The sequence below is a fragment of the Triticum urartu genome, chromosome 5A (assembly GCF_056163025.1).
Source record: "Triticum urartu cultivar PI428250 chromosome 5A, HENAU_Tu73, whole genome shotgun sequence".
NCBI classification, from domain to species: Eukaryota; Viridiplantae; Streptophyta; class Magnoliopsida; order Poales; family Poaceae; genus Triticum; species Triticum urartu.
The window spans coordinates 19932751-20004839 of NC_141877.1; the positions used below are offsets into that span (position 1 = coordinate 19932751).

General features: G+C 45.7%; 2 protein-coding genes and 1 pseudogene across 2 annotated transcripts; 2 read left to right on the forward strand and 1 right to left on the reverse strand.

Moving 5' to 3' along the window:
• Positions 1-594: 594 nt before the first annotated feature.
• LOC147967584 (lysine-specific demethylase JMJ26-like) lies at positions 595-5476 on the reverse strand. Its single transcript, XM_087523185.1, has 10 exons — positions 5386-5476; positions 5173-5236; positions 4345-5074; positions 3666-3995; positions 3214-3498; positions 3062-3134; positions 2872-2957; positions 2639-2758; positions 2387-2451; positions 595-715 (listed from the first exon to the last, which is right to left on the reverse strand). Exons 1-10 carry the CDS (start codon positions 5432-5434, stop codon positions 595-597), a joined length of 1923 nt encoding a protein of 640 aa, XP_087379311.1. The 5' UTR covers positions 5435-5476.
• Positions 5477-7432: 1956 nt separating this feature from the next.
• LOC147967585 (uncharacterized) lies at positions 7433-11647 on the forward strand. Its single transcript, XM_087523186.1, has 3 exons — positions 7433-8102; positions 9412-10230; positions 10479-11647. Exons 1-3 carry the CDS (start codon positions 7433-7435, stop codon positions 11645-11647), a joined length of 2658 nt encoding a protein of 885 aa, XP_087379312.1.
• On the forward strand, positions 7472-7610 carry LOC147967586 (small nucleolar RNA Z247; annotated as a pseudogene).
• Positions 11648-72089: the final 60442 nt, after the last annotated feature.

Here is a 72089-nt window from a genome sequence, read left to right on the forward strand (position 1 = left end):
TGTGGATATGAATTAATCAACGCCTCAATGGCTGCCCAACATGGGTATGGATAAATGATTGAGAAAACTACATGGCTACCCCTGATCTGATACGATGTTAAAATACATTCAATTAACTATCTATCCCAAAAGATTAATGTGATGGAAAGTGGAGAAATAATATACTTAGCACTAGCTACCGGTGGTGGTCCTTCTGAACTTTGTTTCGTGTTGCATAAGAGGAGGGGAGGCATCCATGAAAGTTCAGGGTGGTCGGCGTCCATACGAAGGAGCCGGCATTAGATATATTTGCTCCGGATAACATCTCTCTTGCCTCGTACCTAGAGAATTTATATGGATCGAGAAACGCTGCAACATGCACCCGAGGAAGGAGAGCTAGCATTTTGAAGGTTCGTAAACTTTGGGAGAGCATATTTTCATGCATATAATACATTGGGAGTTTTTACCAAAGAGTCATGGTAGTGGTCTGTCCGTAACCATTTTATTGTTTTTTTGCAAAAAATATCTAGATCTTTTATCAAATGTCACTGGAAATACAAAGCACCTCAAACAAAATACAAAATATATTGAGATTCTGAGACCACCGGTCGACCACTATCGCCCCTGGAACGAGCCGCCGCTGTGCCGCAGTAGCTGCGCTGCGACGGAAGCAGGCTTGGCCTTGTCAATGACATCTGGGAAGTCCTCATGCACGTTCCCATAAAGGACCAACGCACTAGAGCCGCAACCATCATCGTTGAACCCTTAAATAGAACTGAAGCACCTGACACCAATCTCGGGACATGACGAGAAATGCCAACTTCACTGTCCTAAGGAGATGACATGATTCTACGCCAGAGCTCCGTCAACTACGTCTAGATGGATGGATTCGAGGAGGATTGTATCTCAGAAGACAATCTAGAATAAGAAGCACCACCATCCACCCGAGCACTGCACCTGCGAGGACTAAATCACCATAACCTAAACTACTAACCGGAGCGCAGACACCAAGATTCTCCTCCACTCCACCAGCTATCGGAGCGGCCGACAGAGGGGAGGCGAATCCACGGGCTCCCTGCCCAAGCCTGGAGGGGAGATTTGCACATTAATTCCTTCATGAAACATCTAATCAAGATGTTTCTAGGTCTCCGTAATTATATAATCATTTATTCATGATTGTAAGTGTTAATATGTTGAAAAGATATAAAAATGGGGAAATGGAAGAGCATCAACACTGAAAATAACCAACATGGGTCCATAACTTTATGACGGATAAAAATGACTTCTCATGCAACGAGATAAGGCTAAGCTGTCAGGCCGTTTTATGCAGTACATTTTTTCATATAAAATTAAGAAAACACAATAGAGAAACCAACTTTCTTCCTTAAAAAAGCCACGAAATTATAGTTCATTTCTCCAATCCCACAACCTCCTACGATTATCTTACATAAATACATTTTAATTAACTAAGCTATTCAAGATAGCGTTGTTGAAATTATCAAGGAAACATGGCTTCTAGGAATCTTTCCCTACCACAAAGCAATTGCAAAAAATTGTTTACAAAATGAACCGTACACAATTGAAATGTTTATCTTAATATTACTGTGAAATAATTCTAGCTCCAAGCGCCTCAATACATGCTATATTAAATAATTTAACCGCTCTATTTTGCAGCACCTGGATGTGGTCTGTAGTGACTTTTCCTCCTAGTTCACATCATAGTTCTAAGAAAAGTAATTTTGTTGCGTCAAGGAGAAAGCATGTCACAAATTTGCAGCACCTGGAAGAGCACCAAGACTGAAAATAACCAACATGGGTCCATATACCTCTATGACGATTACAAATGACAACTCATGCAACAAGATTAGCCTAAGCTGACCGACCCTTTTACGTTGTACTTTTTTTTTCATATACAAACTTGTAAAAAAAATACACAATAGAGAACCCCTACTGTCTTCCTTAAAAAATAACCGATGAGACTATGTTTCTTCGTCCAGCAACCTCCCAGGATTATATTACATAATTTTTATTAATAACTAAGCTATTTAACACAGAGCTGTTGAAATTATTGGAAAAGATGGCTTCTAGGAATCTTCCCCGCCATGGTCCACGAAGCAATTGTAACACTTTGTTTGCAAAACGAAGAGTACATAATTCAAATCTCATCTTAATATTTCAATTTTTGGTCCAAGTGCCTTAAATAAATGCTATACTAAATAAGTTTAACCACTATTTTCTACTGCACCTGGATGTGATCTGTAAGCACTTTTCCTCCTAGTTTACATCTTCATTCTAAGAAAATTTATTTTCTTCCCTCAAGGAGAAAGCATGTCACAAATTGTCTAGCAAGAACTGCAAATCGGATAATAAAGGGCTTCGTGCGGAGTCACTCCTTTCCGGGAGAAACTGTTTCAGATTGTCTTTTAAGGTCTGAATGGCACGATTAACAGCATATACGATCATCTTCTTGACCTGCATTTTGTACATAATATGTTTATCACACTTCCTCAAGCAAAGGCACATGCAAGTAGAAATCTGGAATCAACAAGCATGTAGTCAGAGAGCCCAATATGATTGAGTTTGGGTTCTGGAACATAATTCAGTTAAACTATGTTTGCACTAAAACATAGGGTTAACATATTCATGTAAAAAGGTTTACCTCTAGTTTGTCTTCCTTTGATCTGTGGTCTTTGGGTAATAAGCGGAAATCTTCATTCAGCATCATACATTGTCTAACATTCTCAGGGGAAACAAAGTCTAGAGCAACCTTGGTACAAGACTACAAAAGTAATAGAAGAACACAATCAGTTACATGTTACAGAAATAATAAACCATTTTTTGCCGTCAAATATGATCATGTCTATATCTATAGTGTGTTCAGGAGATATATACCTGAAGATTTCGTACTTGATGTGGACAACCGGCTGGTATGAAAACAGCTTCTCCAAGCTTTTGTACTATAGTCCAAGGCTCTACTCCTGAAACGCATTAGCAATTTGGAAAGATATAAGTATAAGACTTTAGTTCACTTTTATTTGAATCTTCTCACGTATTGAGTGATTATGCAGGTATTACGGCTCACCAAATTCAAGTTTAAGCTTCCTCTTGTGGTGTTCCGTCAGATAAAACGTTTCGTCGTGCATTGCGTTATACACCTGCACCAATATATGAAATCGGAAGTCAATATGATAGATGACAGGGAGTACATGTACTTCTGTTACCAAAAGTACCAACCTTTCTGACTTGAGAACAATGTATATGACGAAACTCTTTTGAGTGGTTTGTCAAATATTCATTCAATTTTGGGACATCCTCTCTTCTGAATATATCCCAAAGATCACCCTCTTGACACTCCATATGTTCAGCTGATGTATTGTGTTTTGCATAGCCATCCCTGTCTATTTCATCACTGCATAATTCATTTTTGTCTTGGGCCATGTGCTTTAATTTCAGATCAGCGATGGCACTTTCTTGCCTCAAATAAGCGGGAACCTTGGCAGTATGCATCAGTACATTCACCTAATATTAGAACAAAACATTAAAACTGGATAAAACAACTAGCTAGTAAGTATATTAGGATGGCTATTTCACACAGAATAATAAATAATGCATACTAATTTCAAAAGAATTATAGAATGGAGGAATTCTTTCGGTTATAGTTGTAGACACTTATCTATCTCACTTACCGCATCAGTCATGTCACAGTGAAGCTTTGTAAAAGAATCTCCTCGTTCAAGTTCTTGTGAAATACCATATGCTATGTATGATTTTGGGCCCAAATCAACCTTGTGGACGTCGTTAGGAAGGAAAGTTGCAATATTAAGGGAGCCAAAATTCGGGTTGGTGTATGGTTGAAAAGGTAATGAAGTCGTATACATTTCTGCATGGTTTGGTAAGAGATCTTCAAATTGATTTGAAGTAGGCCAATCCTTCAGTTTGAGCATCTCTGGCCAACCATTACCATAACTTCGACCTTTGTAGTACCCTTTGAAGAAGTTGGTATTGGGTATTTCAACCTGAGAAAGAAGCTTAAACAAATTAACTTTTCCTCTTCATCTTTTCATAAGGATGGAAAAACATACTTGAAGGGCATGAACTCAATTGCATGTGATATAAATAGATACATAGAAGGCACTGAACCCTTTATATGTTCAATCTGTTGCTTTTCTCAACTAGCTAGGGACTCTCTATTGGAACTCTGGTATTGTATTAATTCCAAGAACTGAGAACTATTGTTTGAGATTTAATTATGTATGTTATTTCCATCTATTAGTGCAAATAGTATATTTTAAGACAGATTTAGACAATTGGACGGAGTACTATATCATGCAAATCTAGTGATAAAAGGAGAAAAATGCTGCTCACCTCACAGCCACTAAGGCAATCGATAGCCTTCACGTTCACAATATCTGAAGCCCTATCATCACTATGTATCTGAGACCACATGGTCCGTGGCTCCCAGCTCAAACCTGACATCTTACCCAGGATGCCTCGAACAACGACTGGCTCTCCCCTCACCCAATGTTTCTGGAAGTGCTTGAGGTCATCCGGCTTTGCAGCGTCTGACACCGGGTAATACAGCCAATTATCATTTGAGTTATCCCTGGACGCAGGTCTCCTTTTCTCCATAGACAAACTGCAAAGGCAGCTGCATGCATCATCGGCACTTGCCACATCAGAAGCGGGCAAGAAGTGTTTGTACGCTGTGGCTTCTGCCTCGAGATGTGTAAGCCAGTCCTCCGGGAAGAGCCGTCTCAGTTCAAGAGTCAGGCGGCCACAGCCCCCGAGCTCGGCGGGAGGGCAAGGGATGCTGCCACCATTGGCAGCTACGTTCGCTACCCACTTAGCTATTTTAAGTTTCTTTGACTCTCTTGCAATGTCTTGACCTTTGCCTGCCGACGAGGAGCACATCTGTGGATTGCCTCCATGCAAGTAGTCGGGTCCATTGTCCGGGTAGTCGTCCTCCATCTCCTCACAACAGCCTCGGAGGTTGTTCTCGCGGAGCTCCTTGCAGCAGAGGACGCATAGCTCGTAGCCGCACTCCGGGTCTGGGCACCTTCTGTGGAGATCGTAAATTGATGTGTCGCAATTATTGCTACAAAGAAAAGAAAAATGTAATGCACACATTACATTAAAGATTGGATCGACGGAATCTACTGGTAGAATCATGATTTATGTAGGATCAAGGCGTACCAGTAGACCCTGTCATCTTTGTCGAACACGGCTTGTTCTATGCGTAGATGGTATGATGACACCCCTGTGAATTTGTGGGAATAAGTAAAAAGAGATTAATTAGCACAAAAAAATAACAAGCGGCTTATAATATATAGATCTCAAGTCCCGGGCTGCTGGTGGTACAATAGTAGACTGTTCATGATGTCCGTCAAAATATATATACGTATTCACCTGTCATCTTGGCCTCGATCTGCCTCTCAGCTAGCTGCTCCTTATTCATATCTGACAAGCATGGAAGAAGGTAATGCAACAAGTAACGTGCATTCCTTTCCTTGCAGATTTGGCACTCTGAGAGCCCTTCGCACCTACGTATGAAGCTAGAATTAAGAATACATCGACCAATTACATATCAATAAATTATATAACAATGAGACCACAGGTGTATATGCACGACAAGCTAAGCTAGCTATATATTGTGATGGACCGATCGCTAGATAGCAAGGGCCAGACGACATGGTACGTACCTGTGCTTGTTGGCGCAGGCGGCACTAGAGCATGTCCTCTCACGGCACGTTGCCGCCCCCTCGTCGCGGTCACACGGTGGTGGCTGCTCCTGAATGCAAATATATATGGAAAGTTATATTAGCCGATTAAGCTTCCAAAAACACAAGAAATGCCGGCCACGCTGAGAATGGAAAGAAACACGGACGGACGGGCCGGGAACATGGATGTTTCAGTCTGTACTCACCTTGCCGGTTCCGTCGTCCGCCGCCACCACGGGGGTCTCACCCTCCGCCTCCACGCCCATGGCCGCCTTCATCATCTTGGAGCCGCTGCGTGTCACCCTGCGTGGTACAGCTTCTCCGTAGGCGGTTGGCGCCTTCTTCTTCTTCATCATGTCCGCGCGGGCGCTGCTGCGCGTGAATCTCCCTCCGTTGGAGATCTCAGCCTCCAGGATCTGGACGCTGATCTCCGGGATCTGCACCATAAAACAAATATAGTTCCTGAAATGACCACCACGGCTAGCTAGATGTATGCCATGGTAAGGTAGCACCCAAAACGAAGACCAAGTTTCACAGTCGATGACCTCACCTTCCCTTGCGAACACGAGGACGATCCCCCTCTCTCCAGCTCGCCGGAGCCCGACCCTTCAGCCTCGTGGATCTCGCCCGGCCGTCCTGGCCTTCCCTTCTTCTGCTGCGCCACCGGCAAACACATGTAATTAAGCTAGCAGCCTAGCACCCAACTTATCCCTTCATGCAGACGCAGATGGATGAAACAAGCAAAAATGAGAAAGAAACCTCACCTTCTTCACCATGTTTAGGCCGTCCGCCGGCGCATCTGACGCAACCTGGCTGAACCGCTTCCTCCCGAACCGCAGCGTCCTTGCCTCCTCCTCCATCGCCGGGGACGAGTCCTCCGCACATGTCCGTCCAGCGAGCTTGCGAGATGCCATCACTTCCCTCGCACAAACGTGAATCTGCTCTCTCACTCTATTCCTCCCGACTGATCGATGGAGTAGATGGGTGTGCCTGCTGTGTGTTAAACCATGCAATATTCAGGTCCAAGGGGCGCACCACGGACCGGTTTAGTTGAGATAGGCTTCGGTCTAGGTTGGTTAGAGTATATGGTTGTAATCTCCTCATGTATATCTTATCCCTACTTTCCTTGTACCTTAAGATGTAATCTCAACAACCTTGTATGCTTATCAGGGATATGCCCCTGCCTATATTAACACGAAACCGTCGCCTCGAGAGAGGTACGACGTTCTCCGCTCTTTTACATGGTATTAGAGCCACCTCTATCCATCGCATCTAGCAAAACCCATCCATCGCCAGCCATGTCGTCCTCCTCCAGCACCGTCCAGGCTTCCCTTGGGCAGGTTGCAGAAAAGCTCACCCGCACCAACTACGTCCTGTGGCGTGCGCAGGTGACACCGCAACTGAGAGGGGCTGGCCTCTTCGGCTACGCCGACGGCTCCATGCCGGAACCTGTCAAGATCCTCGTCACGAAGGACAAAGACGGGAAAGAAGAGCAGACACCGAACCCTCTCCATCCCATCTGGTTCAAAGAAGGGCAGCAGGTACTTGGATACTTGCTCAATACTCTCACCAAAGAAGTCCTCGTGCAGGTTACCTCCATCGCCACGCCGCACGAGCTTTGGGCATCTCTCGCCCACATGTTCTCATTGCAGTCCTGAGCCCGCGTCAACAACATCCGGGTTGCTCTCTCCACGGCGCAGAAGGGGACGCAATCTGTTGCGGCCTACTTCGCCCAGATGAGAGCGCTTGCCGATGAGCTCGCAGCTGCCGGAAAGCCCATCGATGACGATGAGCTTGTCTCCTACATCACCGCCGGCCTCGACATGGAGTACCAACCCCTCGTCTCCACCAACGACGCGCGCACCGACACCATCAGCATCGACGACCTCTACGCTCAAATGAGCAACTTTGATCAGCGCCTCGCCCTCTACAACAACAACTCGGGCGGGGGCTTCAAGTCATCTGCTAACATGGTCTCTCGTGGCAGCGGTCGCGGTGGTGGCGGTTCACGCTATCGTGGACCTCCGCGCGGCAAGGGCAAGCCGCCATCTGGTGGAAACAGTGGCGGCGGCAACTCCTCTCATGGTGGCGGCGGGCGGCCATCCAACAACAACAACAATAGGGGCCGCCGTGGTGGCAGGCCTCGCGCCAACCCTGATGCGCCGCGATGCCAAATATGCGGCAAGCTAGGCCACACCGCCTGCGACTGCTGGTATCGCTATGAAGATGATGGCGAATCCTCACAAGATGAGAAAGTTGCAGGTGCTGCTGATGGCTCCTACGGCATCGACATGAACTGGTATGTGGACAGTGGCGCAACTGACCACATCACGAGCGAGCTGGAAAAGGTGATAGTTCGTGAAAAGTACCGTGGGCAAGACCAAGTTCACACTGCCAACGGAGAAGGTATGAGCATTAGCCACGTTGGTCATTCAGTGCTTAAAACCCCCCATAGAAATATTCGTCTAAGAAAAATCTTGCATGTCCCTAGTGCTTCGAAAAATCTCCTTTCAGTTCATCGCATTGCCATTGACAATCATGTATTCCTTGAGTTTATCCGTCTTTCTTTTTGATCAAGGATCGGGTCACGACGAAAATTCTGTATCGAGGTAGATGTGTTCGAGGGCTGTACCCGTTGATTCCGGAGCTTAGGAGATTGAATAAACAATCCTATGGTGTCACCAAAGTCTCTTCAACACGGTGGCATGATAGATTAGGGCATGCATCCTTTTGTTTAGTTGAACACTTGCTTAAAAAGAATAAGCTCCCGTTTGTTGGTGAGCGAGATCGTGAAACAATTTGTGATTATGTCAGTGTGCTAAAAGTCATCAATTACCCTATCCTGTGTCTACAAGCATCTCCACCAAACCTCTTGAGCTCATTTTTTCCGATATTTGGGGTCCTGCCCCAAAATGAGTTGGCAGACACACTTATTACGTAAGTTTTATCGATGACTATAGCAAGTACACATGGATCTATCTCATCAAAAAGAAATATGATGTTTTTCAAGTTTTTCACAACTTTCAAGCACTAGTAGAAAGAAAGTTTGATTGCAAAATCCTAGCTCTCCAATCCGATTGGGGAGGGGAGTACCGCAACCTCAACTCCTTTTTTCAGCAAATTGGCATATCACACCACGTGTCATGCCCCCATGCTCACCAGCAAAACGGATCAGCTGAGCGCAAGCACAGGCATATAGTTGATGTCGGCCTGGCCTTACTTGCTGCTGCCTCTATGCCTTTGAAATTCTGGGATGAGGCCTTTCTCACCGCAGTCCACCTCATAAACATGTTGCCAAGTAGAGTCATCAACAATGAATCTCCAGTAGAACGTCTCCTTCATACAAAACCAGATTACACATCTCTAGGAGTATTTGGGTGTGCGTGTTGGCCAAATCTTCGGCCATACAACAACCGCAAACTCATGTTCAGATCAAAATAGTGTGTTTTTTTGGGCTATAGTCCACAACATAAGGGTGTCAAGTGTCTTGATGTATCCACTGGACGTGTCTATATTTCCCGTGACGTTGTGTTTGATGAAACTGTTTTCCCTTTTGCACAACTTCATCCAAACGCCAGAGCCCTTCTTCAAAAGGAGATTCTTCTTCTACCTTCACATCTCACCGGGCATGACAATGGGGATGTTTTAGACACTGATGATCAATTGTTGACTAATCCTCTTACTAATGATGGTCTTGTGTCTTGTGATGCAACAGAAAAAAATTGTGCAGAAAATGGTGAAGAAATCAGCCCAAATTATCATTTTATGCTTCCTGAACAAAACAGCAGCAGCATCGAAGCAGATCTCCCTCGGGATCCAGGCGCATCAGCCTCGGGATCACTCCTGCGCCAGTCTGCCGCCCTGGCCCCCGCGGGATCCGCGCCCTCCGCACCAGGCCGATCCGCCTCGAGCCCCGCGTCGCCACACGCCACCAGCGGCTCGGTGGACCGCCCGGTGGCCGCTCCGCGCCAACCCACCAGCGCCACGCGGCGCCAACTCCAGCCGCCCGTGCCTGGTTCCGCGCCCGGCCCCGCGTCTGGCCCCACACCTGGTCGGTTTGGCCCCGACACGCGATGCTACGTGCGGCGCCCATCACGGCTGGATACGGGCGCTGACTCCGGTGTGGATCACGCTGCAGTCCCCGTCCCACCGGTGCAATCATTGCACCATCATGCGCCCCCAGCTGGATCGGGATCCTCTGCAGCGACTTCTTCTTCAGCTCCACGTGCGCCGGCCACAGAAGATCCGGTCTGCATGTCCTCGCCCAGCGAGCCTGCAGCCGCTCCTGGCGCTGGATCTTCTGCGGATCCTTCTTCACCACCTCGCACTAGGCTTCAGAGGGGAGTAACTCAACCCAAAAATTACAAGTCTTTAGCCAAGTTTGGACTTGCTTGTGTTTCACCTGAACCAGATATCCCACACTCTGTTGCAAAAGCTCTAGGCGATCCAAAGTGGCAGAAGGCTATGGAGGATGAATACATGGCGCTCCACAAAAACAAAACTTGGCACTTAGTTCCAGCACGTCAAGGCAAAGGTAAAAATGTTATAGATTGTAAATGGGTCTTCAGAATTAAAAAGAAGTCTGATGGCACCATAGATCGTTATAAGGCTAGACTAGTTGCAAAAGGTTTTAAACAAAGATATGGTCTAGATTATGAGGATACTTTTAGTCCTGTAGTAAAGGCTGCTACTATTCGTCTCGTTTTGTCTATTGCCGTATCCAGAGGATGGAGTCTATGCCAGCTAGATGTTCAGAACGCGTTTCTTCATGGTGTTCTGCAGAGGAAGTGTTCATGAAACAACCTCCTGGGTTTGAAAACAGACAAAAACCCCTCCACATATGCAAGCTTGACAAGGCTCTATATGGATTAAAACAAACTCCTAGAGCATGGTATTCTCGGTTGAGTTTAAGGCTTCAAGGACTTGGGTTTGCTCCGTCCAAGTCTGACACCTCACTGTTTATTTTCAACAAGTCAAATACATCTATATTTGTACTCATATATGTTGATGACATTATTATCAGAAGCTCATCTGATGAAGCTATTTCAGCACTGCTCAAGGATTTGAACTCTGAGTTTGCTCTTAAGGATCTAGGAGGCTTGCACTACTTCCTTGGCATTGAAGTTAAAAGAAGTGGGGATGAGCTTCACTTGTCTCAAGAAAAATATGCCATTGATCTTGTAGCAAGAGCAGGGTTGCAAGGCTGCAAGGCAGCTCCAACACCTCTATCCAGCTCTGAGAAACTATCCTTAACAGAAGGGAAACTCTTGAATCAAGAGGACAGCACCAGGTACAGAAGTATGGTTGGTGCACTGCAATATTTAACTCTGACTAGGCCTGATATTTCCTTTGCTGTGAACAAAGTATGTCAGTTCCTTCATGCACCCACTACAGTACATCTGACAGCTGCAAAACGCATACTTAGATATGTCAAGAACACTTCCAGTGTTGGACTCACCTTCACCAAGTCACCATCAACACTTGTAAGTGCCTTTTCTGACTCTGATTGGGCAGGTTGCCTTGATGAAAGACGCTCAACAGGTGGTTTTGCAGTGTTCTTTGGTCCAAATTTAATCTCATGGTGTGCTAAGAAACAAGCTACTGTGTCTAGATCCAGCACAGAAGCAGAATACAAAGCACTAGCAAAAGCTACTGCAGAAATTATTTGGGTTCAGTCATTATTGAAGGAGCTTGGAATACATAGTAAACAGGCTCCATGCTTATGGTGTGACAATTTGGGTGCCACCTATCTTTCTACAAACCCAATATTTCATGCAAGAACAAAACATATTGAAATAGATTTTCACTCTGTCAGAGAAAGAGTTGCAGACAAAAAGCTGGATATTCGGTTCATTCGGTCTCAAGATCAAGTTGCAGATGACTTCACTAAAGCTTTGCCTACCAAAGGTTTTGAAGAATTTAAGCGTAATCTCAACTTGTCCAAGTTGTGATTATGGGAGGGTGTTAAACCATGCAATATTCAGGTCCAAGGGGCGCACCAGGCACCGGTTTAGTTGAGATAGGCTTCGGTCTAGGTTGGTTAGAGTATATGGTTGTAATCTCCTCATGTATATCTTATCTCTACTTTCCTTGTACCTTAAGATGTAATCTCAACAACCTTGTATGCTTATCAGGGATATGCCCCTGCCTATATTAACACGAAACCGTCGCCTCGAAAGAGGTACGACGTTCTCCGCTCTTTTACACTATGCTTTCCCCATTCTCTGTGCGAGGGTATTTATAGATAAACGTGGACGGCCAGGGCATGAGCGTATGCCTCGCTGCGTGAGGGGCCACGCGGCTAACGGGCCCCGTACCATTACTTGCTTCTTCTTTCCGCATCGGATGTGGCTGTCTCCCGTCGAATGACCGTTGGGGACAACTGTGCGTGACACAACCGGGTGCACTAAAAGTTCATATTATGATCTCTTTTTTTGGAAATGCAAATTACTCCCTCCGTTTCTAAATATATGTGTTTTTAGGCATTTAAGTACGAACTACACACCGATGAATGTAGACTTATTTTAAGTGCAGATTCACTCCTTATACTTAATAAAAATTACTTAAGGTTCTCTCGTTCAGCTCGTCCTTTGTAGACATTTTCCTTTTCCTCTAATATTTTATTTAATTACCAAATAAAATTATTTTTACTTTGGCAAGACATTAACTTCTTACTATGTCGCGAACCAACCTGTGGTTGGATGGTTATGAGGATAGTGATCTTCTCTGCCCACCAGTGTTCAAGTTCATACTTAACATTGGTGCTATCATTTACCTGGATTTATTACAGGCCATCCGGCGATGTGTGTTCAGCGGGAGGAGATATTCCCGTCGACTATGCGTCTGACTTCATCAATCTCAAGATGATGATGTGCGAGCTCAATTTGTCGGAGGTACTCATAGGATAGGGTCTGTGTGCTTTAATACAGAAGAGTGTATGTACGTATGTATGAGCATCTGCTCTATGTTCAAGAAAAAAGTTCTTACGGATTCATCACCAAATAAAATCTTCAAATTTATTTAGGTAGGTATATCACGGATATAATTTGATAAATAACTAATTAGACAATCACAATTATATGAAAGGTAATCGTGGGCTAACATGCTGTAGATATTTGCACATGTTGCAATGCACAAATAATTATCTAGTATATATTAAAATTTGGGCCGTTCAAGAGATTATTAGGAACAAATCTAAGGTGTTAGCGAGGACTAGGGCCCCGTTTGCCCCCTGGCCCCACCACTCGCTATGAGGCTGGCGGCGGCGATGGCAAAGACAATGTGTGTGGCTTGTGTGGGATCAACGTGCGTCCGACTGCAACCTCCATGCATCAGTGGCTGTTGTCGGGGGTGGTGATGCATCGAACACACAGATTAATTGTGCATGTTCATGTGATCAAATAACTCGTCATCATCGAGGAATAGGGTTTAGCTTATGATGCCATGAGCAAAACTTCTTTTTTAGAAGCAAAACTTCGTTTTTACAAGCAAAACATCCGAGTGTTACTCCTCTATGATAGGATTACATCTAATACTACATGTCAAATGCAATCTCACACCTTGCGCAACAAATGGGGCCAAAGATGCAAATCTACAACCAATTCTAGCATTTTTTAGCTAGACAATGAGGAACCACATATTGATCGTGCTCAACCTTCAGGGGGGCATACTCACTGACCAAAGCGAAAATTTAAAAGCAATGACCGACGCTACTCAAAGTCAAGATATGATGGTTCAATGTCACGGTATGAAGGCAAAAGGACAAGTCTTAGAGAAATAAAGTGTCACAATTGTGGACAATCTGATGACTTTTTTGCATTTTGTCCCCCAAGCCTCTCAGGGAGAGAAATGGATCCCCAAGAATAGAAAGCAAGAAAGAGACAAAGAGAAATGCACGCAAAGAGAAGAAAAATCTTCCAAGACATACTCAAGCTGCTAAACAAGAGAAAATATTAGCTAATGGGTATCTAACTCCGAGTTTGATACCAATCGTAAAGTGTACAATACATTTTTTTTCTTATCTTAAACAGAGCAACAATGATATAAATGTAATAGTGGTAACATACGATGATAGTAGTCAAATCATCAACTCATGCAGGCATGTATTCTGTACGTAGTCGTACGTGCTTGCAATAAGATCTTGCACAACATGTTCGGTCCTACCCTCGCATTTCCGCAAGATTGTAATGAACATTAAGGGTAACTAAGGCACTCCTTTTACAAATCCAAGCAAAGCATTAATAATCAATGAGATTGTAATAACCAAATTACAATCATTCACTTTGATACCCCAATTATTGTCACTTCGAGTTCTCTGGTTCAGAATAGTAATAGATGCATACAACTTGCAGATATGATCCCAACACATAAACATTTATGAAAACACATTTGGTTTAGATATGAAATCATGACACTCAGACGCTAATGTCATGCATGAAGCATAGCAACATCAACTTCACTAGATACGTGATACTAGTCATCAAACTTTAACAGCTACGACAATTATTACATAAGGATCCCTCGATGGAGAGATAGGGGTGAGATCCCTCACCTTGAGTGTGTGAGGAATGCCATCTGTATGGGATGATGTCCGGTAAAAATTCTCCTTGGGCATTGAACCCAAGGCAAAGGCCGTTTCATGTTCCTGAGATGTCCGCCCTTCATTGAGCACCCCTGAATGAGACCGACGTAGTAGCAGAGATGACTCATGTCGTGGAAATGGAGTTGTCGTACTCGAAACCTATGAGAGTGTCCTAGACTAAGGGGTCCTCGGGCTGCCAGCCTATCTCTCATGGACCGTAATGGTGGGCCCCTCTTGATTCATCAAAGGAGGGCTAGACTTCATGAGACCCCGCACCATGGAAGGAGATCCCCAAAGACTTGGTGTATCCCCCAAGTCTTGTTAGAGAAACCGGCAAGTTTATCCTCTAACGATGACCAGCCATATGTAACTCTAGGTACCTCTGGTGTCTATATAAACCAGAGGGTTTAGCCCATGGGGGGGACTGAGGGAGTCCTGGATTAGGGGGTCTCCGGACAGTCGGACTATATCCTTTGGCCAGACTGTTAGACTATGAAGATACAAGATTGAAGACTTCGTCTCGTGTCCGGATGGGACTCTACTTGGCGTGGAAGGCAATCTAGGCAATACGGATATGGATATCTCCTCCTTTTGTAACCGACCTTGTGTAACCCTAGCCCTCTCCGGTGTCTATATAAACCGGAGGGTTTTAGTCCGTAGGACAACAATCACAACATACAATCATACCATAGGCTAGCTTCTAGGGTTTAGCCTCTCTGATCTCGTGGTAGATCTACTCTTGTACTACCCATATCATCAATATTAATCAAGCAGGACGTAGGGTTTTACCTCCATCAAGAGGGCCCGAACCTGGGTAAAACTTCGTGTCCCTTGCCTCCTGTTACCATCCGACCAAGACGCACAGTTTGGGACCCCCTACCCGAGATCCGCCGGTTTTGACACCGACATTGGTGCTTTCATCGAGAGTTCCTCTGTGTCGTCGCCGTTAGGCTTGATGGCTCGTACTATCATCGATAGTGATGTGGTCCAGGGTGAGACTTTTCTCCTAGGACAGATCTTCGTCTTCGGCGGCTTTGCACCGTGGGCTAATTCGTTTGGCCATGTGGAGCAGATTGAAAGCTACGCCCCTGGCCATCAGGTCAGATTTGGAAATCTGAACTACACGGCCGACATCCGCGGAGATTTGATCTTCAACGGATTCGAGCCACAGCCGGGCGCGACGCACTGTCGCGATGGGTATGACCTAGCTCTGCCGCCGAACAGCAGCCCGGAGGCCGCGCCCGCACCAGCTCCGATCCTTAGCTCGGAGCCAATTGCGCCAATCGAGGACGGATGGCTAGACACCGTCTCGGGGGCGGTAGTCTCAACGGTGATCGAGCCGAACACCAACCTCATCCTCTGCGAAGCCCGTGACTCCAAGGTGCCGGACTCTTTTCCGGACTCCGAACCATCCGCGCCCCTGCCAATTGAATCCGATTGGGCGCTGATCATGGAATTCACGGCCGTGGATATCTTTCAGCACTTGCCCTTCGGCAACATTCTGAATTCACTAAGGACTCTCTCTTTATCAGGAGAGCCCTGGCCGGATTATGGCCTGCATGATTGGGATGCGGAAGATGAAGAAATTCGACGCCCACCCACCACCCACTTCGTAGCCACTATCGATGATTTAACCGACATGCTCGACTTCGACTCCGAAGACATCAACGGTATGGACGACAATGTAGGAGACGAACACGAACTAGCGCCTCTAGGGCACTGGAAAGCCACCTCGTCATACGACATATACATGGTGGATGCACCCAATGAAGGCAACGCCGACGAGACAGCGGAGGATGACCCCTCCAAGAAGCAACCCAAGTGCCGACATCAACGACGCCGCTCTAAGTCCCGCCAAAGCAAAAGTGGTGATACCGGCACAGGAGATAATAACACTGCGGATAGCGCCGGAGACAACGACCAACCCCTCCAGCAAGATTTAGAGCAGGAGGATGAAGGAGCCAGCTCTCCAGAGAGAGCGGCTGGTGGAGAGGCGGAGGATGACAATTACATGCCTCCCTCCGAAGACGAGGCAAGCCTCGGCGATGATGAATTCCCCGTCCCAGAGGATCCCGTCGAACAAGAGCGCTTCAAGCGCCGGCTAATAGGCACGGCAAATAGCCTGAAGAAAAAGCAGCAGCAGCTTCAAGCTGATTAAGATCTGCTAGCGGACAAATGGAGGGAAGTCCTTGCGGCCGAGGAATATAAACTCGAGCGTCCTTCCAAGAGTTACCCAAGGTGCAGGTTACTACCCCGACTAGAGGAAGAAGCATATGATATGGTTGATCGGCCACTGCGTGTCCGCGACAGAGAGGCATTCCAGCCAAAAGCTCAGCCTCCACCCCAACGCCACTCAAATAAAAAGGCATGGGGAGATACGCCAGACCTGCGAGACATATTGGAAGACAAAGCAAAGCATTCAAGATCGATCTACCGATCACGAAGGCGCACCACTCTGCGAGACGATAAACGTCATGCCGGATACAGTAAAAGCAAATCCGGCCGGGCCGAACACAGCGGCCACGACCCATTCGAGCTGCGTCGAGATATAGCCCAATACAGAGGCGCCGCACACCCCTTATGCTTCACAGACGAAGTAATGGAACATCAATTCCCAGAAGGTTTCAAACCTGTCAACATTGAATCATACGACGGCACAACAGATCCCGCAGTATGGATTGAGGACTTCCTCCTCCACATCCACATGGCCCGCGGTGATGGCTTACATGCCATCAAATACATCCCACTAAAGCTCAAAGGACCAGCACGACATTAGCTTAATAGCTTGCCAGCAGACTCCATCAGCTGTTGGGAAGATCTAGAGGCCGCGTTCCTCGACAACTTTCAGGGCACTTATGTGCGACCACCAGATGCCGATGACTTGAGCCACATAATTCAGCAACCAGAAGAATCGGCCAGGCAATTCTGGACTCGGTTCCTTACAAAGAAAAATCAAATCTTCGACTGTCCGGACGCGGAAGCCTTAGCGGCTTTCAAGCACAACATCCGAGACGAGTGGCTAGCCCGGCACCTTGGTCAGGAAAAGCCGAAATCTATGGCAGCCCTCACGACGCTCATGACCCGCTTTTGTGCGGGAGAAGACAGCTGCCTAGCTTGCAGTAATAACATATCAAAGAACCATGGTACCTCGGATACCAAGGACGGTAATAACAGGTCATGTCGCAACAAGCATAAGCGCCGCATTAACAGCGAAAATACAGAGGATACGGCAGTCAATGCTGGATTCAAAGGCTCTAAACCCGGTCAGCGGAAAAGGCCATTCAAACAAAGTACGCCGGGCCCGTCCAGCTTGGACCGTATACTCGATCGCTCGTGTCAAATACACGGCACCCCAGACAAGCCAGGCAATCACACCAACAGGGATTGTTGGGTGTTCAAGCAGGCCGGCAAGTTAATTGCCGAAAATAAGGATAAGGGGCCGCATAGCGATGACGAGGAGGAGCCTCGACAGCCGCACACTGGAGGACAGAAGAGGTTTCTAAAGGAAATATGCCCTAGAGGCAATAATAATGTTATTATTTTATTTCCTTATATCATGATAAATGTTTATTATTCATGCTAGAATTGTATTATCCGGAAACATAATACTTGTATGAATACATAGACAAACTGAACGTCACTAGTATGCCTCTACTTGACTAGCTCATTACTCAAAGATGGTTATGTTTCCTAACCATAGACATGTGTTGTCATTTGATTAACGGGATCACATTATTAGGAGAATGATGTGATTGACATGACCCATTCCATTAGCTTAGCACCCGATCGTTTAGTATGTTGCTATTGCTTTCTTCATGACTTATACATGTTCCTATGACTATGAGATTATGCAACTCCCGTTTGCCGGAGGAACACTTTGTGTGCTACCAAACATCACAACGTAACTGGGTGATTATAAAGGAGCTCTACAGGTGTCTCCAAAGGTAAATGTTGGGTTGGCTTATTTCGAGATTAGGATTTGTCACTCCGATTGTTGGAGAGGTATCTCTGGGCCCTCTCGGTAATGCACATCACATAAGCCTTGCAAGCATTGCAACTAATGAGTTGGTTGCGAGATGATGTATTACAAAACGAGTAAAGAGACTTGTCGGTAACGAGATTGAACTAGGTATTGAGATACCGACGATCGAGTCTCGGGCAAGTAACATACCAATGACAAAGGGAACAACATATGTTGTTATGCGGTCTGACCGATAAAGATCTTCGTAGAATATGTGGGAGCCAATATGAGCATCCAGGTTCCGCTATTGGTTATTGAATGGAGACATGTCTCGGTCATGTCTACATTGTTCTCGAACCCGTATGGTCCGCACGCTTAAGGTTTCGATGACAGTTATATTATGAGTTTATGAGTTTTGATGTACCGAAGTTAGTTCGGAGTCCCGGATGTGACCACGGACATAACGAGGAGTCTCGAAATGGTCGAGACATAAAGATTGATATATTGGACGGCTATATTCGGACACCGGAAGTGTTCCGGGGAAGTTTCGGATAAAACCGGAGTACCGGGGGGTTACCGGAACCCCCCGGGAGGTTAATGGGCCTCATGGGCCTAAAGTGGAGAAGAGGAGAGGCAGCCAGGGGTAGGCCGCGCGCCCCCTCTCCCCCTAGTCCGAATTGGACAAGGAGGGAGGGCGGCGCCCCCCCTTTCCTTCCTCTCCTCTCTCCCTTGCTTCCCCCTCTCCTACTTGGACAAGGAAAGGGAGGGGAGTCCTACTCCCGGTAGGAGTAGGACTCCTCCTGCGCGCCTCCTACTAGGGCCGGTCGCACCCCCCTTGGCTCCTTTATATATGGAGGCAGGGGGCACCCCTAGACACACAAGTTGATCCATGTGATCGTTTTCTTAGCCGTGTGCGGTGCCCCCTTCCACCATAATCCTCGATAATATTGTAGCGGTGCTTAGGCAAAGCCCTACGACAGTAGAACATCAAGATCGTCACCACGCCGTCGTGCTGACGGAACTCTTCCCCGACACTTTGCTGGATCGGAGTCCGGGGATCGTCATCGAGCTGAACATGTGCTAAAACTCGGAGGTGCCGTAGTTTCCGTGCTTGGTCGGTCGGGCCGTGAAGACATATGACTACATCAACCGCGTTGTCATAACGCTTCCGCTGTCGGTCTACAAGGGTACGTAGATCACACTCTCCCCTCTCGTTGCTATGCATCACCATGATCTTGCGTGTGCGTAGGAATATTTTTGAAATTACTACGTTCCCCAACAGTGGTATCAGAGCCTAGGTTTTATGTGTTGATATTATATGCATGAGTAGAACACAAGTGAGTTGTGGGCGATATAAGTCATACTGCTTACCAGCATGTCATACTTTGGTTCGGCGGTATTGTTGGACGAAGCGGCCCAGACCGACATTACGCGTACGCTTACGCGAGACCGGTTCTCCCGACGTGCTTTGCACATAGGGGGCTAGCGTGTGTCACTTTCTCCAACTTTAGTTGAACCGAGTGTGGCTACGCCCGGTCCTTGCGAAGGTTAAAACAGCACCAACTTGACAAACTATCGTTGTGGTTTTGATGCATAGGTAAGATTGGTTCTTGCTTAAGCCCGTAGCAGCCACGTAAAACTTGCAACAACAAAGTAGAGGACGTCTAACTTGTTTTTGCAGGGTATGTTGTGATGTGATATGGTCAAGACATGATGCTAAATTTTATTGTATGAGATGATCATGTTTTGTAACCAAGTTATCGGCAACTGGTAGGAGCCATATGGTTGTCGTTTTATTGTATGCAATGCAAGTGCGCTGTAATGCTTTACATTATCACTAAGCGGTAGCGATAGTCGTGGAAGCATAAGATTGGCGAGACGACAATGATGCTATGATGGTGATCAAGGTGTCGCGCCGGTGAAGATGGTGACCACGACGGTGCTTCGAAGATGGAGATCACAAGCACAAGATGATGATGGCCATATCATATCACTTATATTGATTGCATGTGATGTCTATCTTTTATGCATCTTGTCTTGCTTTGATTGACGGTAGCATTTTAAGATGATCTCTCACTAATTATCAAGAAGTGTTCTCCCTGAGTATGCATCGTTGCTACAGTTCGTCGTGCCGAGACACCATGTGATGATCGGGTGTGATAAGCTCTACGTTTTCATACAACGGGTGCAAGCCAGTTTTGCACACGCAGAATACTCGGGTTAAACTTGATGAGCCTAGCATATGCAGATATGGCCTCGGAACACTGGAGACCGAAAGTTCGAGCGTGAATCATATAGTAGATATGATCAACATAGTGATGTTCACCCATGAAACTACTCCATCTCACGTGATGATCGGACATGGTTTAGTTGATTTGGATCACGTAATCACTTAGAGGATTAGAGGGATGTCTATCTAAGTGGGATTTCTTTAGTAATATGATTAATTGAACCTAAATTTATCATGAACTTAGTACCTGATAGTATCTTGCTTGTTTATGTTTGACTGTAGATAGATGGCCCGTGCTGTTGTTCCGTTGAATTTTAATGCGTTCCTTGAGAAAGCAAAGTTGAAAGATGATGGTAGCAATTACACGGACTGGGTCCGTAACTTGAGGATTATCCTCATTGCTGCACAGAAGAATTACGTCCTGGAAGCACCGCTGGGTGCCAGGCCTGCTGCTGGAGCAACACCAGATGTTATGAACGTCTGGCAGAGCAAAGCTGATGACTACTCGATAGTTCAGTGTGCCATGCTTTACGGCTTAGAGTCGGGACTTCAACGACGTTTTGAACGTCATGGAGCATACGAGATGTTCCAGGAGTTGAAATTAATATTTCAAGCAAAAGCCCGGATTGAGCAATACGAAGTCTCCAATAAGTTCTATAGTTGCAAGATGGAGGAGAACTGTTCTGTCAGTGAGCATATACTCAAAATGTCTGGGTATAATAATCACTTGATTCAATTGGGAGTTAATCTTCCAGATGATTGCGTCATTGACAGAATTCTCCAATCACTGCCACCAAGCTACAAGAGCTTCGTGATGAACTATAGTATGCAAGGGATGAATAAGACTATTCCCGAGCTCTTCGCAATGCTGAAAGCTGCGGAGGTAGAAATCAAGAAGGAGCATCAAGTGTTGATGGTCAACAAGACCACTAGTTTCAAGAAAAAGGGCAAAGGAAAGAAGAAGGGGAACTTAAAAAAGAACAGCAAGAAAGTTGCTACTCAAGAGAAGAAACCCAAACCTGGACCTAAGCCTGAAACTGAGTGCTTCTACTGCAAGCAGACTGGTCACTGGAAGCGGAACTGCCCCAAGTATTTGGCGGATAAGAATGATGGGAAGGTGAACAAAGGTATATGTGATATACATGTTATTGATGTGTACCTTACTAATGCTCGCAGTAGCACCTGGGTATTTGATACTGGTTCTGTTGCTAACATTTGCAACTCGAAACAGGGACTACGGATTAAGCGAAGATTGGCTAAGGACGAGGTGACGATGCGCGTGGGAAATGGTTCCAAAGTCGATGTGATCGCGGTCGGCACGCTACCTCTACATCTCCCTTCAGGATTAGTATTAGACCTAAATAATTGTTATTTGGTGCCAGCGTTAAGCATGAACATTATATCTGGATCTTGTTTGATGCGAGACGGTTATTCATTTAAATCAGAGAATAATGGTTGTTCTATTTTTATGAGTAATATCTTTTATGGTCATGCACCCTTAAAGAGTGGTCTATTCTTATTAAATATCGATAGTAGTGACACACATATTCATAATGTTGAAGCCAAAAGATGCAGAGTTGATAATGATAGTGCAACTTATTTGTGGCACGACCGTTTGGGTCATATCGGTGTAAAGCGCATGAAGAAACTCCATACTGATGGAATTTTGGAACCACTTGATTACGAATCACTTGGTACTTGCGAACCGTGCCTTATGGGTAAGATGGCAAAAACACCGTTCTCCGGTACTATGGAGAGAGCAACAGATTTGTTGGAAATCATACATACAGATGTATGTGGTCCGATGAATGTTGAGGCTCGTGGCGGATATTGTTATTTTCTCACCTTCACAGATGACTTAAGCAGATATGGGTATATCTACTTAATGAAACATAAGTCTGAAACGTTTGAAAAGTTCAAAGAATTTCAGAGTGAAGTTGAAAATCATCGTAACAAGAAAATAAAATTCCTACGATCTGATCATGGAGGAGAATATTTGAGTTATGAGTTTGGTGTACATTTGAAACAATACGGAATTGTTTCGCAACTCACGCCACCCGGAACACCACAGCGTAATGGTGTGTTCGAACGTCGTAATCGTACTTTACTAGATATGGTGCGATCTATGATGTCTCTTACTAATTTACCGCTATCGTTTTGGGGATATGCTCTAGAGACGGCCGCATTCACGTTAAATAGGGCATCATCAAAATCCGTTGAGACGACGCCTTATGAACTATGGTTTGGCAAGAAACCAAAGTTGTCGTTTTTGAAAGTTTGGGGCTGCGATGCTTATGTGAAAAAGCTTCAACCTGATAAGCTCGAACCCAAATCGGAGAAATGTGTCTTCATAGGATATCGAAAGGAAACTATTGGATACACCTTCTATCACAGATCCGAAGGCAAGACTTTTGTTGCTAAATTTGGGAACTTTCTAGAGAAGGAGTTTCTCTCGAAAGAAGTGAGTGGGAGGAAAGTAGAACTTGACGAGGTAACTGTACCTGCTCCCTTATTGGAAAGTAGTACATCACAGAAACTAGTTTCTGTGACACCTACACCAATTAGTGAGGAAGCTAATGATGATGATCATGAAACTTCAGAACAAGATACTACTAAACCTCGTAGATCAACCAGAGTAAGATCCGCACCAGAGTGGTACGGTAATCCTATTCTGGAGGTCATGCTACTAGATCATGTTGAACCTACGAACTATGAAGAAGCGATGGTGAGCCCAGATTCTGCAAAATGGCTTGAAGCCATGAAATCTGAGATGGGATCCATGTATGAGAACAAAGTATGGACTTTTGTTGACTTGCCCAATGATCGGCAAGCAATTGAGAATAAATGGATCTTGAAGAAGAAGACCGACACTGACGGTAATATTACTGTCTACAAAGCTCGACTTGTCGCAAAAGGTTTTCGACAAGTTCAAGGGATTGACTACGATGAGACCTTCTCACCCGTAGCAATGTTTAAGTCTGTCTGAATCATGTTAGCAATTGCCGCATTTTATAATTATGAAATTTGGCAGATGGATGTCAAAACTGCATTCCTGAATGGATTTCTGGAATAAGAGTTGTATATGATGCAACCGGAAGGTTTTGTCGATCCAAAGGGAGCTAACAAAGTATGCAAGCTCCAGCGATCCATTTATGGACAGGTGCAAGCTTCTCGGAGTTGGAATAAACGCTTTGATAGTGTGATCAAAGCATTTGGTTTTGTATAGACTTTTGGAGAAGCCTGTATTTACAAGAAAGTGAGTGGGAGCTCTGTAGCATTTCTGATATTATATGTAGATGACATATTACTAATCGGAAATGATATAGATTTTCTAAATACCATAAAGGGATACTTGAATAAGAGTTTTTCAATGAAAGACCTCGGTGAAGCTGCTTACATATTGGGCATTAAGATCTATAGAGATAGATCAAGACGCTTAATTGGACTTTCACAAAGCACATACCTTGACAAAATTTTGAAGAAGTTCAAAATGGATCAAGCAAAGAAAAGATTCTTGCCTGTGTTACAAGGTGTGAAATTGAGTAAGACTCAATGCCCGACCAATGCAGAAGATAGAGAGAAAATGAAAGATGTTCCCTATGCTTCAGCCATAGGCTCTATCATGTATGCAATGCTGTGTACTAGACCTGATGTATGTCTTGCTATAAGCCTAGCAGGGAGGTACCAAAGTAATCCATGAATGGATCACTGGACAGCGGTCAAGAACATCCTCAAATACCTAAAAAGGACTAAGGACTAAGGATATGTTTCTCATATATGGAGGTGACAAAGAGCTTATCGTAAATGGTTACGTTGATGCAAGCTTTGACACTGATCCAAACGATTCTAAATCGCAAACCTTATATGTGTTTACATTAAACGGTGGAGCTGTCAGCTGGTGCAGTTCTAAACAAAGCGTTGTGGCGGGATCTACATGTGAAGCGGAGTACATAGCTGCTTCGGAAGCAGCAAACGAAGGATTCTGGATGAAGGAGTTCATATCCGATCTAGGTGTCATACCTAGTGCATCGGGTCCAATGAAAATCTTTTGTGACAATACTGGTGCAATTGCCTTGGCAAAGGAATCCAGATTTCACAAGAGGACCAAGCACATCAAAAGACTCTTCAATTCCATCCGGGATCTAGTCCAGGTGGGAGACATAGAGATTTGCAAGATACATACGGATCTGAATGTTACAGACCCGTTGACTAAGCCTCTTCCACGAGCAAAACATGATCAGCACCAAAGCTCCATGGGTGTTAGAATCATTACTGTGTAATCTAGATTATTGACTCTAGTGCAAGTGGGAGACTGAAGGAAATATGCCCTAGAGGCAATAATAATGTTATTATTTTATTTCCTTATATCCTGATAAATGTTTATTATTCATGCTAGAATTGTATTATCCGGAAACATAATACTTGTGTGAATACATAGACAAACTAAACGTCACTAGTATGCCTCTACTTGACTAGCTCATTAATAAAAGATGGTTATGTTTCCTAACCATAGACATGTGTTGTCATTTGATTAATGGGATCACATTATTAGGAGAATGATGTGATTGACATGACCCATTCCATTAGCTTAGCACCCGATCTTTTAGTATGTTGCTATTGCTTTCTTCATGACTTATACATGTTCCTATGACTATGAGATTATGCAACTCCCGTTTGCCGGAGGAACACTTTGTGTGCTACCAAACGTCACAACGTAACTGGGTGATTATAAAGGAGCTCTACAGGTGTCTCCAAAGGTAGATGTTGGGTTGGCGTATTTCGAGATTAGGATTTGTCACTCCGATTGTCGGAGAGGTATCTCTGGGCCCTCTCGGTAATGCACATCACATAAGCCTTGCAAGCATTGCAACTAATGAGTTGGTCGCGAGATGATGTATTACGAAACGAGTAAAGAGACTTGTCGGTAACGAGATTGAACTAGGTATTGAGATACCGACGATCGAATCTCGGGCAAGTAACATACCGATGACAAAGGGAACAACGTATGTTGTTATGCGGTCTGACCGATAAAGATCTTCGTAGAATATGTGGGAGCCAATATGAGCATCCAGGTTCCGCTATTGGTTATTGACCAGAGACATGTCTCGGTCATGTCTACATTGTTCTCGAACCCGTAGGGTCCGCACACTTAAGGTTTCGATGAAAGTTATATTATGAGTTTATGAGTTTTGATGTACCGAAGTTAGTTCGGAGTCCCGGATGTGATCACGGACATAACGAGGAGTCTCGAAATGGTCGAGACATAAAGATTGATATATTGGACGGCTATATTCGGACACCGGAAGTGTTCCGGCGAAGTTTCGGATAAAACCGGAGTACCGGGGGGTTACCGGAACACCCCGGGGGGTTAATGGTTCTCATGGGCCTAAAGTGGAGAAGAGGAGAGGCAGCCAGGGCAGGCAGCGCACCCCCTCTCCCCCTAGTCCGAATTGGACAAGGAGGGTGGGGCGGCGTCCCCCATTTCCTTCCTCTCCTCTCTCCCTTCCTTCCCCCTCTCCTACTTGGACAAGGAAAGGGAGGGGAGTCCTACTCCCGGTAGGAGTAGGACTCCTCCTGCGCGCCTCCTACTAGGGTCGGCCGCACCCCCCCTTGGCTCCTTTATATACGGAGGCAGGGGGCACCCCTGGACACACAAGTTGATCCACGTGATCGTTTTCTTAGCCGTGTGCGGTGCCCCCTTCCACCATAATCCTCGATAATATTGTAGCGGTGCTTAGGCGAAGCCCTACGACAGTAGAACATCAAGATCGTCACCACGCTATCGTGCTGACGGAACTCTTCCCCGACACTTTGCTGGATCGGAGTCCGGGGATCGTCATCGAGTTGAACGTGTGCTAAAACTCGGAGGTGCCGTAGTTTCGGTGCTTGATCGGTCGGGCCGTGAAGACATACGACTACATCAACCGCATTTTCATAACGCTTCCGCTGTCGGTCTACAAGGGTACATAGATCACACTCTCCCATCTCGTTGCGATGCATCACCATGATCTTGCGTGTGCGTAGGAATTTTTTTGAAATTACTACGTTCCCCAACAGTTTCCCCCGCAAATGCGGACGGTGAACATGAAATACGCAACCCACATCCCCAAGAGGGAGCGGAAGCGTGCGCTCAGGGACATATATGCGTTGGAGCCAGTCGCCCCAAAGTTCAACCCTTGGTCCTCTTGTCCGATCACCTTCGATCGCAGGGACCACCCCTCTAGTACCCGACACGGCGGATTCGCCGCACTGGTCCTCAACCCAATCATTGACGGATTTCACCTCACTCGAGTCCTCATGGACGGCGGCAGCAGCCTGAACCTACTTTACAAGGACACGGTGCACAAAATGGGTATAGACCCCTCAAGGATCAAACCCACAAAAATGACCTTTAAAGGCGTCATTCCAGGCATAGAGGCCCATTGCATTGGCTCAATTACATTGGAAGTGGTCTTCAGATCCCCGGATAACTTCCGAAGCGAAGAGTTAATCTTCGACATAGTTCCGTTCCGCAGTGGTTATCATGCACTGCTCGGGCGTACCGCATTATGCATACCTCAAGCTCAAGATGCTAGGACCTCGTGGAGTTATTACTGTCAATGGAAATACAGAATGATCTCTCCGAACAAAGGAGCACACTGCGGCCCTCACGGCAGAAGCGCAAAGCAGCCTCTCAAGGCAATCTACCAGTTCAGTGTTTCAAAACCCGGAAACCTCCAGGCGCGCTCGGAGTAATCGGCAATTAGACCGCCTGGCGCGATCTGAGCTCGCGTAGCAATGCGCCCCCACCCCAATCCCAACCCAATGGTGACATTCGTGTCACGCATACATAACTACGCATTAGAAATAGCATGGGCATAGGTGGGGAGGGGGGGCAACTGCGGCACGCTCCAAAATGCCTAAACCGCACTAGGGGCTTCCCGTCTAGTTATTTTTCTTTCTCTTTCAGGACTTTAATCTCTGGAAGCACTGTCCGGAAGCTCTATTGCCGAAAACAGGATACAACGACCAAGGAGGCAGACAACTACGTTATACAGTGGAATTCTCAGGTTGATTACAGACCCCATATCATTCCTCAGCTCGCCCTTAGAAGGGACATAGTCCTGCTATTTTTTTATCGCACTATCTGTATCACTCTGCTTTAATGCAATTTTTCAATAAACAATACATTACGAATATTATTGTATTCTTGTTATATATATATATGTGTGTGTGTGTGTGTGTGTCCATTAATGACGCCTTGCAACCGTACACTATGGCGCGGCCAATACACCAGGGGCTTGCGTACCCACAATGTGGTGTGAAAAGTCCGAACACATTCACAAGTGCGGCACCCGAACTTATAGCATTATATGCATCGGCTCCGAATCATCTCTTTGGTCAAATGTTGGGTTTGCCCGGCTCCTATGTTTTGGTACCTTACGTTCCGCTCTATCGGCTAAGGTAGCGCTAGGAGAACTACTGCGATTGTGCCCCGGTTCTGCCGGGCCGAGCACCTCAGTAGAGAAAGCTAAAACTGACTGTCATGATAAGGCGATAGACTGGTCGCTGTTCGGCGAGGTTTTTCGACTCCCTAACGACTCATGCCGCTTAGGGCGAAGGCCTGGCTCTGTCCGGCTTATAGGCGTGTATCGCGCCCCGTGTTCGGCCTTCCGAATACCAGGGGCTTCGCCGATGTTTAAAATTATAGAATTCTATGACTAACTGAGAGCGATAAAGCATTATTAGTCCGGTTGCCTTGTTCGTTGTGCTGAGCACCTCCCTCGAAGGACCCAAACAAGGGAACAAGAGTGCTCAGGTATATCCCGAACACCCCAGCACTCGTGCACGGGGGCAGAAGACGAGGACTAGCCATCTCTCAGATTGGATAAACAGTCAAACATAAGGTAATATTTTAAACTCCAACAAGCGTTTCATAGCGCATATGAAACAAGTTTTTCATACATACAGGATAAAACAAGCAAATCTCATTCAAATATTACATCTTTCGAGCACCCATCCGCGATGAGACGGGCACCTGGCAGAACACCCTCGTAATACTTCTCAGGGTGGCGGTGCTCCTTGCCCTCCGGCGGCCCCTCCTTGATAAGCTTCACGACGTCTAGCTTGACCCACTGCGTTTTTACACGTGCGAAAGCTCGGCGTGCACCCTCAATGCAGACGGATCGCTTGACGACCTCTAGCCGTGGGCAGGCATCCACAAGCCGCCTCACCAGGTCAAAGAAGCTATTCGAAAGGGCGACACCAGGACACAACCGGACTATGAAACCCCTCATGGCCTGATCGGCCGCCTTATGTAGCTCGACCATCTGCTTCAGCTGGTCGCTCGTTGGCACCGGATGTTCGGCCTCAGCATACTGAGACCAGAACAACATTTCCGTGGAGCTTCCGTCCTCGGCCCGGTAGAACTGTGCGGCATCGGACACACTGCGGGGCAAATCTGCGAATGCTCTTGAGGAGCTCCGGATCCGGGTAAGTAATCGATAATTTAATTTTACATGCTTGCTTTGCATATAAAAAGCCTTACCCGCTGCTATCTTCTTAATCACGTCGATCTCTTGGAGGGCCTTTTGGGCTTCGGCCTTGGCGGATTTTACACTTTTAAGGGTCGTGGCAAGCTCAGACTCTCATGTCTTGAAGTCAAGCTCCAAGGCCTCGTGCTTCGTCACGAGAGCCTGGAGCTCTTGTTGCACCTCGCCCACCCAAGCCTCGTGCCTCTCCCGCTCTATGCGCTCCTTGGCCGCTTGCTCCTCGGCCTCGGCTAGTGCTTGCTTCAGGATCGCCACCTCCGTTGTGGCCCCTGATAAACATATAACGATCCTGTCATTTTGCAATCGCGTACTTTTTTATATATATCTACAGACGGGGTATTTCTTACCTCTATTCTCATCGAGCTGCCTTTTGACAAGGACGAGCTCTTTCTGGGACCCCTCAAGTCCCTACTTCAGTACGGCAACCTCCGCCGTTAGTGTGGCGGACGCCAGCAGCGAAGCCTGCATACGCATATCGACATACTTATATTAGACTCCTGCGATATTATTTGATCCTTTGTTTGGCTTTTCTTTGTTAACACCGAACAAAGCATCAGGGGCTACTGTCTATGCGGTAATATTTCTACTACATTTTAAAACCACTTACCTCAAAGCCTGTTAGATGGCCAGCATAGGCTTCAGTCAATCCGCTCTTGGTGGACTGAACCTTCTGGACCACCGCACTCATGATAGTACGGTGCTCCTCGTTGATGGAAGCGCTGGGAAGCACTTCCAACAGGTTGTCCGACGCCTCTTGATGGACAGAGGTCGCCGGTACAGGCATTTTTCCCCTCTTAGAAGGGGACCGCCTGCCCGAGCCCGGAACCACTGGAGGTTCCGGCACGGTGTCCGGCTAAGGGCCGAACTCAAAGCCCTCCGAGGCTTTGTCCCCTCTGTTCCTAGAGTCCAGGAGGCCTCCTTGGGGCGCCTCCAGGACTGTCTCCCCTCGACCGGGTGCCTCTTGGGACAACACCTCGGTGTCGTCAGTAAGTCGAGGGGAGGTGGCGGTCAGGACTGGATCGCTATCCATGTCCAATGACCCTAGGGAGCCATCCGATGACACATCAAGATTGGCTCGTGGCGGCCTACATAATCAGGTTCGACGTTAGGAAAAGCAGTGCAGAGAAGGAATACTATGACTTACTCTGGTATCCGAACACATACGACTTTCCCAGGGGATTGGCCCTGGGCAACCACTCATCCTCACTATCGACGATGGTGGTAGAAGGGAGGACCCTCCCTTTCTTGGGCCTTCCGGCCTCCTCGGTCGAGGCGGCCTTCCTCTTCTTGTCTCCCCCGACTGGAGGGGGACCATTCTTTTCGGCCTCCCCATCTTCAGGGAAGGATTGCGCCGTGGAGTCTTCGGATGGTAAGTCCAGCGACGCCTGCCGACGAGAACTCTTTCGGGTTCCCTTGGCCTTCTTGGTCTTATCCGGCACCATGTAAGGAGTCGGAGTCAGCATCTTCGCCAGAAGGGTGCTTGCTGGGCCCTCGGGCAAAGGGGCCGGACAGTCAATCTGTCCGGCTATTTTCTGCCAGTGATGGCAAAGGCACGGGAGTTTAGATCCCGCATAGAGTCTATCTATATAAAAACAGGTATCTTGTGAAGGGTAAAATAGCTTACCGCACTGGCTTGGCGCTTCACGTTGAATCCGCGATCCTCTGCAATGGGGGGAGGGACCTCGGCGCTCTAGAACAGCACCCTCCAGGCATCTTCGTGGGTCATATCGAAGAGCCCATTCAGAGTTCGGTGCTGTGCCGGGTTGAACTCCCACAAGGTGAACTCCCGTTGTTGGCACGGGAGTATCCGGTGGATGAGCATGACCTGGACTATGTTAACGAGCTTGAGCTTCTTGTCCATCATGTTTTGAATACATGTCTGGAGTCCGGTCAGCTCTTTTGAATCGCCCCAGGACAGGCCCTTCTCTTGCCAGCAGGTGAGCCGTGTGGGGAAGCCAGATCGGAACTCAGGGGCCGCCGCCCAAGTAGGGTCGCGCGGCTCGGTGATGTAGAACCACCCCGACTGCCACCCCTTTATTGACTCCACAAAGGAGCCCTCGAGCCATATAGCATTGGGCATCTTGCCCACCATGGTGCCTCCGCACTCCGCCTGGCGGCTATCCACTATCTTCGGCTTGACGTTGAAAGTCTTCAGCCATAAGCCAAAGTGAGGCTTGATGCGGAGGAAGGCCTCGCACATGACGATAAACGCCGAGATGTTGAGGATGAAGTTTGGGGCCAGATCGTGGAAGTCCAGGCCATAGTAGAACATGAGCCCCCGGACGAATGGGTGGAGAGGAAATCCCAGTCCGCGGAGGAAATGGGGGAGGAATACCACCCTCTCATGGGGCCTGGGGGTGGGGACGAGTTATTCTTCGTCGGGGAGCCGGTGCGCGATGTCATCGGGCAGATATCCGACTCTCCTCAAATTCTTGACGTCTCCCTCCGTGACGAAGGAGACCATCCACTTGCCTCCCGCTGTGGACATGATTGGAGAAGGTTGAGGTGAAAGTGAGGACTTGGGCGCTGGAGCTCGAGTATTCGGAAGCGGATGAGCAAAGGAGGAAGAAGGCGTGGGTAGAAAATGGATCTTATCTCTTTATATGGGCGGATGAAAATAAGCGTCCCCACTTGCCTGATAAAACTTGCTTGTCCCCCAAGCGTCGCAATTGATGGCGCAGTTGGGTTACCCACACCCGTATTGATGAGAATCCCGCAATAAGGGGACACAATCTCTGCTTTGACAAGACGTGTCGAAAAACTGCCTCGCGTTATGTGCGGGGCTGATTAAAGAAAATGGTTCGAATAATCACCGGGCCATGACATAACGTCGTGCTACCAAAACAAGTCAGGAAATTAGATCTACGAAAATATTATTCTCTCTACGGTGGAATGTGGAACTTATTTTGCAGGGTCGGACACTATCCTCGTATTCAAATTCTTCTGAATTCGGAGAAGGAACCCGCCTTGTAATGCCGAAGACAATACTGCGTGCCGGAGTCATCGTCATTGAAGCCTGGTTCAGGGGCTACTGAGGCAGTCCTGGATTAGGGGGTCTCCGGAGAGCCGGACTATATCCTTTGGCCGAACTGTTAGACTATGAAGATACAAGATTGAAGACTTTGTCTCGTGTCCGGATGGGACTCTACTTGGTGTGGAAGGCAAGCTAGGCAATACGGATATGGATATCTCCTCCTTTTGTAACCGACCTTGTGTAACCCTAGCCCTCTCCGTGTCTATATAAACCGGAGGGTTTTAGTCCGTAGGACAACAATCACAACATACAATCATACCATAGGCTAGCAACTAGGGTTTAGCCTCTCTGATCTCGTGGTAGATCTACTTTTGTACTACCCATATCATCAATATTAATCAAGCAGGACGTAGGGTTTTACCTCCATCAAGAGGGCCCGAACCTGGGTAAAACTTCGTGTCCCTTGCCTCCTATTACCATCCAGCCTAGACGCACAGTTCGGGACCCCCTACCCGAGATCCTCCGGTTTTGACACCGACAGGGACCATTACTACCATAGCCACATAGGGTTTAGTTCATCTGATCTCATGGTAGATCAACTCTCTAATTGTCATACACATACATCAATACAATCAAGCGGGATGTAGGGTTTTACCTCCTTGACAGGGCCTGAACCTGGGTAAACTTTGTCTCTGCATTCCCTGTTACCCATCGATCCAAGATCCACAGTTCGGGACCCCCTATCCGAGATCTGTCAGTATTGACACCAGCATTGGTGCTTTCATTGAGAGTTCCGCTGCAGGATCGTCGAAGGAATGATGGCTCACATAGTCATCAGCGATGCCATCTGCAACAGGAACATCTTCATTCCCGGCCAACTTTTCGTGTTTGGCATCATTGTGCTACACGCTGACCTGACCTGCCATCTCGGTCGTGTCGGTAGCTTCACCCCCGATCAGGAGATCAGGGTTGCAAACCTAGCATTCGTCATTGACTCCTGAGGAGACCTTATTCTCGTAGGTTTCTCGGCCTCACCTGAAGAACTCGCAAACCCTGTAGCTTTAACTTCACGTATGTCTCACTCCGCTATTGGGTTCGTCGCCTCTCCGGATCTGGCCTTGAGCTTAGTTCCAATCTCTACGCTCGAAGGACCAAGGTAAGCCTCAGCCAAGCACAACTTCGGGGTGATTTCGAACTCTCCCGGCGCACCTACATTGCAAATCGGCCCCGAGCACCTGACGGATCTCCCATTGTTAAACGTGATACTTTCCAGGCCATGGCCATTACCGATGGCCAGTCCTCGGTTTATGATCAGATCGGACATAAAGCTGACGGCAGGGAAATTTACACCCCCCTTCTTCCGCACCTAGTCGACACTGTCGAAGACTTGGCCGATGGTGAAGGAAATACGCCCTAGAGGCAATAATAAAGTTATTATTTATTTCCTTATTTCATGATAAATGTTTATTATTCATGCTAGAATTGTATTAACCGGAAACATGGTACATGTGTGAATACATAGACAAACAGAATGTCACTAGTATGCCTCTACCTGACTAGCTCCTTGATCAAAGATGGTTATGTTTCCTAACCATAGACATGAGTTGTCATTTGATTAATGGGATCACATCATTAGGAGAATGATGTGATTGACTTGAACCATTCCGTTAGCGTAGCACATGATCGTTTAGTATGTTGCAATTGCTTTCTTCATGACTTATACATGTTCCTATGACTATGAGATTATGCAACTCTCATTTATCGGAGGAAAACTTTGTGTGCTACCAAACGTCACAACGTAACTGGGTGATTATAAAGGAGCTCTACAGGTGTCTCCGAAGGTACTTGTTGGGTTGGCGTATTTCGAGATTAGGATTTGTCACTCCGATTGTCAGAGAGGTATCTCTAGGCCCACTCGGTAATACACATCAGTTAAGCCTTGCAATCATTGCAACTAATGAGTTAGTTGCGGGATGATGTATGACGGAATGATTAAAGAGACTTGCCAGTAACGAGATTGAACTAGGTATTGAGATACCGAGGATCGAATCTCGGGCAAGTAACATACCGATGACAAAGGGAACAACGTATGTTGTTATGCGGTTTTATCAATAAAGATCTTCGTAGAATATGTAGGAGCCAATATGAGCATCTAGGTTCCACTATTGGTTATTTACCAGAGACATGTCTCGGTCATGTCCACATAGTTCTCGAACTCGTAGGGTCCGCACGCTTAAAGTTCGATGACGGTTATATTATGAGTTTATGTGTTTTGATGTACCGAAGGTAGTTCGTAGTCCTAGATGAGATCGGGGACATGACGAGGAGTCTCAAAATGATCGAGACGTAAATATCGATATATTGGACGACTATATTCGGACATCGGAAAGGTTCCGAGCGGTTCGGGTATTTTTTGGAGTACCGTGGAGTTATGGGAATACGGGGGAAGAAGTATATGGGCATTATTAGGCTTTAAAGGAGAGAGGGAGACAGGCTGCGTGCCCCCCAATGACTAGTCCGAATTGGACTAGGGGGAGGGGCGGCGCCCCCTCCTTCATTCTCTTCCCTCCTCCCCTTCCTTGTCTCCTACTCCTACTACTTGGAAGGGGAGGAATCCTACTCCCGGTGGGAGTAGGACTCCTCCAGGGCGCGCCATAGGGGCCGGCCCTCTCCCACTCCTCCACTCCTTTATATATGTGGCCAGGGGGAACCCCATTGAGACAACAATTGCTCTCTTGGATCTTTTAGTTGTGTGCGGTGCCTCCGGACAGCCGGACTGTTGAACTATGAAGATGCAGGATCGAAGACTTCATGCCGTGTCTGGACGGGACTCTCCTTGGCGTGGAAGGCAAGCTAGGCAATACGGATATGTAGATCTCCTCCCTTGTAACCGATTCTATGTAACCCTAGCCCCCTCGGTGTCTATATAAACCAGAGGGTTTAGTCCGTAGGACAACAGACAATCATACCATAGGCTACCTTCTAGGGTTTAGCCTCTACGATCTCGTGGTAGATCAACTCTTGTAATACTCATATCATCAAGAACAATAAAGAAGGACGTAGGGTATTATCTCCATCAAGAGGGCCCGAACCTGGGTAAACATTGTGTCCCCTGCCTCCTGTTACCATCTGCCTTAGACGCACAGTTCGGGACCACCTACCCGAGATCCGCCGGTTTTGACACCGACAACTACGTTCCCCAATAGTGGTATCAGAGCCTGGTTTTATGCGTTGATGTTATATGCACGAGTAGAACACAAGTGAGTTGTGGGTGATACAAGTCATACTGCTTACTAGCATGTCATACTTTGGTTGAACGGTATTGTTGGATGAAGCTGCACAGACCGACATTACGCGTACGCTTACGCGAGACTGGTTCTACCGACGTGCTTTGCGCACAGGTGGCTGGCGGGTGTCAGTTTCTCCAACTTTAGTTGAACCGAGTGTGGCTACGCCCGTTCCTTCAGAATGTTAAAACAACACTAACTTAATGAACTATCGTTGTGGTTTTGATGCGTAGGTAAGAACGGTTCTTGCTCAGCCCGTAGCAGCCACGTAAAACTTGTAACAACAGAGTTGAGGACATCTAACTTGTTTTTGCAGGGCATGTTGTAATGTGATATGGTCAAGACATGATGCTATATTTTATTGTATGAGATGATCATGTTTTGTAACTGAGTTATCAGCAACTGGCTGGAGCCATATTGTCAGGACCGGTTTTTCGGGATATTAATTTCCCAAAGCGGCCCTTGTGCTCACCAGCCCCAGGATTACTAGCTGATGAGACACCAACTTGTTACAGAAACTCCAAGCAAACTACAAAATATGTAGTACAAGACCATTCTGGCCTATGGGTACAACAATTGGTTTCTAGTGGTTGATGGCGGAAGCGGTTTGCGGATCATCAGCGTCTATGGGACTCCATTTCCCACAGGAACAGCTGACCAGGATAACTCCTATCTTCGCGAGGCTGCTATCTCCATTGCGTAGGTTCCGGGGCTGTCATCGCAACGTTCCTTTCCACGCAAGAAATCTTTCCACGCATAAAGGGGCTTATATAAGAATAGTCACAGTGAACATCCAGGAGGTAGAACCGTCCCAGGGATACTCATAAATTTCAAATAATAAAACTGATTAGTCCACAATAATAATAATCATAATCATCATATGTCACAGATCATCACTAATGTTCTGGTTCAGTGGTTTCTCCTCCAAAGACCGACACTAAGACCGACACTTGACCCATCCCAGACTGTAGTCCTTAACCATGGACACGGCTATTCGAATAGGTATAATATCTCTGCAGAGGGTGTACTCTTTACCCACTAGCAACGGATTCCTTTAGTCCATCGGGACTAATTCCGTCCACGGTCGTTTGATTGAAAACACACCTAACCGCACACACCAGCCTAACTCACCAGTGTCTGGAATCACCCTTGACACCTGTTAAGCAAAACTCTAAGTGGGGAGGCTACAACCTCGACTAGCATGGGATCACAAAATTTATACCGCGCGCAAACTGGGGGGAGCTACCCCCTTCGGCTACAACCGAAAACACCCATGCCCCCGGACCGGATGACTGGCCTTAATCCAGGGCCATGGAACCCTCATCGCGGTCTCTCTGTACGGTGTGTGCTAGACAGGGGTTGACAACTTACTGAACCATACCCTACCTGCGGCAAGGACAAGTGGCAGCACGAAACAAGTATGGGGGTTACTGGAACAAGACTCGATCTACGGCCGACTCAGGAGGCTTAAGTATTCCCTGCATGATTAGCTCAAGGATAATATTTCACACCCATCAGACACAACCACCACTCATCATACCTCCCCCTGCCCCATCAGTCATAACCGCCTCGACGAGGGACAAGCTCGTGTCTACCCAAGACAGAGTCTTTCCCGGATCCTTCCCGGTAGGCATGAGAGGCATATGAGGGTGATTGCTATCACAAGTATGTCCATTTCCAACAGCAAAAATTTCCATCTTTGCACTCAAAGCGTATGATCATATCGTCACAAACACATAACGGATACTACGTGTCACAGTGATGTTGTAACTGTATCAAACATCACACGATAATATTATGCCTGAGTTCAGAATTGCTTGCCTTCAAGTTGTGGTGAGGCAGGGTGCATTCCAAAACTTTGAAAGTTTTCTTCTCTCTCCAACAAATCCTATTGTTGAAAATATTCAAATTAACACATAGTCCAAAAACAGTACAAAAAAGTTGTTTGGATTTTTTTTAATAAATATGAAAATAAACTAGACAATATTTGAGAAACAACAGAAAAAGAATCAAGTCATTTGGATTTATATTTAAAAAGTTATAGCCAGTTAAAGTTTTAGTCAAACTCTGTTTCAAAATAAAACAGAAAAGAAAACGTTTCAGATAAGAATACGCTTTCGAAGCAGGGGATACGCACTTGGGCGTTTTACGCCTTCACTTATCCAGCGTGGACGGACGCGTGGGTCACTGACAGTGGGTCCACAGGGCCCACTGGTCAGGTTTGACCAGTCGCCGCGCCTTCGTCCTCCTCTGGACGAACAAAGGTGAAGGCTCCGGCGATCAATGCCAACGAACGGCGGCTCCCCGCGGGCTCCAGAGGGTTGGGATGGATCCGCTAGATCGGGGCGGTCCTCCCGGTGGTCGTTGGGTCGGCGGGGGTGGAGGGAATCGCCGGCGACGAGCTCCGCAGTGGAGGAAGCTTCGGCAGCAATGGGGGTTTGGTCTACGGTGGCTCTGGGTTGCGTTTGAGAGGTTGGGCAGCTCCGCACGGTCGAGGGGAATCGCATGGTGGCACTGGTTGGACGGGAGGGGCTCGGGTTGCTACTGAATGGGTCGGAGGGCGGCGGCGGCTGTACTGGCCGGAGATGGGGAAGAAGACCTTCCCTGGTCGATTGACTGCTATGGGTGTGCTAGGTGGGGTGGCTTGAGGTTGCCTGAGGTTTTGGAGAGGCTCGGGGCTCCTTAAATAGGCGGTCGGGGTCGGTTCCGACGATGGTCGTGGATAAGAATGCCGACGACCGTCATTCTGTTGCAGCAGGGGGACGTGGCGGCAACGAGCGCTTGCGGACAAGCTTGTGGATGAGCTCGGACTACTCTAGAGGGCAGCTGGCATGCGGGGGTGGCTTGGGCGGCGCCGTCCATGGCAGGGCGCACTGTGGCTGCCCGCTAGCCGCCGCTGCCGACCTGACGGCGACGCTGTGGAGCTCCAGGGGCGGCTCTGGGCGAGGGGAGGGGTCGGGGCGTCGACCGGGAGAGGGGAAGGGCCAGAGCAAGCGCGGGGCGTCGGCAGCGGGACGCGGCTGCTCGAGCACACGCACGTGCAAAACGCGCGCTCTGGGCGCGCCCAGAGCACGCACGCTACGTGCTCAACAAAATGCTACGGCATGCCAGAGGGCTCCAAATCACCTAGGATTTAGCAGGTCTAGGCTAGGGCCATCTAGGAGTTTAGTGGACAAGCTGGTTAGGTCAGGGGATCAAGGTCACAAAGCCAACTAATAATCATGCCAAAACTGCTTATACACTCAAGGTGTTCGACAGAATGCTAAGTGCATCTAGGCAACTCTTCGGGTGGCCAAACTTTCCAGATCAGTGTCTCTTTAGATGAGGGAGAGGATGGCAAGGTCATTGGGACAAAATCAGAAACTTATTAGTGCAAGCTTTGCAAAACGTCAGTTTTGGACAGAAAGAACAATGCCTCATTGCATGCACTTAAAATCCTCCAATGGGTCCACTCTCCTGGACTTAAGGGTTTTGTAGGATGGGCTATGAGTAGGAAAAAGCTCATGGTTACTAGAGCAAGATACATTAGGGTTGCAGTAGAAAACACCCAACTGGGCCAGAATGAAAATGAGGTTGATTCACTCAAATCTTTCAAAGATCATCAAAGGGTTTTTGCATAAAGTTGAATAATATACTCCTATGAACATCCCATAATTTTGGTGGAAGCTAGAAAGAAATATTTAAATGGGTGGTAGTGCAAAATTGCCTACTGGACCAGATTTGAAAACTTGGTGTAGAGCTCAAAATATCCAAAGAATGAAATATATTTTTGCATAAAAGTGATTTAAAAACATCACATGACATCTCCAAATTTTGGTTGGAATTTTAGATAAATATATCAAAAGGTTGCAGTGCAAATTGGGTCCTGAAACTTAAGAAAAATTATTTTAAGGAATAAGGCTTAGAAAGGAATAATTATGCAAATAAATCCACTGATAATAGAAATGTTTTTCTTGAGGGGAGAAACAAGTCCAATAATACATTTGGAAAGTTTTTTCACTTGAGGTAAAAACCCCATAATAATAAGGTAAAGAAAGGCCCTGAAACAAAGGAAAAATCCAGAAAATAAAATTTTAAATTTCCTGGCAAAATTTTAATTAATTAAACAAGGGTAAAATTTTGGGGTGTCACAACACTACCCCCCTTAAGAAAAAAAATCTCGTCCTCGAGATTTGCTAAAAGCTATTTTTGAAAATATTACTCTTACCATTACAAAAAATGACCTCTTTACTTATGCAATAAAAGTGCGGTTACCGAGAGAGGGCGATAAGTGGTGTAAAACTACAGTGTGGAACACTGGCGCTGCGTGGAAAAATCCATGGTTAGGTAAAAACGAGGGATTTCTACGCTGGATACAGTAAATTTAGAATAAATTCTAAATTTAAAAAAATACGCTGGTCGTACCCGAGGGTACAGTGCTCTCTTTGGCTGACAGGTGGACCCGGGGTCCACTGTCAGTCTCTTCTTCTTCCTCCGGTTCTCTCTCCTTCCTCTCTCCTGCGCGCTTTACCGTGCATTCTCCACCGGCGATGTTTAGCGCGTAGGGCATCTAGGCCGTACCGCGGTAGTGTGTGGCGTGCTAGCTGCCGGTGCAGCATGCACTCACCTCGCGGGCCAGCGTGCTATCGGCACTGCTCGCGGATTCTCCTCCGAACACCGGCGATCGGGCGACGAGCGGCGCTGGTGGACTTCGCCCACTGTACACCGAGATCGAGCTATGAAACGGCCGAGGTGTTCCTCTCTTCTTCCTCACACCTGGCCTCGCTTCTCCTTCTCCTTCTTCCTCCTCCATTTCCGTTTACAGAAGCTCGGTTGAGGCTCTAATGGCGGAGGTGATGCCGGACTGGTATGTGATCCTGGTGTGCGGAGGGCTGGCGGCATTGCTGGGGCTCTCCGTGCTCCTGTGTGCGATGATCCCCGATGATCGTCGTGATGCTGCCGCTCGAGTGTTGGCTCTCCGTGGTGGCGGTGATCACGAGGAGTAGGTGTGGTGTCGGGTGCTAATGGTCGTCGGTATACTGGGTAACTTGTACTCGGATGATTACCCACTAATCTCCCCTTCAGAGACTGTGGTGGGTTAGGGGGATGATTAGCCAGATGCAACACGGTTACGTGGTGTTGCAAGAAGTGTATGTGTTCGAGTGGTTGTGGTTGTGAGTCTGCTGCCGTGGTGCTGCGCGAATAAAAAAAATCCATGTCATGAGGAGATATATGCTGCAACAATTCAGGGAAAAGAAATCTCACTCCAGGATTTTTCGCGAGAGAAAATTTGTCAATCAAAATTTACAATAGCAAAAACTACCCACCACAATTGAAACCAAATATTTATCTTAACGCATAAGAATTAAAATAACACGCATGAGTTACAACACTTAGCTAAATGCTGGAATAAAAGAACAAGGCAGTGACGTCTAGAACGAAAATGGCAACAGGACGGGGTCCCGAGAAAATGTCTCTAGTATTGGGGCACGCTCTTCTTCTATCGGGCGAAGCGGGTTGATCAGTCGATGAACGCGTCTCTCCTGGTCGGGTCTCAGTGGTCTGCCGATGGCGATCTGAGGATTTAAATCAGTGAGGCTCTAGAGGTAACCCATCACCCGTTGGGTCAAACGCTCTTGAGCGATGACATACTGGACAAGGTTCGCTAGTACGGGGTCTCTCTCAATTCTTCCATCGGGGAAGGATACTACTTCTCCGGGTGCTGCACGGCTCGGAAAGTAATAATACCCTCGTTCGCTGGCATAGGGTACCGCGAATCGAAGGCGAACAATCGCTTCGTGTGCAGCCGCTTCTATGGCCATCTGCGGAGTTGGCATAGATTTCCCCAGGAAGGAGACTTCCGTTGGGTCTTGATTTGAGTCTATGGGAGGGATGTGCACTACTGCCCAATATTTCGAGGCGGATGAGGTGATCCTTGACTTGAGCAGCTCGTACTGGGGTGGCTGGGTAGAACCCATGGTACTGCAGGTAAAATCCCACAATATTTTAACAAAGCTACCTGGGGTTGCATCTGGGGTCCTCAGATAAATACTAGGGCTCGACATGGGGAGAAATGGTTGTGAGGGTTACGCACAAGATGAGGGGTACTCGGCAAGGTCACAAGGTGTCCCTTTTATAAAGCAACTGGGCTGGGTTATTTACCGCGGTGAAGGGCAACTAGTTTGATGGTTCTACTCTCATGGGGGTCGGGGTCAAAGCCATAGATAAACACATCTCACAAAAGTGACGTGTTACTGTGGGTGCCGTCGGGGTTGGTTTTGGTAGCTATGCCCGGAATTAAAAATGTAACCGTATATCAATACATCAACTATTTAAATTAGGGGCGCACAGGCAGGCAACGTTGTGGCGATACAAGGTCACACAGTTTATAGGGCGTGGGGTATACTAAGACTTGGTACTACTCGAGTGGCTTAGTCCACCTTGTTTATATCTAAGCGGGCGTGCCTTGCGGATGTCGAGGCTTCTCCATTGGCCTCACCGTCGGGATTGGCTGGAGGGGGTTGAGGAACTGCTGGGTCGGGGTAGCGATGATGACCATCGCGGGGATTGTTGGCCACAATCCCGTTGGAGTGTGTTCCCAAAAGGCGATGAAGCACTTCTTGGATCATCAAGGCACCTTGGTTGATGGCTGGGGCTGACCTCAGGGTCTCGATCGGTTGTCCGAACAGAACGACTGGATTGTCGGCGTCGGGCTCATCTTCTCTTCTTGCTGGGGGTCGGCGGATCAGTTCTCCACGAGCTGCGATCAGATCAAGGGTGATCTGATCGAACAGTCCCTCTAGTGTACTTACATAGCGCACCAGATGCAATAATGCAGGGTCCGTCTCGTGATCTCCGTTGGCAACTTGGGGTGGTCTACCATACCCGTCACGGCTGGGGTAGTAGTAGAAGGAGCGACAGTTAACTCTGGGCGACAAGTGCCGGAGTTGAACTATAGCTTCTCGAGCAGCTAGTTGGATGGCTTGTGGCTCAAAGGAAGTTGTCCTTCCGGTGAACCTGTAGGGGCATTCTGGTGATAGTCCCCTACCATAGACATGCACAGTGGCCCGAAATTGACGGCTCTCACCGCTCATGGACCCTTGGTACACAACATATTCTGGGGGCTCTTCTAACGCGAAGGCACGGCGGGTGAGGTTTGCTAGCACGGTCACGAAACCTCCAAGGTTTGTTGCTGTGGTCTCATTGTGAACAATGGGGCCAGGCATTCTAGCTTGGTTTGGGGTAGAGGTTGTGCTGTGCTATGCGGAGGTTAGCGTGCCCTTTTATAGAAAAAGGGGACGGAGTCTTCCTTCGCACGCTTGCGAGAAAGACTATTTAGGGGCCGGTTACTGGCGTGTGACTGATAGGTTAGGCTAATAGGTTGGGCACCGACTGCCAAAAGGTGTCGGGTCACTGTGAGGCTATCTTACACGAGAAGCTTGGCCGGGGTTTGGTTAAGGTCTGGTGGGTTGGTTTACCTAGGTTTTTCTATCTGGCTAAGATAGGATTAGCCAATGGTCAGCCTGGCTCTGATACCAAGTTTGTCAGGACCGGTTTTTCGGGATATTAATTTCCCAAAGCGGCCCTTGTGCTCACCAGCCCCAGGATTACTGTTAGCTGATGAGACACCAACTTGTTACAGAAACTCCAAGAAAACTACAAAATAAGTAGTACAAGACCATTCTGGCCTATGGGTACAAAAATTGGTTTCTAGTGGTTGATGGCGGAAGCGGTTTGCGGATCATCAGCATCTATGGGACTCCATTTCCCACAGGAACAGCTGACCAGGATAACTCCTATCTTCGCGAGGCTGCTATGTCCATTGCGTAGGTTCCGGGGCTGTCATCACAACGTTCCTTTCCACGCAAAAAATCTGGCCAAGACAATAGCCAGGGGCAAGCCAATGAGTACTTTGAATGTACTCGCAAACATTAAGAACAAAGGTATAATATAGCCACTGATAATCATGCTTTGAAATATTCCATGATTACTTCATCAGTCATAAATGAAGCTCATGATGCATGCAAGTAGGTTAATCATGTCATATATGAATATGCAATCAACGAGTAGAAATAGAATGCACCGATCGGGTGTCTGAAGCGATGCCTCGAAAGGATAACAATATAAAGTATGCCTCAGTCGTGCGTCTAAGCGACACCACATAAAGGGCTTATAAGTAGATGAAATGACGAACATGCCACAGTCGGGCGTCTAAGCGACACCACATAAAGGGCTTATAAGTAAATGAAATGACAAACATGCCACAGTCGGGCGTCTGAGCGACACCGCATAAAGGGGCTTATATAAGAATAGTCACAATGAACATCCAGGAGGTAGAACTGTCCCAGGGATACTCATAAATTTCAAATAATAAAACCGATTAGTCCACAATAATAATAATCATAATCATCATATGTCACAGATCATCACTAATGTTGTGGTTCAGTAGTTTTTCCTCCGAAGACCGACACTAAGACCGACACTTGACCCATCCCAGACTGTAGTCCTTAACCATGGACACGGCTATTCGAATAGGTATAATATCTCTGCAGAGGGTGTACTCTTTACCCACTAGCAACGGATTCCTTTAGTCCATCGGGACTAATTCCGTCCACGATCTTTTGATTGAAAACACACCTGACCGCACACACCAGCCTAACTCACCAGTGTCTGGAATCACCCATGACACCTGTTAAGCCAAACTCTAAGTGGGGACGCTACAACCTCGACTAGCATGGGATCACAAAATTTATACCGCGCGCAAACTGGGGGAGCTACCCCCTTCGGCTACAACCGAAAACACCCATGCCCCTGGACCGGATGACTGGCTTTAATCCAGGGCCATGGAACCCTCATCGTGGTCTCCCTGTACGGTGTGTGCTAGACAGGGGTTGACAACTTACTGAACCATACCCTACCTGCGGCAGGGACAAGTGGCAGCATGAAACAAGTATGGGGGTTACTGGAACAAGACTCGATCTACGGCCGACTCAGGAGGCTTAAGTATTCCCTGCATGATTAGCTCAAGGATAATATTTCACACCCATCAGGCACAACCACCACTCATCATACCTCCCCCTGCCCCGTTAGTCATAACCGCCTCGACGAGGGACAAGCTCGTGTCTACCCAAGACAGAGGCTTCCCCGAATCCTTCCCGGTAGGCATGAGAGGCATATGAGGGTGATTGCTATCACAAGTATGTCCATTTCCAACAGCAAAAATTTCCATCTTTGCACTCAAAGCGTATGATCATATCGTCACAAACACATAACGGATACTCCGTGTCACGGTGGTGTTGTAACTGTATCAAACATCACACGATAATATTATGCCTGAGTTAAGAATTGCTTGCCTTCAAGTTGTGGTGAGGCAGGGTGCATTCCAAAACTTTGAAAGTTTTCTTCTCTCTCCAACAAATCCTATTTTTGAAAATATTCAAATTAACACATAGTCCAAAAACAGTACAAAAAAGTTGGTTGGAATTTTTTTAAATAAATATGAAAATAAACTAGACAATATTTGAGAAACAACAGAAAAAGAATCAAGTCATTTGGATTTGTATTTAAAAAGTTATAGCCATTCAAAGTTTCAGTCAAACTCTGTTTTTAAAATAAAACAGAAAAGAAAACGTTTCAGATAAGAATACGCTTTCGAAGCAGGGGATACGCACTTGGGGGTTTTATGCCTTCACATATCCAGCGTGGACGGGCGCGTGGGTCACCGACAGTGGGTCCACGGGGCCCACTGGTCAGGTTTGACCAGTCGCCCCGCCTTCGTCCTCCTCTGGCCGAACAGAGGTGAGGGCTCTGGCGATCAACGCCAACGAACGGCGGCTCCCCGCGGGCTCCAGAGGGTTGGGATGGATCCGCAAGACCGGGGCGGTCCTCCCGGTAGTCGTTGGGTCGGCGGGGGTGGAGGGAATCGCCGGCGACGAGCTCCGCAGCGGAGGAAGCTTCGAGAGGAATGGGGGTTTGGGCTATGGTGGCTCTGGGTTGCGTTTGAGAGGTTGGGCAGCTCCGCACGGTCGAGGGGAATCGCATGGTGGCACTGGTTGGACGGGAGGGGCTGGGGTTGGGTCGGAGGGCAGCGGCGGCTGTACTGGCCGGAGATGGGGAAGAAGACCTTCCCTGGTCGATTGACTGCTACGGGGGTGGTAGGTGGGGTGGCTTGAGGTCGCTGGAGGTTTCGGAGAGGCTCGGGGCTCCTTAAATAGGCGGTCGGGGTCGGTTCTGACGATGCCCGTGGATAAGAACGCCAGCGATCGTCATTCTGTTGCAGCAGGGGGACGTGGCAGCGACGAGCGCTTGCGGACAAGCTTGTGGATGAGCTCGGACTGCTCTTGAGGGCAGCTGGCATGCGGGTGTGGCTTCGGCGGCGCCGTCCATGGCAGGACGCACTGTGGCCGTCCGCTAGCCACCGCTGCCGACCTGACGGCGGCGCTGTGGAGCTCCAGGGGCGGCTCTGCGGCGAGGGGAGGGGTCGGGGCGTCGACTGGGAGAGGGGAAGGGCCAGAGCGAGCGCGGGGCGTCGGCAGCGGGACGCGGCGGCTCGAGCGCACGCACGTGCAAAACGCGCGCTCTGGGCGCGCCCAGAGCACGCACGCTACGTGCTCGACAAAATGCCACGGCATGCCAAAAGGCTCCAAATCACCTAAGATTTAGCAGGTCTAGGCTAGGGGCATCTAGGAGTTTAGTGGACAAGCTGGTTAGGTCAGGGGATCAAGTTCACAAAGCCAACTAATAATCATGCCAAAACTGCTTATACACTCAAGGTGTTCGGCAGAATGCTAAGTGCATCTAGGCAACTCTTCCGGTGGCCAAACTTTCCAAATAGAATAGTGATTGACAGAATTCTCTAGTCATGATCACCAAGTTAGTAGAACTTCGTGATGAACTATAGTATGTATGGGATGACATAAACGATTCCCGAACTTTTCATGATGATGAAATCGGTGAAGGTAGAAATCAAGAAAGAGCATCAAATGTTGATGATTAACAAGACCACTAGTTTCAAGAGAAGGGCAAAGGGGAGGAAAGGGAACTTCAAGAAGAACGGCAAGCAAGTTGCTGCTCATGTGAAGAAGCCCAAGTCTGGACCTAAGCCTGAGACTAAGTGCTTCTACTGCAAAGGGACTGGTCACTGGAAGCGGAAATGCCCTGAATATTTAGTGGATAAGAAGGATGGCAAAGTGAACAAGGGTATTTTTGATATACAGGTTATTGATGTGTACCTTACTAGTATTTATAGTATCCCTTGGGTATTTGATACTTGTTCAGTTGCTAAAAATTAGTAACTCGAAACAGGAGTTACAGAACAAATAGAGACTAGTTAAGGGTGAAGTGACGATGTGTGTTGGAAGTGGTTCCAAGATTGATATGATCATCATCACACACTCATATACTTTCAGGATTAGTGTTAAACCTAAATAAATGTTATTTGGATCGTTGGATCTCGATCATAGTGATACACATATTCATAATATTGAAGCAAAAAGATGCAAAGTTAATAATGATAGTGCAACTTATTTGTGGCACTGCCATTTAGGTCATATTGGTGTAAAGCGCATGAAAAACTCCATGCTGATGGGCTTTTGGAATCACTTGATTCTGAATCATTTTGATGCTTGCGAACCGTGCCTCATGGGCAAGATGACTAAGACTCCGTTCTCCAGAACAATGGAGCGAGCAACTGGCATATTGGAAATAATACATACTGATGTATGCAGTCCGATGAGTGTTGAGGCTCGCGGCGGGTATCGTTATTTTTCTGACCTTCACAGATATGGGAAATCATCGTGAGTGACGTGGACTTGTTGGAAATAATACATACTGATGTACGCAGTCCGATGACTAAGACTTCGTTCTTCGGAACACTGGAGTGAGCAATAAACTTAAGTCTGAAACATTTGAAAAGTTCAAAGAATTTCAGAGTGACGTGGAAAATCATCGTGACAAGAAAATAAAGTTTCTACGATCTGATCGTAGAGGCGAATATTTGAGTTACGAGTTTTTCCTTCAACTAAAACAATGTGGAATAGTTTCACAAACTCATGCCACCTGGAACACCACAACGTAATGGTGTGTCCGAACGTCATAACCATACTTTATTTTATATAGTGCAATCTATGATGTCTCTTACCGATTTACCACTATCGTTTTGGGGTTATGCATTAGAGACAACTGCATTCACATTAAAAAGGGCACCATCTAAATCTGTTGTGATGACACCATATGTACTGTGGTTTAGCAAGAAACTTAAGCTGTCGTTTCTTAAAGTTTGGTGTTGCGATGCTTATATGAAAAAGTTTCATCTTGATAAGCTTAAACCCAAGTCGGAAAAGTGCGTCTTCATAGGATACCCAAAAGTAATTGTTGGGTACACCTTCTATCACAGATCCGAAGGCAAGATATTTGTTGCTGAGAATGGATCCTTTCTAGAGAATGAGTTGCTCTCGAAAGAAGTGAGTGGGAGGAAAGTAGAACTTGATGAGGTAACTATACCTGCTCTCTTATTGGAAAGTAGTTCATCACAGAAATCTGTTTCTGTGACTCCTACACCAATTAGTGAGGAACCTAATGATGATGATTATGTAACTTCAGATCAAGTTACTACCGAACCTCGTAGGTCAACCGGAGAGAGATCCGCACCAGAGTGGTATGGTAATCCTATTCTAGAGGTCATGTTAATTGACCATGACGAACCTACAAACTATCCAGAAGCGATGATGAGCCCAGATTCCGTGAAATGGCTTGAGGCCATGAAATCTGAGATGGGATCCATGTATGAGAACAAAGTGTGGACTTTGGTTGACTTGCCCGATGATCGGCAAGCCATAGAAAATAAATGGATCTTCAAGAGGAAGACAGACGCTGATAGTAGTGTTACTATCTACAAAGCTAGACTTGTCGAAAAAGGTTTTGACAAAGTTCAAGGTGTTGACTACGATGAGATTTTCTCACTTGTAGAGATACTTAAGTATGTCCGAATCATGTTAGCAAATTGCCCATTTTATGAAATCTGGAAAATGGATGTCAAAACTACATTCCTTAATGGATTTCTTAAGAAGAGTTGTATATGATGCAACCGGAGGGTTTTGTCAATCCAAAGGGAGCCAATAAAGTGTGCAAGCTCCAGTGATCCATTTATGGACTGGTGCAAGCCTCTCAGAGTGGGAATATATGCTTTGACAAGTTGATCAAAGTATATAGCTTTATACAGACTTATGGTGAAGCATATATTTACAAGAAAGTTTGTGGGATCACTACAACATTTATGATAAATATATGTGTATGACATATTGTTGATCGGAAATAATGTAGAATTTTCTGGAAAGCATAAAGGAGTATTTGAAAGGAGTTTTTTCAAATAAATACCTCGGTGAAGCTACTTACATATTGAGCATCAAGATCTATAGAGATAGATCAAGACGCTTGAAAAGTTTTTTCAATGAGTACATACCTTGACAAGATTTTGAAGTAGTTCAAAATGGAATAGCCGAAGAAAGAGTTTTTACGTATGTTACAAGGTGTAAAATTGAGTAAGACTCAAAGCCCGACCACGGCAGAAGATAGAAAGAGAATGAAAGTCATTCCCTATGCCTCAGCCATAGTTTCTATAGAAGTATGCCATACTGTGTATGAGATCTATTGTATGCCCTACACTGTGTTTAGCAAGGGAGTACAATAGTGATCTAGGAGTAGATCACTGGACATCGGTCAAAATTATCCTTAGTGGAATAAGGATATGTTTCTCGATTATGGAGGTGACAAAAGGTTTGCCGTAAAGGGTTACGTCGATGCAAATTTTGACACTGATCAAGATGACTCTAAGTCTCAATCAGGATACATTTTGAAATTGGGAGCAATTAGCTAGAGTAGCTCCATGCAGAGCATTGTTGACATAGAAATTTGCAAAATACATACGGATCTGAATGTGGCAGACCCGTAGACTAAACTTCTCTCACTAGCAAAACATGATCACACCTTAGTACTCTTTGGGTGTTAATCACATAGCGATGTGAACTAGATTATTGACTCTAGTAAACCCTTTGGGTGTTGGTCATATGACGATGTGAACTATGGGTGTTAATCACATGGTGATGTGAATTATTGATGTTAAATCACATGGCGATGTGAACTAGATTATTGACTCTAGTGCAAGTGCCCTTGATGCAATAATAAAGTTATTATTTATTTTCTTATTTCATGATAAATTTTTATTATTCATGAAAGAATTGTATTAACCGGAAACATGATACATGTGTCAATACATAGACAAACAGAATGTCACTAGTATGCCTCTACTTGACTAGCTCATTGATCAAAGATGGTTATGTTTCCTAACCATAGACATGAGTTGTCCTTTGATTAACGGGATCACATCATTAGGAGAATGATGTGATTCACTTGACCCATTCTGTTAGCTTAGCACTTTATCGTTTAGTATGTTGCTATTGGTTTCTTCATGACTTATACATGTTCCTATGACTATGAGATTATGCAACTCCCAATTACCGGAGGAACACTTTGTGTGCTACCAAACGTCACAACGTAACTGTGTGATTATAAAGGTGAACTACAGGTGTCTCTGAAGGTACTTGTTGGGTTGGCGTATTTCGAGATTAGGTTTTGTCACTCCGATTGTCGGAGAGGTATCTCTGGGCCCACTCGGTAATACACATCACTTAAGCCTTGCAAGCATTGCAGCTAATGAGTTAGTTGCGGGATGATGTATTACGGAATGAGTAAAGAGACTTGCCTGTAACGAGATTGAACTAGGTATTGAGATACCGAGGATCGAATCGCGGGCAAGTAACATACCGATGACAAAGGGAACAACGTATGTTGTTATGCAGTTTGACCGATAAAGAACTTTGTAGAATATGTAGGAGCCAATATGAGCATCCAGGTTCTGCTATTGTTTATTGACCGGAGACGTGTCTCGGTCATGTGTACATAGTTCTCGAACCCGTAGGGTCCGCACGCTTAAAGTTCGATGACGGTTATATTATGAGTTTATGTGTTTTGACGTACCGAAGGTAGTTCGGAGTCCCGGATGAGATCGGGGACATGACAAGGAGTCTCGAAAGGGTCAAGACGTAAAGATCGATATATTGGACGACTATATTCGGACATCGGAAAGGGTCCGAGTGGTTCGGGTATTTTTCGGAGTACCGGGGAGTTACGGGAATATGGGGGAAGAAGTATATGGGCCTTATTGGGCTTTAGGGGAGAGAGAGAGGCAGGCCAAGCACCCCCGAATGACTAGTCCGAATTGGACTAGGGAGAGGGGCGGCGCCCCCTCCTTCCTTCTCTTCCCTCTTCCCCTTCGTTGCCTCCTACTCCTACTACTTGGAAGGGGAGGAATCCTACTCCCGGTGGGAGTAGGACTCCTCCAGGGCACGCCATAGGGGTCGGCCCTCTCCCCCTCCTCCACTCCTTTATATACTTGGCTAGGGGGCACCCCATAGAGATAACAATTGATCTCTTGGATCTTTTAGCCGTGGGCGGTGCCTCTCTCCACCATAGTCCACCTCGATAATATCGTAGCGGTGCTTAGGCGAAGCCCTGCGACGGTAGAACATCAACATTGTCACCACGCCATCGTGCTGATAGAACTCTCCCTCAAAGCTCGGCTGGATCAGAGTTTGAGGGATGTCATCGAGTTGAACGTGTCCAGAACTCGGAGGTGCCGTGCGTTCGGTACTTGATCGGTCGGATCATGAAGACGTACGACTACATCAACCGCATTTTGCTAACGCTTCCGCTTTCGGTCTACGAGGGTACGTGGACACACTCTCCCCTCTCATTGCTATGCATCACCATGATCTTGCGTGTGCGTAGGAATTTTTTTGAAATTACTATGTTCCCCAACAGAGGGCTCACCCCCACCGCATCCAAAGCTGAGAATGGACTGGGTACTAACGTCCGATCATCAAGCTCCGTCCTCTAGCTCGGAATCCGACCTCCGCTCCGGAGGGAGTCCTAAGCCAAAGCCTGATTCAATACACAATCTCGAGTCTACGCAACCGTGCTCGGCTGAAAATCCGGATCCAAGGTTCAGCAGGTCGGATTCCATGTCGGCCCAGGACTCAGCTACAACAACTTTGGACTCGTAAGCCGCTGGGATAAAAAATTTCTATCCCATCCAGCCCCACATCGAGTACTCTCCAAGTAAGTCAGGGTTTCCTGACATATGGGATCTAATGTACGTGAAACAACAACCGGAGAAACAGTCCGACAATTCTAGACTAGTTTCCTTCTTGTTAAAAGCAAGATAGCGGACTGCTGCAGCCAGGAAATTCTGGCTACTTTCGGTATAACTACAGAGACGAAGGCCTCCTAAACGTCCTCACACACTGCCACATCGAAAACAACTCTGGGGTTTCGTACCTAGTGCACAAATACTGCACCATGGAGGATGCTTGGCATGCTCAGCAAGAGCAGACGCAGTAAATCATGCCGAGGAATCCAGACGAGCTCGGGCGAATCGCGCGCACTCTCGCCAGTCAGCTAAATATGAGCCTCCTGAGAAGAAGAAGAAACCCCTGGCAAGATCCACATCTGTCCTTGACGAACTTCTGGACAAGTCGTGCCCTATACACTCTGTCCTACTCAATACAAACTCAACCTACAGCCTTCGGGCTTGCTGGGTGGTCAGGCAAGTTGTCAAAAGTGGAGAAGCCATTGACAGAAGCTCACACTCAAACAGATGTCCATTAACGCCCCTCAAAAAACTAGAGGAAAAGAGCCCTTCGAGAGCTCGATCAAATACACCACATGGCAGCAACCGACTCATGGATAGACGGACCCATCACCTTCGGCGAAGAAGACCAACTGAGATCTCTCCCTATCCGACCACCGGCCGCCCTGGTCCTCGATGCCATAATGGACGGATTCTGACTCCATAAGGTGCTGAAGGATAGCGGTAGTGTGTTAAACCTACATAAGAGCAGGCCAATCATTGATTGTAACAAAAAGCAACGTTCGTAGGTCGAATTCCTACTGTTTGTGCTCATCCCACAGACTAAACCTTTTATCCCACAACTGTAAAAGTTCTTGAACTAATAGCCTTAGGTATACACATCAATGTCGTTGTCGGGTTGCTTAGAGCCTTGGATAAGCACTGGCACCATAATGAACTTTCGCTTCATGCACAACCAAGGAAGAAGGTTATAGATACATAGAGTCACAGGCTATATGCTATGACTGCTGCTCGGCTCCCCAAAAGGATTCATGCCATATGTAGTTATATGAAACCAAAAGTTCCTTGCATCATCTGTGAAGTCCTCGAACTTTCTCTCGATTTTCTCCACTGTGACCCATCAGCGGGTACACTTGACATCCCGTCTTCCTTAAAGTCTTCATTGTGCCATCGCAACAACTCGGCATGCTCTTTGTTTTTGAATAGATGTTTCAACCGTGGTATTATAGGAGCATACCACATTACCTTGGCAGGAACCGTTTTCCTGGGGCGCTCGCCCTCAACATCACCAGGGTCATCTCGTCTAATCTTATACCACAATGCACCGCATACCGGGCATGCATTAAAATTATCATACTCCTCACCGCTGTAGAGGATGCATTAAATAGGGCATTCATGTATCTTCTGCACCTCTAATCCTAGAGGGCATATAACCTTCTTTGCTTTGTACGTACTGTCAGGCAATTTGTTATCCTTTGGAGGCTTCTTCTTCATTTTTTCAGTAACTTCTAAAATCCCTGTCAGATAAACCATTTTCTGCCTTCCATTGCAGCAATTCCAGTGTGGTACCGAGCTTTGTGTTGCCATCTTTGCAATTAGGGTACAATATTTTTTTGTGATCCTCTAACATGCGCTTGAACTTTAACTTCTCCTTTTCACTTTCGCATTATCTCTATGCATCAACAATGGCAAGGTGAAGATCATTAGTGGGCACATCTGGTGCCCCTTGATCTTCAGCTTCCCCCGGTGCAGTATCACCATATTCAGGGAACATAGGATAGTTGTCATCATCCTCTTCATCTTCATTGTCTTCCATCATAACCCCTCTTTCTCCAACCTTGGACCAACAATTATAGCTAGGCATGAAGCCAGATTGAAGAAGGTGAGTGCGAAGGATTTTTTAGGAAGAGTAATCCTTGTCATTATTACAGAAAACACATGGACAACACATAAAACCATTCAGACTGTTTTGCTAAGGCACACCGATAAAATTATGCAGGCCCGTAATGTAATCGGCAGTGCGTCGGTCACTGTACACTAGTACTACGAGGTGCTATACAAACGATTTTTTACCCCTTTTCACGACGGCATTTGGAACCATCGCCATGTGAGTGTGGGCGATAGCGGGGTCCTTCCCACACGACCCAGAAACCATCGGGGATAGGCCCTCCTGGGACACAGGCTGAGGCAAAATGAGCTCGTATGCGAACGCACGAGTCATCGAAACCCAATCATTTCCATTCGTATGTACATCCTACATGGTGAATCCCAGAAAAACATTTTCGTTCGTATGTATATCACACACAGTCAATCCAAGGAATACGTTTCCGTTCTTATGTACATCCCACACAGTCAATCTAGGGAAAACGTTTACGTTCATATGTATATCACCCACAGTCAATCCAAGGAATACGTTTCCGTTCTTATGTATATCCCACACAGTCAATCCAGGTAAAACGTTTCCGTTCATATATATATCACACACAGTCAATCCAAGGAATACGTTTCCGTTCTTATGTACATTCCACGCAGTCAATTCAGGGAAACACTAGTAGAAAACTAGGCTTTCGTTCGGGCCAGACAACCCCATTAGTCCCGGTTCAGTCACGAACCGGGACTAATGTGAGCATTGGTTTCGATTCGTGCAGCTAAAGGCATTAGTCCCGGTTCAAATGAGCCCTTTAGTCCTGGTTTGAGACACGAACCAGGACTAAAGGGTGAGATGCCCATTAGTCCCAGTTCGTATCTCAAATCGGGACTAAAAGTTAGACCTTTAGTCCCGGTTTGAGACACGCACCGGGACTAAAGGGTGCAATGCCCTTTAGTCCTGGTTCGTGTCTCAGACCGGGACTAAAGGTCCCATTTTCAAACTCTACCCTCCCCACACAGTGGATCGCCTTTTTAGTTTTGTAGAAAGCAAAATAAAATGATAAAAACTTCAAAAAATAAAATCCTTCGAGATGTAGTTATATTACTACATCTACTAGTTAGTTAAATTAAAAAACTTAAATCTAGACATGTTTTGCAAAAAAAGTGTCATGAAAAAGTAAAACAGATACTATATCAAAATGTTCAGCATGAAAATCCGTATCCGAATTTGACCACGTACGACCTGTTTGCTAGTTTTCAAAATCCTCAAATTTTTATGCTCAAATTTTAGTTTTTTTAAATATTGGTTAAATCAGGTCATACTTTGGTCAAACTACTTATTCAAGAAGTATTAGTGTTACTAAATAATTATTCAAGAATATTAGTGTTACTAAACAATTATTACAGTTTTTTAGAATTTTGGTCAAATCTGGTCAAACTATGGTAAACTATGGTCAAACTACTTATTTAAGAAATATTAGTGTTACTACATAATTATTCAGGAATAGTAGTGTTACTAAATAATAATTTCAATTTTTTGAATTTTTGTCAAATCTGATCAGACTGTGGTCAAACTATGGTCAAACTACTTATTTAATAAATAATAGTATTACTAAATAATTATTGTTTTTCAGAATAATAGTTCCAAACTCAAACAGTGAAACGTGTGACTTCATGCTCAAGCCTAACTCCTAAGGGTTAATAGGATTGGCATCTTACTATTATTAGGAAAACAACAAGTGCAGACCAGGAATCGAGGGGGAATAGAATCCGGAAGTTAAGCGTGCTCAGGCTAGAGTAGTGAGAGGATGGGTGACCAACCGGGAAGTTAGATCATTTGGAATGATGAGGGGTGATTAGAGATTAGAGGTTAAATTGAGCAATGATGAGGGGTGGTTAGAGATTAAATTGGAAAATAATTCAGAAATTTGAAAATAAAAAAAATAAAAAAAATAAAAAAATAAAAAATTGTAAAAATACCTTTAGTCCCGGTTGGTGCCAACCGGGACTAAATGTGGAGCTCCAGACAGCGGCCACGTGGACGGCCTTTAGTCCCAGTTCGTGTAAGAACCGGGACTAAAGGGGAGAGACTTTAGTAACAACCCTTTAGTCCCAGTTCGTGTAAGAACCAGGACTAAAGGTCCTCTAGAACCAGGACAAATGGCCCTTTTTCTACTAGTGAAATCATTTCCGTTCGTATGTACATGCCACACATTTTTATGTGTAGGCTCATGTGTGAAAGGTGTAACTATCACCACTGTTCAAGAATTCGTCCGATTAATCAGTTAACGGGCCAGTTAATCGCTACTCTTAGGGTGAACGAATCGAAAAGCACCTATTCATCATGTGAACTTGTCAGACCGATTAATTGGCCAGTTAGACCGATTAATCGTTTGTTAGGCTGATTAATCACTGCTGACCCATTAATTTTTGGGCAAACAAATCCTGAAAAAATTACCCTATAACCCCTCCCATCTCCCTCTCGCTCCTCAATAGCTAGGGTTCGACCAAATAGTAGCATATTTTGGTATATTACATAGTTCAGAGCATGAGAGTATGGTATAATACATAAAAACGAGTGTGGCGAATCTGCACCTGGGCTCAGCTGCACCCGCGTTTACAGAAAAAATCAAAAAAACACTAGAAAAATTCAAAAAATTCAAAAAAAAATTGTGTGGTAGATAATTTGATGCGTGACGTTCGCTCCAAATTTCAACTCATTTGGAAATTTGAGGAGCTCTGGGCAAAAAAGACAAAAATCAGGGTCTTTAAAACAGTTTACTGTTCAGGAACTGTTTTGACCCGATTTGTATTTTTTGCCCAGAACTGCTCGGATGTTCAAACGAGTTCAAATTTGGAACGGACCTCGCGCACCAAATTATCTACCACACAATTTTTTTTGGAATTTTTTGAATTTTTCTAGTATTTTTCTTGATTTTTTTCTGAGCGGGTGCATGTGAGCCCGTGCTGAGATGCAGATTTTCGCATAAAAACTAGATATATGTTGGCAATTCCCATTTAATCTTCCGATTAATGGTCGACCAATTAATCCAGTTAATAGGCCAATTCGCCGATTAATAACTACTCCCAAGCCGACCGAGCAGCTACCAGTTACCGATTTCTTGAACAATGACTATCACACACGCTGTGCCTTGGTTAACTGTTTGCTTCTATCAGCTACATCACACACGATTTGATGAAGAAAATTGTGTGGCATTGGGCTATCCATCGCAAGCGCTTTTACTGCTAGAACAGTTTGCAAAGTTTCATGACACATTTAGCAGGTTTATTAGTTTACAATTAATAATTCCAGTATTAAGCAAATTCACATTTCATATCGAACAGCTGTTTTGCAATTTAAAATCAGGCACATAAATATATTATAACATCACAGTATTGATAGCGACATGAAAACAATACAATACAGCATATAGCTAGTTTAATTTCATAAGAGAAATATTAGAACAATATATTAATTTCCCTAATCAAGATCATCCAGGCTCATCTTATCTACCTCTGCTTTTAGTTCAGTAACAACCTGTTTTGCACTGGCCAACTGGGAAAGTGCCTCCTCCTTCGCCAACACCATCTTAGCAAAGTATGATTTAAAAATCTGAGCTCATTCTCCACCTTCCCCTTTTTATCCGGCATCTTCAAATATTCTTCAGCATTGAAAACACTTTCTCTAAGCTTACCTATATTCTCTTCATCATACCCGCTACAGAGCTTTGCTAGGCACACCTTCGAAGACTGTGGCCACTCTTGATCAACCCACTCCAAGTAAGAACATTTCCCTTCATCCTATAATATTGAAAACTAGACCAGTAACAATTGTAGGGGAAATGGATTTATAGCAACAGAGAAAATCACCAATTCTTATTTTCAAAAATTGAAGAAACATGTTAATTATGACATATCTTCTCAAAAAGATCAATGTGCAAATGAATTAATTGCTACTGAGACAACAACCAAATTCTGAAACATCAGAAGCTATAATTAACTACAACAACACTACAAGTTCTTACTCATGTACAATAAATAACAAATTGAACATTTTATGAGGGAGGTAAATATAACTGCAACATCATAGCGACAGTGTTTGGATGACAGCAAATTGATACTAACAGGTGTGCACCGACACTAATTTAGTAACATAGAACTAATAGCACTATGGTCGTCCACTATGTATGCCATGGGCAGTACCGACGGCCAGTCCGCTATTGGGTTCGCTGCCACTCCGGATCCGGCCTTGAACACAGATCCAATCTTTGTGCTCGACGGACCAGGGTCAGCCTCATCAAACCATGACTTCGGGGCGATTTCGAACACTCCCGGCGTAGCTACGTTGCAAATAGGCCCCAAGCATTGTCTGGACATGGACTCGATAGATCTCTCGTTATTAAACGAGATACTTGATCGGATCCAAGCCATGGGCAGTACCGACGGCCAGTCCTCGGATATGATCATATCGGACTTAAAGCTGATGACAGGGAAATTTTCACCCCCCTTGTTCCCCACCTAGTCGCCACTATCGAAGACTTGGCCGAGGCCTCACCCTACCACCTCCAGAGCTGAGAAATGACTGGGTACAAACCTCCGATCATCAAGCTCAGTCCTCTAGCTCGGAATCCGACCTCCGTTCCATAGGGCATCCAAAGCCATAGCACGATTCAGCACACGACCTCGAGTCTACGCAACCATGCTCGGCTGAAAATCGGGATCTAGAGTCTAGCAGGTCAGATTCCATGTCGACCCATGACTCAACTACAATAACTCCGGACTCGTATCCCGCTGGGATGAAATTTTCTATCCCATCCACCTACATTGAATATTCTCCAAGTAACTCAGGGCGGTCCGACATATGGGATCTAATGTACGTAAAACAACAACCCGGAGAAACAGTCCGGCAGTTCTGTATTAGATTCCTTCTTGCTAAAAGCAAGATAGCAGACTAGTGCAACCAGGAAATTCTGGCGACCTTCCAGCATAACTGCAGAGACGAAGGACTCCTAAACGCCCTCTTCTGCTACCACATCCAAAACATCTCCGAGCTATTGGACCTATTGCACAAATACAGCGCCATGGAGGATGCTTGGCATTCTGAGCAAGAGCAAACAGAGTCAATCCATACCGAGGAATCCAGACGAGCTCGGACGAAGCGCACGAACTCTAGCTAGTCCGCTAAATATGAGTCGTCCGAGAAGAAGAAGAAACCCCTGGCAGTATCTAGATCGGTCATTTACGAACTGCTGGACAAGTCGTGCCCTATACACTCTGTCCTTCTCAACAGAAGCTCAACACACAACCTTCGAACTTGCCGGGTGGTGAGGCAAGTTGCCAAAAGTGGAGAAGCCATCCTCAGAGGCTCACACTCAAACATATGTCCATTAACGCCCCTCAAAAATTAGAGGAAAAGAGCCCTTTGGGAGCTTGGTCAAATACACCACATGGCAGCAATGGACTCATGGATAGACACACCCATCACCTTCGGCGAAGATGACCAACCAAGAACCCTCCCTATTCGAGCCCTGTTCCTCGATCCCATAGTGGACGGATTCCGACTTCATAAGGTGCTAATGGATGGCAATAGTGGGTTATGTTGGGGAACGCAGTAATTTCAAAAAAATTCCTATGCACACGCAAGATCATGGTGATGCATAGAAACGAGAGGGGAGAGTATCGTTTACGTAACCTCATAGACCATAAGCGGAAGCGGTATGACAACGTGGTTGATGTAGTCGTACGTCTTCACGATCGACGGATCTAGTACCGAAGATACGGCACCTCCGTGATCTACACACGTTCGGCTCGGCGACGTCCCGCGAACTCACGATCCAGTAGAGCTTCGAGGGAGAGCTTCATCAGCACGACGACGTGATGACGGTGATGATGTTGCTACCGGAACAGGGCCTCGCCTAAGCACCGCTATAATATTACCGAGGTGGATTATGGTGGAGGGGGGCACCGCACACGGCTGAAGATCAATCTTCAACTTGTGTGTCTGTGGGGTGCCCCCTCCCCCGTATAGAAAGGAGTGGAGGAGGGGGAGGGGGTCGGCCTCTCTAGGCGCGCCCCAAGGGAGTCCTACTCCCACCGGGAGTAGGATTCCCCCCTTCCCTTTGTTGGTTTTAGGTGAGAAGGAAGGAGGAGGAAGAAGGAAGGAAAGGGGGGCCCTTCCCAATTCGGACTAGGCTTGGGGGGGGCTCCTTCGCTGCTTTCCCCTCTCCTCCACTAAAGCCCAATAAGGCCCATATACCTCCCGGGGGGTTCCGGTAACCTCCCGGTAATCCGGTATAGTCCCGATTTCACTGGGAACCATTCCGATGTTCAAACATAGGCTTCAAATATATCGATCTTTATGTCTCGACCATTTCAGGACTCCTAGGCATGTCCGTGATTAAATCTGGGACTCCGAACTACCTTCGCTATATCAAAACACATAAACTCGTAAGACCGACCATCACCGAACATTAAGCGTGCGGACCCTATGTGTTCGAGAGCTATGTAGACATGACTGAGACATGTCTCCGGTCAATAACCAATAGCAGAACCTGGATGCTCATATTGGTTCCTAGATATTCTATGAAGATCTTTATCGGTCAAACCGCATAACGATATACGTTGTTCCCTTTGTCATCGGTATGTTACTTGCCCGAGATTCGATCATCGGTATCTCAATACCTAGTTCAGTCTCGTTACCAGCAAGTCTCTTTACTTGTTCCATAATGCTACATCCCGTAACTAACTCATTAGCTACATTGCTTGCAAGGCTTATAATGACGTACATTATCGAGAGGGCCCAGAGATACCTCCCCGACAATCATAGTGACAAATCCTAATCTTGATCCATGCCAACTCAACAAACACCATCGGAGACATGTGTAGAGCACCTTTATAATCACCCAGTTACATTGTGACATTTGGTAGCACACAAAGTGTTCCTCCGGTATTCGGGAGTTGCATGATCTCACAGTCATAGGAACATGTACAGTTATGGAGAAAGCAATAGCAACAAACTAAACGATCATCGTGCTAAGCTAATGGATGGGTCAAGTCAATCACATCATTCTATAATGATGTGATCCCGTTAATCAAATGACAACTAAGGTGTATTGTCAAGAAACATAACCATCATTGACTCGACGTGCTAGTCAAGTAAAGGCAAACTAGTGACACTCTGTTTGTCTATGTATTCACACATGTACTAAGTTTCCGGTTAATACAATTCTAGCATGAATAATGAACATTTATCATCATATAAGGAAATATAAATAACAACTTTTTATTCCCTCTAGGGCATATTTCCCTCAGTCTCCCACTTGCACTAGAGTCAATAATCTAGATTACATTGTAATGATTCTAACATCCATGGAGTCTTGGTGCTGATCATGTTTTGCACGTGAGAGAGGCTTAGTCAACGGGTCTGCAACATTCAGATCTGTATATATCTTGCAAATCTCTATGTCTCCCTCCTTGACTTGTTTTGCTTGGTTCTCTTGTGAAATCTGGATTCCTTTGCCAAGGCAATTGCACCAGTATTGTCACAAAAGATTTTCATTGGACCCGATGCACTAGGTATGATACCTAGATCGGATATGAACTCCTTCATCCAGACTCCTTCATTTGCTGCTTCCGAAGCAGCTATGTATTCCGGTTCACACGTAGATCCCGCCACAACACTCTGCTTGGAATTGCACCAACTGACAGCTCTACCATTTAATAAAAACACGTATCCGGTTTGTGAATTAGAGTCATCCGGATCAGTGTCAAAGCTTGCACCAACGTAACTGTTTACGACGAGCTCTTTGTCACCTCCATATATGAGAAACATATCCTTAGTCCTCTCTAGGTATTTCAGGATGTTCTTGACCGCTGTCCAGTGATCCACTCCTGGATTACTTTGGTACCTCCCTGCTAAACTTATAGGAAGGCACACATCAGGTCTGGTACACAACATTGCATACATGATAGAGCCTATGGCTGAAGCATAGGGAACACCTTTCATTCTCTCTCTATCTTATGAAGTGGTCGGGCATTGAGTTTGACTCAACTTCACACCTTGTAATACAGGCAAGAACCCTTTATTTGCCTGATCCATTTTGAACTTCTTCAAAACTTTATCAAGGTACGTGCTTTGTGAAAGTCCAATCAAGCATCTTGATCTATCTCTATAGATCTTGTTGCCCAATATATAAGCAGCTTCACCGAGGTCTTTCATTGAAAAATTCTTATTCAAGTATCCTTTTATGCTATTCAGAAATTCAGTATCATTTCCGATCAACAATATGTCATCTACATATAATTTCAGAAATGCTACGGAGCTCCCACTCACTTTCTTGTAAATATAGGCTTCTCCAAAAGTCTGTACAAAACCATATGCTTTGATCACACTATCAAAGCGTATATTCCAACTCCGAGAGGCTTGCACCAGTCCATAAATGTATCGCTGGAGCTTGCACACTTTGTTATCACCTTTTGGATCGAGAAAACCTTCTAGTTGCATCATATACAACTCATCTTTAAGGTATCCATTAAGGAATGCATTTCTGACATCCATTTGCCAAATTTCATAATCATAAAATAAGGCAATTGCTAACTTCATTTGGATGGACTTAAGCATCGCTACGGGTGAGAAGGTTTCATCGTAGTCAACTCCTTGAACTTGTCGAAAACCTTTTGCAAAAAGTCGAGCTTTGTAGACAGTAACATTACCGTCAGCGTCAGTCTTCTTCTTGAAGATCCATTTATTCTCTATGGCCTGCCGATCACCGGGGAAGTCAACTAAAGTCCATACTTTATTCTCATACATGGATCCCATCTCAGATTTCATGGCCTCAAGCCATTTTGCGGAATCTGGGATCATCATCGCTTCCTCATAGTTCGCAGGTTCGTCATGGTCCAGTAACATGACTTCCAGAACAGGATTACTATACCACTCTGGTGCGGATCTTACTCTGTTTGACCTACGAGGTTCGATAGTTTCTTGATCAGAATCATTAGCTTCCTCACTTATAGGTGTAGGAATCACTGGAACTGATTTCAGTGCTGAACTACTTTCCAATAAGGGAGAAGGTACAATTACCTTGTCAAGTTCTACTTTCCTCCAACTCACTTCTTTCGAGAGAAACTCCTTCTCTAGAAAGGATCCATTCTTAACAATGAATATCTTGCCTTCGGATCGATGATAGAAGGTGTACCCAACAATCTCCTTTGGGTATCCTATGAAGACACATTTCTCCGATTTGGGTTCGAGCTTATCAGGTTGAAGCTTTTTCACATAAGCATCGCAGCCCCAAACTTTAAGAAACGACAACTTGGGTTTCTTGCCAGACCACAGTTGATAGGGTGTCGTCTCGACGAATTTAGATGGTGCCCTGTTTAACGTGAATGCAGCTGTCTCTAAAGCGTAACCCCAAAATGATGGCGGTAAATCAGTGAGAGACATCATAGACCGCACCATATCTAGTAAAGTACGATTACGACGTTCGGGCACACCATTACGCTGTGGTCTTCCAAGTGGCGTGAGTTGCGAAAATATTCTGCATTGTTTCAAATGAAGTCCAAACTCATAACTCAAATATTCGCCTCCACGATCAGATTGTAGAAACTTGATTTTCTTGTTACGATGATTTTCCACCTCACTCTGAAATTCTTTGAACTTTTCAAATTATTCAGACTTATGTTTCATCAAGTAGATATACCCATATCTACTCAAATCATCTGTGAAAGTGAGAAAATAACGATATCCGCCGCGAGCTTCAATGTTCATTGGACCACATACATCAGTATGTATGATTTCCAATAACTCTGTTGCTCGCTCGATTGTTTCGGAGAATGGAGTATTAGTCATCTTGCCCATGAGTTATGGTTCGCAAGTACCAAATTATTCATAATCAAGCGATTCCAGAAGTCCATCAGAATGGAGTTTCTTCATGCGCTTGACACCAATATGACCTAAACGGCAGTGCCACAAATAAGTTGCACTATCATTATCAGCTCTGCATCTTTTGGCTTCAATACTATGAACATGTGTATCACTACTATCAAGATTTAGTAAAAATAGACCACTCATCATGTGTGCATGACCATAAAAGATATTACTCATATAAATAGAACAACCATTATTCTCTGATTTAAATGAATAACTGTCTCGCATAAGAGAAGATCGAGATATAATGTTCATGCTTAACGGTGGCACCAAATAACAATTATTCAGGTCCAAAACTAATCCCGAAGGTAGATGTAGAGGTAGCATGCCGACGGCGATCACATTGACTTTGGATCCATTTCCCACGCGCAGCGTCACCTCGTCCTTAGCCAATCTTCGCTTAATCCGTAGCCCCTGTTTTGAGTTGCAAATGTTAGCAATTGAACCAGCATCAAATAACCAGGCACTACTGCGAGCATTAGTAAGGTACACATCAATAACATGTATATCAAATATATCTTTCACTTTGTCATCCTTCTTCTCTGCCAAATACTTGGGGCAGTTCTGCTTCCAGTGACCAGTTCATTTGCTATAGAAGCACTCAGTCTCAGGCTTAGGTCCAGACTTGGGTTTCTTCACTTGAGCAGCAACTGGCTTGTTGTTCTTCTTGAAGTTCCCCTTCTTCTCTTTGCCCTTTTTCTTGAAACTTGTGGTCTTGTTGACCATCAACATTTGATGCTCCTTCTTGATTTCTACCTCCGCAACCTTTAGCACTGCGAAGAGCTTAGGAATCGTCTTATCCATCCCTTGCATATTATAGTTCATCACAAAGCTCTTGTAGCTTGGTGGCAGTGATTGAAGAACTCTGTCAATGACACTATCATCCGGAAGATTAACTCCCAGTTGAGTCAAGTGGTTGTGGTACCCAGACATTCTGAGTATATGTTCACTGATAGAACTATTATCCTCCATGTTGCAGTTGTAGAACTTATTGGAGAATTCCTATCTCTCAATCCGGGCATTTGCTTGAAATGTTAACTTCAACTCCTGGAACATCTCATATGCTCCATGACATTCAAAACGTCGTTGAAGTCCCGGTTCTAAGCCGTAAAGCATGGCACACTGAACTATTGAGTAGTCATCAGCTTTGCTCTGCTAGGTGTTCATAACATCTGGCGTTGCTCCTGCAGCGGGTTTGTTACCTAGCGCTGCTTCCAGGACGTAATTCTTCTGTGCAGTAATGAGGATAATCCTCAAGTTACGGACTCAGTCCGTGTAGTTGCTACCATCAGCTTTCAACTTAGCTTTCTCTAGGAACGCATTAATATTCAACAGAACAACAGCACGGGCCATCTATCTACAACAACATAGACATGCAAAATACTATCAGGTACTAAGTTCATGACAAATTAAAGTTCAATTAATAAAATTACTTAAGAACTCCCACTTAGATAGACATCTCTCTAATCATCTAAGTGATCACGTGATCCATATCAACTAAACCATGTCCGATCATCACGTGAGATGGAGTAGTTTTCAATGGTGAACATCACTATGTTGATCATATCTACTATATGATTCACGCTCGACCTTTCGGTCTCAAGTGTTCCGAGGCCATATCTGCATATGCTAGGCTCATCAAGTTTAACCCGAGTATTCTGCGTGTGCAAAACTGGCTTGCACCCGTTATATGAAAACGTAGAGCTTATCACACCCGATCATCACATGGTGTCTCGGCACGACGAACTGTAGCAACGATGCATACTCAGGGAGAACACTTATACCTTGAAATTTAGTGAGAGATCATCTTATAATGCTACCGCCGAACTAAGAAAACTAAGATGCATAAAGGATAAACACCACATGCAATGAATATAAGTGATATGATATGGCCATCATCATCTTGTGCCTTTGATCTCCATCTCCAAAGCACCGTGATGATCACCATCGTCACCGGCTTGACACCTTGATCTCCATCGAAGCATCATTGTCGTCTCGCCAACTATTGCTTCAATGACTATTGCTACTGCTTAGTGATAAAGCAAAACAATTACATGGCGATTGCATTTCATACAATAAAGCGACAACCATATGGCTCCGGCCAGTTGCCGACAACTTTGTTACAAAATATGATCATCTCATATAGTAAAATTTAGCATCATGTCTTGACCATATCACATCACAACATGCCCTGCAAAAACAAACTAGACGTCCTCTACTTTGTTGTTGCAAGTTTTACATGGCTGCTACGGGCTGAGAAAGAACCGTTCTTACCTACGCATCAAAAACCACAATGCGGTATAGTGATTGCTTTTTGATCTTTAGAAAGAACCCTGTTCATTGAATTCGATTCAACTAGAGCTGGAGAAATAGACACCCACTAGCCACCTGTGTGCGAAGCACATAGGTAAAACCAGTCTCGCGTAAGCGTACGCGTAATGTCGGTCTGGGCCGCTTCATCCAACAAAGCTGCTGAATCAAGAATCAATTAGTGACGGTAAGAAATATGTATATACCCATGCCCACAAATCCTTTGTGTTCTACTCGTGCATATAACATCTATGCATAAACCTGGCTCGGATGCGACTGTTGGGGAACATAGTAATTTAAAAAAAAAATCCTACGCACACGCAAGATCATGGTAATGCATAGCAACGAGAGGGGAGAGTATCGTCTACATACCCTTGTAGGCCGTAAGAGGAAACGTTATGACAATGCAGTTGATGTAGTCGTACGTCTTCACGATTGACCGATCTAGTGCCAAAGATACGACACCTCTGCGATCTGCACACGTTCGGCTCGGTGACGTCCCGCGAACTCACGATCCAGTAGAACTTCGAGGGAGATCTTCGTCAGCACGACGACATGATGACGGTGATGATGTTGCTACCGGAACAGGGCTTCGCCTAAGCGCCGCTACGATATTACTGAGCTGGATTATGGTGGAGGGGGGCACTGCACATGGCTAAAGATCAATGATCAACTTGTGTGTCTATGGGGTGCCCCCCTCCCCCGTATATAAAGGAGTGGAGGAGGGGGAGGGGGCCAGCCTCTCTAGGCGCGCCCCAAGGGTGTCCTACTCACACTGGGAGTAGGATTCCCCTTCCCTTTGTTGGTTTTAGGAGAGAAGGAAGGTGGAGGAAGAAGGATGGAAAGGGGGGGGGGCTGACGTCTACTACACAACTTTCTTCTTGTAGATGTTGTTGGGCCTCCAAGTGCAGAGGTTTGTAGGATAGTAGAAAATTTCCCTCAAGTGGATGACCTAAGGTTTATCAATCCGTGGGAGGCGTAGGATGAAGATGGTCTCTCACAAACAACCCTGCAACCAAATAATAGAGAGTCTCTTGTGTCCCCAACACACCCAATACAATGGTAAATTGTGTAGGTGCACTAGTTCGGCGAAGAGATGGTGATACAAGTGCAATATGGATGGTAGATATATGTTTTTGTAGTCCGAAAATATAAAAACAGCAAGGTAACTAATGATAAAAGTGAGCAAAAACGGTATTGCAATGATAGGAAACAAGGCCTAGGGTTCGTACTTTCACTAGTGCAAGTTCTCTCAACAATAATAACATAATTGAATCACATAACTATCTCTCAACATGCAACAAAGAGTCACTCCAAAGTCACTAATAGCGGAGAACAAACAAAGAGATTATCGTAGGGTACGAAACCACCTCAAAGTTATTCTTTCTGATCGATCTATTCAAGAGTCTAAAATAAAATAACATGAAGCTATTCTTTTCGTTCAAAATACCATAGAGATCGTACTAGAATAACACCTGAAGACACAAATCAATCAAAACCCTAATGTCACCTAGATACTCCAATGTCACCTCAAGTATCCGTGGGTATGATTATACGATATGCATCACACAATCTCAGATTCATCTATTCAAACCAACACAAAGTACTTCAAAGAGTGCCCCAAAGTTTCTACCGGAGAGTCAAGATGAAAACGTGTGGCAATCCCTATGCATAGGTTCATGGTAGGAACCCGCAAGTTGATCACCAAAACATACATCAAGTGAATCAATAGAATAACCCGTTGTCACCACGGTTATCCCATGCAAGACATACATCAAGTGTTCTCAAGTCCTTAAAGACTCAATCCGATAAGATAACTTCAAAGGGAAAACTCAATCCATTACAAGAGAGTAGAGGGGGAGAAACATCATAAGATCCAATTATAATAGCAAAGCTCGCGATACATCAAGATCGTACCACCTCAAGAACATGAGAGAGAGAGAGAGAGAGATCAAACACATAACTACTGGTACATACCCTCAGCCCCGAGGGTGAACTACTCCCTCCTCGTCATGGAGAGCACCGGGATGATGAAGATGGCCACCGGAGAGGGATTCCCCCTCCGGCAGGGTGCCGGAACAGGTCTAGATTGGTTTTCGGTGGCTACGGAGGCTTCTGGCGGCGGAACTCCCAATCTATTCTACTCCTCGAAGTTTTTAGGGTATATGGGTATATATAGGAGGAATAAGTACGCTGGTGGACCTCCGGGCTGTCCACGAGGCAGGGGGCGCGCCCAGGGGGGTGGGCGCGCCCCCCTCCCTCGTGGGCATCCCGGGACTCTCCTGGTCCAACTCCAATACTCTGTGGGCTTCTTCTGGTCCAAAAGCAAGTTCCGTGAAGTTTCAGGTCAATTGGACTCCGTTTGATTTTGCTTTTCTGCGATACTCTAAAACAAGGAAAAAACAGATACTGGCACTGGGCTCTAGGTTAATAGGTTATTCCCAAAAATCATATAAATTCATATAAAACATCCAAGGTTGATAATATAATAGCATGGAACAATAAAAAATTATAGATATGTTGGAGACGTATCAGGGGCGGCCCCCTTCCCGATTCGGATTGGGCTTGGGGGGCACGCCCCCTCCTTTTCTTCTTTCTCCTCTCTTCCACTAATGCCCAATAAGGCCCATATACCCCCCCGGGGTTCCGGTAACCTCCCGGTACTCCGATGTCCAAACATAGGCTTCCAATATATCGATCTTTACGTGTCGACCATTTTGAGACTCCTCGTCATGTCTGTGATTAAATCCGGGACTCCGAACTAACTTCGATACATCAAAACACATAAACTCGTAATACCGATCGTCACCAAACGTTAAGCGTGCGGATCCTATGGGTTTGAACTATGTAGACATGACTGAGACATCTCTCCAGTCAATAACTAATAGCGAAACCTGGATGCTCATATTGGTTCCTACATATTCTACGAAGATCTTTATCGGTCAAACCGCATAGCGATATACGTTGTTCCCTTTGTCATCGGTATGTTACTTTCCCGAGATTCGATTGTCGGTATCTCAATAACTAGTTCAATCTTGTTACCGGAAAGTCTCTTTACTCATTCCATAATGCTACATCCCATAACTAACTCATTAGCTACATTGCTTGCAAGTCTTGTAGTGACGTACATTACCGAGAGGGCCCACAGATACGTCTCCGACAATCGGAGTGACAAATCCTAATCTTGATCCATGCCAACTCAACAAACACCATCGGAAACATCTGTACAGCACCTTTATAATCACCCAGTTACGTTGTGACGTTTGGTAGCACAAAAAGTGTTCCTTCGGTATTCGGGATTTGCATGATCTCATTGTCATAGGAACATGTATAGTTATGGAGAAAGCAATAGCAATAAACTAAACGATCATTGTGCTAAGCTAACGGATGGGTCAAGTCAATCACATCATTCTCTAATGATGTGATCCCGTTAATCAAATGACAACTCATGTCTATGGTTAGGAAATATAACCATCATTGATTCGATGAGCTAGTCAAGTAGAGGCAAACTAGTGACACTCTTTTTGTCTATGTATTCACACATGTACTAAGTTTCCGGTTAATACAATTCTAGAATGAATAATAAACATTTATCATGATATAAGGAAATATAAATAACAACTTTACTATTGCCACTGGGGCATATTTCCTACAGGTTAAACCTCGTTTACATGATTACTAAGAGTAGGCCAATTATTGATGGTTACAAACAACAACGCTTGTAGGTCAAATTCCTACTGTTTGTGCTCATTCCACACGCGTACACCTTTTATACCAAACTATAAGTTCCTTGCATCATCTCCAATGTCCTCGAACTTTCTCTCGATTTTTCCCCACTGCGACCCATCAGTGGGTACTCTCGACACCCCGTGTTTATTACGGTCTTCTTTGTGGCATCGCAACAACATGGCATGCTCTATGTTTCTGAATAGATATTTCAACCATGGTATTATAGGCACATACCATATCACCTTGGCAGGACCGCTCTTCCTAGGGAGCTCACCCTCAACATCAGCAAGGTCATCTCGTCTGATCTTATACCGCAATGCACCGCATACCGGGCATGCATTCAAATTCTCGTACACCTTGCTGCGGTAGATGATGTAGTCAATAAGGCATGCATGTATCTTCTGCACCTATAATCCTAGAGGGCAGATAACCTTCTTCCCTTTGTATGTACTGTCAGACCATTTGTTATCCTTTGGAGGCTTCTTCTTCATTATTTTTAGTAACTTCTCAAATCCCTTGTCAGATAAACCATTCTCTGCCTAGTGGCCACTACTTAGTGCACTTTTTACAAAGGTAAGGAATTCCCTAGGTTACATTTTTATACTTATGTATCTCACTTACCGCATCAGTTAAGTCATAGTGAATCTTTGTAACATAATCTCCTCTTTCAAGCTCTTGGGCGATACCATATGCTATGTATGATTTTGGACCCAAATCAACCTTTACAACGTCATTAGCAAGGAAAGTTGAAATATTAAGAAACTCGAAATTGGGGCTGGTGTATGGTTGGAGAGGTAATGAAGTCGTGTACATTCCTCCATGATTGGGTAAGAGCTTTTCAAATTGATTTGATGTTGGCCAATCCTCCATTCCTCCATGCTACGTTTGAGCATCTCTGGCCAACCAATACCACAACTTCAACCTTTGTAGTACCCATCGAAGAAGTGATATGTTTGAATTAACCAAGTAGTCACAGTCCGGCTCGGACGTGTGTAGGACACCGAGTCGTATTGGGTTAGGCTAGTTAGCTTCACTCCTATATATACGCAAACCCCTTGTAATCATTGTACCATGAGTTCAAGTCAATACAAAGAAATATCAGGACCGATATGGTCATGTGGCCATAACTCACCGAGTCTGCGTATTGTGTTTTGGTGAAAGAGATCTTATCGATCAAGTTGCCGGCCGATTGATACATACGTGCTACTACGTTGAAGCTAGCTCACGTGAAAATCAATCCAGTTGTGTGCTTGCCTGCTTATAGTTCCAAGACGTGTGCGTTGCCTGGTCCACTCGTGGCTGCACGCTGCCGTTTCCAAAAGTATCAGTCTGAAAGTTCGTCGAGATAGTACTTTGTCGAACAATGGCAGTCGGGACTTGTGCCAACAATTTGTATCTAGAGATTTGGTTTTTCGTCGTGATTCTCAGAAAGAACTCGAAGGGTCATGTCAAAGGAAGCAGGCAACGGGATCGTGGATGCGTCCAGTTCGGCTAAAATATTTTTCATGCCCGGTTCGTCATACCCACAATTTGACGTCGGAACATCGGGGTCTAGCAGGCCCTGATTGAGTGTGGTCTCCGTGCCAACGAGCTATGTGGCACGATGGATCCAGGAGGTGACCCGTATAAGAAGGAGGTAGCCGAGCATCGAAAGGATCGCCAGGCGGCATCAGTGATTTACTCGGTGATGCCGATGGATGTCCTCTAGCACCTGATCGCCAAAGCAACGGCGAAGGAGGTGTGGGATACGCTGAAGCTTATGTTCGAGGGACACACCCACGTCAAGAAAGCCAATCTACAAACTCTCTTAAGGAACTATGAGACTTTGGTCATGGGCAACGATGAGTCTGTGGATGCATTCGCTTCGCTGGTAGTTACTCTCGTCAATCGGATTTGCACGCCTAGGGAAAACCTCACGGAGACCACAGTTGTCAGTCGGTTCTTGCGCGCGGTCCCTCCTAAGTATTTGCAAATCGTCATGGCGATCGAGCTGTGCTTCCATCTCGCGACGCTTTCCATTGACGATCTCGTCGGATGGTACAAGGCCCATGATGAGTGTATGCGGTACAGTCTTGCGGATGGGAGGAATGACGAGCTTCTGATGCTCACAGAGGCGCATTGTATCGTGATGTCTACTACACAACCTTCTTCTTGTAGACATTGTTGGGCCTCCAAGTGCAGAGGTTTGTAGGACAGTAGCAAATTTCCCTCAAGTGGATGACCTAAGGTTTATCAATCCGTAGGAGGCATAGGATGAAGATGGTCTCTCTCAAGCAACCCTGCAAGCAAATAACAAAGGGTCTCTTGTGTCCCCAACACACCCAATACAATGGTAAATTGTATAGGTGCACTAGTTCGGCGACGAGATGGTGATACAAGTGGTATATGGATAGTAGATAATAGTTTTTGTAATCTGAAAATATAAAAACAGCAAGGTAACGAATGATAAAAGTGAGCGTAAACGGTATTGCAATGTGTTGAAACAAGGCCTAGGGTTCATACATTCACTAGTGCAAGTCCTCTCAACAATAATAACACAATTGGATCACATAACTATCCCTCAACATGCAACAAAGAGTCACTCCAAAGTCACTAATAGCGGAGAACGAACGAAGAGATTATGGTAGGGTACGAAACCACCTCAAAGTTATTCTTTCCAATCAATCCGTTGGGCTATTCCTATAAGTGTCACAAACAGCCCTAGAGTTCGTACTAGAATAACACCTTAAGACACAAATCAACCAAAACCCTAATGTCACATAGATACTCCAATGTCACCTCAAGTATCCGTGGGTATGATTATATGATAT

Bases quoted from the DNA above. Each gene is read 5' to 3' on its own strand.
- LOC147967585 (XM_087523186.1), top strand. From the start codon at position 7,433: ATGAGAGCGCTTGCCGATGAGCTCGCAGCTGCCGGAAAGCCCATCGAT. The intron at 8,103-9,411 runs GTATGAGCATTA...GTGATGCAACAG, and splicing joins TCACACTGCCAACGGAGAAG to AAAAAAATTGTGCAGAAAAT. The intron at 10,231-10,478 runs GTAAAAATGTTA...GGTGTTCTGCAG, and splicing joins TCCAGCACGTCAAGGCAAAG to AGGAAGTGTTCATGAAACAA.
- LOC147967584 (XM_087523185.1), bottom strand. From the start codon at position 5,434: ATGAATAAGGAGCAGCTAGCTGAGAGGCAGATCGAGGCCAAGATGACA. The intron at 5,237-5,385 runs GTGAATACGTAT...ACAAATTCACAG, and splicing joins GATCGAGGCCAAGATGACAG to GGGTGTCATCATACCATCTA. The intron at 2,452-2,638 runs GTAAACCTTTTT...TACAAAATGCAG, and splicing joins CAAAGGAAGACAAACTAGAG to GTCAAGAAGATGATCGTATA.